Here is a 72,089-nt window from a genome sequence, read left to right on the forward strand (position 1 = left end):
TTCTTCCGACTCTTCCTCAGCAACAGCATCATCTGGTAGCTCTTCCAAACGTTGTCCATGTCCTGCTTGTTCTTCTTCTGAGCGTTCTTCTGGCATGAATGCTTCCCTGGATGTTTCTTGCTGTGCATCCATTCTCGGATGGAATTCCTCTGCCTCAGCATTAAGGCGAGGAACGTTTTGTTCTGCTACAGCCCACATCATACGGTCATCTTCACTGGAGCCATCAGTATCTGTCAGGTAAGTATCACATTTTGATGTTCTGTTTGTTCTTCTGGTTCTTTCTGCATTGTCCCAATAATTTCTCTCTTTCAGGCTTGGTTTACTGACCTCAGGCTTTTCAACCAGGGAAGGACATGGTAGGAGTAGGTTACGGTGTAACACACGCTTTCTCCCCTCACCCCGGGTTGGTTTGACCACATATACTGGACTGTCAGGACCTTTCCTTTCTTCAACTACATAAACCATGTACTCCCAGTAACTGCGTAGCTTCCCAGGGCCTCCTCTGGGTGTTAGGTTTCTTACCAGGACATGATCACCAGGCTCAAGCGTGGAACTCCATGTACGCTGATTGTAACTCTTCTGCCCCCTTCTCGCACTTTTCCTCATATTCTTCATGGCGATCTCGTAGGCTTCCTCCATGGTCTCTTGCCATTTATCTGCATAGGCACTATATGACTGGCGACTTTCCTTTTCCTCCATCTTGGGAAACAACAAGTCAACTGGCAGGGTTGGTTCACGTCCAAATAAAAGAAAGAAGGGTGAGAAACCTGTTGATTCATGCACTGTTGAGTTGTACACATGGACCACTTTCTGCAGGTGCTCTTTCCACCTTGATTTCTGAGTCTCTTCCAGTGTACACAGCATACCAAGCAAAGTTCTGTTAAAGCGTTCTGCTGGGTTTGCTTGTGGGTGGTAGGGAGACGTACGTGAATGGTGGATCCCAGAATAACTCTGAAGCTTTCGAAAGAGGCTATTTTCAAACTCTTTTCTCTGATCATGGTAGATCTTCGACGGGAAACCAAGACGCATGATGTGATCATCAAAGAGTTTTTTTGCTGCCGTTTTCCCAGATTTATCTATGGTGGCATATGCTTGGGCATATTTAGTAAAATGATCCACAATCACAAGTATGTATTCCTCTCCTCCCCTACTTTTCTCCAAATGAAGATAATCAATCGAGATCATCTCAAAAGGTGCAGAAGTTTCAATGCTTTGGATGGGTGTTCTTGTTACCCTGTTTGGTTTCTTCCTCTTAAGACAACAGCAAACCCTGGTCACATGATGCTCCATTTCCTGTCTCATCTTGGGCCAGAAAAAGCGTTCTCTGGCCAGAGCGGCCATTCAATTGGCTCCTAGATGTCCCATTTCTTCATGCAGATGTTTGTAGATCAGATGTTTGAAGGATTCAGGTAAAACTAATTGACTCCTGGACATTGTTTCTCTCCTGAGGATCCCATCTTCATCAATGTGCAGTCGAGGCCATTCCCTGAGGAGCTCTCTGACTTTCTCACCTTCTCCTAACTTCTGCTTGTGACGCAGGTGAGTATGTGTGTTCTTCAGAGTCAAGACTCCACTTATTACTGGGTCTAAGATTTGTGCAGATTTGATCCCCTCCTTTGTCAATGCTTTTTCTTCAGGCAATGCGTCTGGGTTACACATGACAGCAGAGATCCAGTTGATTTCGCCTTTCTTTTCAGCTCTCACAGCATGAATAATGGATTCCAGGACTTCCTGTTGACACTCTTCTGTGCACTCTAGGATGAGGTCTTCAATGGGTCTTGGTCTGCGGGACAGGAAATCTGCATCCTTGTTGGAGGGTCCGGGTCTGTACTTGAGAGTGAATCTGTAATCTGCCAATTCTGCGACCCAGCGCTGCCCTGTAGCATTGAGTTTTGCTGTTTTGGTGACATATGTCAGTGGATTATTGTCACTGTACACTGTGAAATGGGGTGCATGAAATAGATAATCTCTGAAACGCTCTGTGATGGCCCATTTCAGTGCCAATAATCAAGTTTACCAGAGTGTAACTTGTAGTTCCTTTCTGCAGCAGTTAATGTTCGGGAACCATAAACAATCATTCTGAGTCTTGTCGTTGATACAAAACTGCACCCAAGCCCTCTTCTGAGGCATCTACATGCAGTACAAATGGTTTCTGCAAGTCTGGGTGGATTTGTTAGCTGTGTGACAATGTTATCCAGTTTTTCTTGGTGTGTTTCTGTCCATTTGACTCAATGGGATGCTGGTATTTGCACAGATGTTCTGCCCACTTTACTTGATTTGTTATTCCTGTTCTGGATCACGTCGGGGTCACCAATGTGGCAGGACAAAGGATGAGTCAGATCTGAAGGTAGGAACATGTTTTTATTTAGCAACCGCCAAAACTCGACTGAACAGTACAGCAACAGCCCAGGCTGTCATGGGTAACGGGCAGGACCCAAGTGCAGGACTCTGGAGGCAGGCTGGGTTTAATCAAGTCTTTTATTTACAATGACTGTACAGACCGACGAGCTACAGGTTGCTCCTCAACCTGAGGAGCACAGCAGACTTGTACTCCAACACACTGGACAGGACGGACGAGACATCGATGACTAACAGACCAACACTGAACAAACACACAGACAGGACATATATAGGGCAGGGTGATGACAGAAATTGGCCACAGGTGTGGAGCAGGACCGCCCAGACCTGTGGCCCGCCCACTCTTAAAGGGAGATCTCAGCCTACCTCTTGGCACAGGCGCGGGAGCGCTAAAACCACGCCCCTTTACCCATCATCCTGCTGGGTGAGAGGCCTGAGTCCTAAAGGCCGCCACACATGTGACTTTATGCCACATTGTTTTTGTTGCTGCAAGACCTTCCGCACATTCTGGATGTGTTGCTCAAAGTCACTACTGAACCCCAAGACGTCATCTAAATAAGGGACGCAGATTTCATCTCGCAAATCACCCAGACAACTTTCCATGTAGCGCTGAAAGGCGGCAGGTGCATTTGTCAGCCCTAAAGGAATTCGGATCCATTCATACAGTCCCCAAGTTGTAATGAATGCAGTACAAGGCCGACTTCCCTCACTGGCAAAGCCTTGGTGATAGGCCTTTCCCTGGTCCAACACAGTGAACCACAAATTTCCTCCAAGGTTTTCCAGGATTTCCAGGATTCTGGGAATTGGGTGACGATCCGGTAGTGTTTTGTCATTCAGCTTCCTGTAGTCCACGCACAGATGAAGACTTCCATCATTTTTCCTGACACACACTACAGGTGAAGAGTAAGAAGAATGAGACTTCTGGATCCAACCTCTATCTAGCAGATCTTAGATGTCGGTCTTAACTTCTTGATAGAGGTGTCTTGGAATTGCGTTATATGTTTTCTGGACCGGAATGTTGTCTCTCAATTGAATCTCCATGTTTAAATCCTGGATGCACCCTGTGTCCCAATGACAATGAGAGTAACTTCTCTTCTATTTCCTCCAATATGCTCTCCCAAGCAGACCTCATAGTTGTATTGGCCATTATTGAAAAGGAGTACCTTCACTGCTTTCACTTCCCTGTTGGATGTTGTCTCGATCGACTTTTTTTTTTTCACTCCGGCCGCATGGATTCCCGACGTCCTTAAGAACACTTTAGTTCTTAAAGACACCTGCAACATTTATAACTCAAACCAATGTCTCTTAATACAAAGTAACCAATAATTCTTTCTAAAATATATCCAGGTCGCAACATTTCCACCACAGGAATGTGGAAATAACCGCTCCAAAGACGGTCGCTTTTCCGCTCCCCTTCCGTTGGGGTACCCAGGACCATGGAACAGGTCTGAGTTTGAGGAGCTGTCTGCTGATTGGTCAGTGATTTACTACACGCCCTCAATATTTTAATATGTCGGCGAGATGAATCCTCTGCCGTTAGCGTGGTCAGCTTTGCACTGGTTGTGTTTTTTTTCTTTGCTGCTCAACTTTAGTGTTGGTCGTGGGGCTTGGGACTTTGCATCGCGTTGGAGCTTTCTGTTTGCAGCATAGCGTCAGCCGTGGGTGCGCCACGCGACGTGGGTGCCCTGCGCCCCGGCTGGTTCTGGCACACGGCTCTGGGATACAGGAGCCTTTAGCTTTCTGCTCAAATGCAGTAGCAGCCACTCCAGCACTGATCGCGCTCCGGCAGTCCGCGGTCTGTCCCCGCGATGCAGCGGCACTGAGCGCGGTTGATCAGAAACCACGCACCTATGCACACGCGCGCCGCCCACGGCATGAACAGGCGGTCAGCATTCTGTTCATCCATGGTCAGTGCCGCTGCATCACGGGAACGGACTGCAGACGCGATGGCTGCTCCTGCGTTTGAGCAGAAAACTCAGGGCTCCCGTGTCCCGGAGCCACGCACCGGCGCAGCTCTGTGCGACAGGTGCGTCGCGGGGCAAGTCGCCGGAGCGTTTGCTCTCTCTCTCAGAAACAACACGGAAGTTGCGGCTGCAGCTCTGCGGCTGCAAAAAATAACAGTTAACTAAACAACAAGTGCAAAGTGGAGGATGTAAACAACAACAGAGGATTCATAAGATCTAGATCTGAAGGCAAGCTGAGACGGCTGTTGTAACGTCACATATCTGCGGAGCTCTTAACCCCGCCCACTTTTTAAACTCCTTTCTGCGGTGGAAACGGGTACCGGATTTGGCTCCGGTTACGCTTTCCGGTTACGCTCCGTTCCGTCCCCACGCTTTTGTGTGATGGAAACGGGGCTTAAGAGCTCATCAGCCTTCACCAGCCATCAAAAGACCTGAAATTAACTGACTTAAACTTCAGTCTATTGTTTAACATTAAGAACTTGCCTTAGATCAGACAGATCACAGAAACATCTTCATCTTGATCATAATTCCACAGATAATCAACCACACCCAAAGGTTTGAGTGGATTTTCCAGTGTCAGCTCTGCCAAGACCTCAGCTGGTTTTCATCCTTCTGTCATCTTAGTTTTTGCATCTTGAACACAAAATACTGCAGAACACAGTGAAACCAATACCCATCATGTTGCTGTTCTCTGGTGACGAATATAAGATGTAAGAGAGCTCATGAGGGCTGGGATATAGCTATTCAAGATGTCCTCTGCTTCCTCAACACGTCGGATATAATATCTGATGTTGTGTTTTATTGATGTCATTGTTGCTATGGAAACTGTTCTCAACAGCGGTTCAACCACGACTCCAGTGAATTCTGCTCAGAAAGTCAATTCTTCCTCTCACGTCACCCTCAATTACTCTAATATGGAAATAATTAATGAGCCATTTTGCCTCCCTTGAATTAGGCCTATGTTTTAGGAGCGTGTGCTCTTTGGAGTATCAGGTTAAGCTCTAATGAGTGAATAATAAACTCACACCAGGTGCAGAACTGCGGCCAAGCGGTGGAGGGGTGACAGCAGTCCACATTGACAAGCTGTTCACGACACTCAACACTAACGGTGGAAAAATGTTTGGACTAACACTTTGCACTTCTGAGGCGTACCGTGACGGGACTCTCAACGTGGCTGTGCCTGCAGGCCCCGTGTTTCCAGAGCGAGTTCGCCCTGAGCAGGGAGACGGGGAGGGAGGGAGGCCCTCCAAGGCCCAGGGTCACTTCTGGTTTATGTTGGACTAAAACCTGCCTGAGTGTCTGCGAGATGTGAGGATCCGCGGAATTGCTTTTCTTGTTCACAGTGAATCATTTCTTGTCATCCCTTCCTCCAAACTGGAGCCATTTGTACAAATCTGAGACACGTTGGCAGATCCTCGCCATGTAGTGACATGGAAACATTCGCCATCTTTATTCTTAAATATGACGCTTGGCCAGTTTTCATTCACAGTGGAATTTAACCTTTGCAACCTCACGTTCGACCTTACCTTTTAAAAACAAATCTTGGAGGTGGAGTTGGTCATCATTTGTTTCTGCAGCCACTCTTCAGTTGTGTTTTTGGTTAAGTGAGAACAGAGAGTGGTTATGCTTCAAGCAAATCGCTGCAAATTTACGATTGTTATGACTGAGAAGTTCCTACAGATTTATCTAAGGTTGATACAAAGACGAACAGATCTCTGAATTTCTCAAACTTAAACCACTACAGTCACAATTTATGTCTATAAAACACACAAGGCGTGTTATTAAGCATTACTTTAAAGTGTGGCGAGATTACAGTGTTTATACACAAGACCAGATTGCACACAATTAAAAACACACACAGATGATAAGAAAACTTTACAAAAAAGCTGTATTATGAAGTAATTTCTAACTTTACCATCTTTTCACCATATTTCAATACTAAATCACAAACGAGTATAAAAAAACATGTAAAAAAATGCATCACAAAGGGAAAAAAAAAACATTTAAGATGCAATTATTTTTCCATGTCTGACATGACAGCATGTTCCTTGCTTCATTTTACTGCTGAATGTTTTTTTTTTTTTAATCTTTAGTTGAAATTCTGCTGTGCAATAGAAATAATGTGTATTGAGAAACGTGTTTTTTTGTATGAACTTGTTGAACTATTCTCGGCTCAAACAGATAAAGACACTAAACTCTGACCACCAAAAGGATGTGGACATTAAGAGTAACAACAGTAGAACAGTTTAATGTGAACAAAATCTTGTTTTTTCAGCTAAGAAATATATCCATTAATCAAGTAGATATATCTTTATTTAGTTATTGGAAGACTAATTCATCATCACTGGGTAAATATTAGAGCCCTTGGGTCTCGGAGAAACGATAACATAACTGCACTGGAACAAACCAACCATCAAGTTTAACACTGCCATTCTCAGGTCAATGAGGGAACATGGGCTCCAGATTCAATGTAGAAAACAATCAAAAAACAAAAAAACTCTTATTGCAACATTACCAGTAATATTGCAAAGTTATTTTTTCCCCTCATGCAGACAGTGAAACATGTGAATGGTTTGGTGTCTTTCTGTATAGACCAGGGGTCGTCAACACTCGGCTCCGGAGCCGCATGCGGCTCTTTGGTCCCTCCACTGAGACTCCTTGAGCCTCCGTCCCACCACAGTTCATCCCGGAGACGTAAGGAGGCAAAGCCACCCAGAGAGGGACGTAAGGAGGCAAAGCCACCCAGAGAGGGACGTAAGGAGGCAAAGCCACCCAGAGAGGGACGTAAGGAGGCAAAGCCACCCAGAGCGCAGTCCTGCTACAAAGAGTGGGGTAAAATGTAGGCACAGCGACGAAACATCATTACACAACCAAAAAATAGCATGAAGAACGTAGAAGTGTGGGACAGCTGCTCAACTGATGTCTGAAGCTTGGAGCTTCCTGTACCTTTCACAGTAAAGCTACTGCGCTGTGTAGCACCAACAGCTGCAAGAGGTTCAATGTGAACTTGTTGAGGATGATGTAATTTATAGTGAATCACACAACAACTCAAGGAGATTGAAAGCCACACCGCTCACACTCATGGTTCTAAAAATCCCAGTTTAGAGCTGCAATGCATTATGGGAGTTTATGTTTGTCGTGTTTTAAATGTAATTATTCAGGGTTATATTATGTTTGTAGTGTTGGCAATAAGTGTGTTGTATTGTGTTTTTGTTGCTTAGTTCATGTAGTTTAGTTTATTAAACTTGATTAATGTCCTGTTTGGGGGCCCGCTCCCCCGAGGAGGGACAGCTCGCTCCCCGTGTAAGGAAAATGGAAAACCACAGTGAGTTGAAGCACCAAACATGAAACTTGAGAATGAAATCAACACATGAGTTTTATTACAAAGCAATCTACATAAAACACTTACAGAAATATTTCTGGGTTCAAAGAGCCGTTCACCACACAGGTGGATCTCGCTTCTCAGAACCAAAAAACCGGACCCCAGTGAATACGGCGGAAGAAAATGGAAAAAGACCCCTGGCTCAGAATTACTGCCTCCTTTTCTCTATCTCCTCCAAGGTCTTCCTCCTGTCCCCGCCCGGGCTTCTCCAGTCACGGGACATCAAAATGGAGGGGTAAGCTGGTTTGCACCGGTTCTTATCAATTTTAGCAGGCCCCAGCCAGGACGACTACACCCCAAAATCTAAACAATTTTAACAGTTGTAAGTTGTCAACCAGCAGTGACGAAGGTTTTGTGTGTAGTGTCCTGCTGACATGGTCTGCCTGTGGGACTGTCATAGATAAATCACGTGGCCCTTTGGGTGTTGTGTTCAGTGTGAACTGGGACCAAATGGCTCTTTGAGCGTAAAAGGCTGCCGACCCCTGGTATAGACCATCAAAAAGTCAAACTTCAACATGTAAAGACTAAGAATAAATATAAATAATGTGTAAACAAGTATTTTCACTTTGTTAGCTGGAATAAGCTCGAGCTTCCAATGGACAGTTAAAGTCAAATTTAAAGATTAGTAGGGACTATTTACACAAAGTGAAAATGTTGAGGGTTTTGACTGAATGAAGCAATTATTGGTTGCCTTATTCCTTTTGTTTATTTCAGTTTTATTATTGTTTATTTTGAATGTGAAAAGACCAAATGACACATTAATATTACTCGTACTGCTATACTATAAACAATAAGAGAAAATCAAGAACATAGAACCACTCATTCATGATCAGAATGAAAAGGACAAACATGCCACCATGAATTTATTTTTTCATGAACCCCTCCCTGAATCAATAAAACAATGTATAAAGCAGTTACAAAAATGCAAAGGAATAAAGGATTCAAAAAGAACAGAAACCCAAGAAAAATATGCAATTAAGAAAATAATAATTTGAAGAAGCAGCAGTAATACTTTTACCCATAATCCCTCATTTTAAATGTTCATATGACAGAACAGTCAAACCACCCTGATAGATAGATGCTTTGGAAACTCCACTTCACATGTATTCAATAATCCTAGTTAGCATGATATTTAGCACAACTCCTCATTTGTCAGAGTTTTGTGGGGGATGATGTCATTATTTAATATTAGAGCCAAACCAGTTTAAACTGAGTAACGACCACTCGTCTTCCCAGAAAAGTCTGAAGTAAGTGAGTTTGCTTAAGTCCGCGGTGGAGTTCCAGAAGTGGAGAAGCTCTATCATATGTCCCCGAGCTGCTGGTGGAGGCCTGACAGGCCCAGCTCCTCCAGTGTGTCTGAACCAATACCCCCTGCCAGTGTGTGTGTGTGTGTGTGTGTGTGTGTTTTCACAGATGGACTGAGGTCTGATCTATAAAAGGGGTCAGAGTCGGTCTTTGTTTATGAGGCATTCAGGCCAAACTCTTAAAGAAACATTATAGTGTTTTTCCCTCTGGATTCAGATTGGGTGACCTTCACGCTGCTGTTGGTCATTATTAAAGGATATAATATGACAACACTGATAACCCTGGGATATATCTATAAAGCTCACAGTAGCTCAGATTTTTGTACATGTGCGATAAAGTCAGACGCAGAAGCCTGAACAGCAACACTGCATAACGGGAATATTTACCAACAGTCTGATTTTCCTACTTCGTCCAAGTCTATGTCAACAAGACAGTAGTAACACCCCAAAACACTCCATTCACACACACACACACACACACACACACACACACACACACACACACACACACACACACACACACACACACACACACACACACACACACACACACACACACACACACACACACACACACACACACACACACACACACAGTAATACAGGCAGAGAGAGAACATAGAAACTCATCACAGGACATTTGTTACTGGAACATGGTACCACTTTTATTTACAGATACCAGCATCAATCACTTTCTCTTCTAACAGTCATTTTTGTTTTTTGTATGGATTTCTCTCATGTTAGAGCTCCATCAAACAAATGAGGATTCTGGACAGGTTGATATGAGCTGCTGGGGAACAGTCGGCGAAATGCTCAACTCACGAGGCAGCAGCAGAAATATTAGCTGGTTAGTTGTTTTTTTTTTCTAAATATGTATCTAACTCATCACGTTAGTGAATGCACCAGACCGGCTCCCTCCTCACTTTGTCAAAGATACTTATTATTATTATTTATTATCTGATAGAAGATTGAGTACAGGTTTCAAATGTCTCCTAATCAGAGACGATGTTTAAAATATTGGAGTATAAAATTCTTCTAAATCTTAAGAATTATCTGAGCATCTTTCTTTGTTTGACTAGCAATCAGACAATGAAGTGATTTTTGAGAATGGGAGAATGTGTTTCAACTGTCGAAGTGAAGTGTCGCCTCAGCCATCGACATTATTTCACCATTTCAACATTTGAAGAATATTCTGGTTATTGTTGAAAGTCTATTGATGCAGGTTGTTTATTAAAGTAAACATGGATCATTGAGAAATATACAATTTGAATTTATTTGCCATCTGTTTAGTTTAGTGCTTGTCTATCTGTTTGAATTTCAGGTGTGCAGCTTATTGCTTTTGACATGGTACACTCCAAGTAATGACTGTTTTTTATTACTCCTCCTTTTCCTTGGCTGATGAATCCACTCTGGGAACAAAAGTACATACTTTAGCGGACTGCTAAATGTAGAAACTCTGCTTCTCTCAGGAGGAGACGGAGAAAATTTCCACATGTAAATTTGACACGAATATAAATGATTGAGTCTAAAAGTGGTTTGTGTCTTTCCCATGTCCAAGCAGCATTCTCCTGATCGTCTCCACACCAGAGGTCTGGATCTATTTTTGGTCCCACTCAGGAACGATCCTCCCCAGAGTGTCGGGCCAGGTCTTTTTCCCAGCCGATGCCGTGTCCATGCGTCCCGGGTCATCTTTATTTGTCATGTAGGCGCTCTCAGATCGAGGATGTGATTCCCAGAGAAAAGCTTCGCCAGTGTTTCGATGAGAAAGAGGGCGGACATAATGTTTCCCAAAACACAAGTCAGTGAGATTTACCATCTGAAAGCAAGAACGACACTATGCAATCTTTTTTACATTCTGATCCTGAGAAAGGATTCCAGATTTACTGACCAGATCAGAAATCGGGTTATTTCATGTTGAGGCCGGAATTCTTGGCATTCTTTCGATTTTCACTGGAGCTTCGAATAAACATGTCACATCAAATAATTTTGATTGGACAGCCGTCAAGTGATTGGTCGCAGCACAGCCTCTCCACAGAGCAGCGGTGGACACTTTCCCAGAATAAAAGAAAGGTCAGGACTTTCTGTAAAAAGATTCGATGTCCTTTTCCAAGCACATGAGTACAAACGATGTTTGATGCAGTAGCTTTGCTCCCACCTGAAAAACAGTATAGGAGTTACATATGTTTTTCATTAGCTTTTAGAACAAGGGGAGAAAAAGTTGTGACACTGAGACGCTTCACAGGAAGAAAGCTCTTTTGGCAAATTTGTGCCCAATCGGATGGAACGTCTGCCAAATATCAACACAGTGACAGAAAACCACATTTATAAGACCAAGTGCAGAAAACGTTTACATTAGTCAAGTTGTGTTTGGTGCTGAATCTCGATGGTATGAATATCAGCGTTTTGGCACTGCAGAGGGATTTCACATTAAACCCCAATTCATTGAATCACAACTTTGGCTCCACGCATTGAAACTTGTTAGTTTTCTGTCAACGCAGTTCTTTGTAATTCCAATAATAAAGCTATATTTTGAGGGGCTTTTTTATTTTGAAAGTTGTATTTAAACAATAAGATGTAACGCTCCCTAAAAAAAAAAGAAAAAAAAGTAGCTGTTGAACAAGTAATTCAACAAGCTGCATCTCGTGTTCACATGTGTACATTTCAACTCTAGAAACACATTTAAACATCAGAGTAATGAGTTCAAATTCCCAACATATGATAACTTTAGGTTGTTAGCACTGCCCAATTCATTTTCGCTGCCTTGTGCTTCATCACACAAACTGTAAATACACAGACAATCTGAGATCTGAAGTGAAGAAGCTTGACTTACTCATTATCTTGTTTCACATGATTCTCAATCAGCCTGTGTGTTTCACAGCATTCGAACAAGAACTGAGAGGTTATTGAGTTGAATGGGACATGTGTTTAGCAGTAGGACTTTCCACCACAGACACCATGTCCAATTAAAAAAAAAAAGAGCGCTGCTCACATTTATCTCCGGCTCAAGGCCGCCTGCACACTGCACCTTCAAGCCTCAGATGAGGTGAACAACGTTGAGAAAACCCATCTGACGTCTTTCATCACATCTGTTCTTGGCTCTGCGGCCAAAATCGGTTTTCTTGGCCGAGTGAGAGAGAGGGCACGACTCCATTATAACAGCTCTTAAAAATACATACGTACTCCTGATTTGTCTGATGTACAGATAACTGTCCTACTCTAAAGGAAAAACTGAAAAGAGGCTGACCCACTTACAGGATGTGATGTCGACCAAACACACCGTCTGATACTTCCATTAAAATATACAGTTTCATCTCTTTAGAGGGCTTCATGTATCGTGAACAATGAGGATGTTGACAACCAATCAACAATGTTTTTGTTTGAGCAGCATGAACATTTTGGATTGTCTAGTCTTTCGTCAAAAGATCCAAATGCAAAGATTTTCTAAGAAACTCTTCAAAACAAAACGAAAGAAAGAGGAGCTGATCTGTATTTGGCACAACGCTAAAATGTTCTAGGTAGTAATCTACCTACAGATGAAGGTTTTGAGAAAGTTGTCATGGAAATGATGTGAAATGTGAAATATGAAATGATAAAATAACCACAACAGTGATAATAATGAATCATTTCTACAAGTAAGAGAAAATAAAGTAATTCAGTTGGCTGAAAGTCAAACATTATCCTCAAATGGTAACCCTGGGTAGTTTGTCACCATTCAATGGCAGAGTTTCCTCCACAGGGATGATTGATTTAATGCATACAAATAGTTTTCAGATGAGTAACATTTGGCACAGGGATGAATAATGGCAGCACTGTACAGAATATAAACTGATCCATCTGAGTTCAAGATGGTTTTGACCCATGTTGTTCATGCCTGGTCATTTATCAACACGGTGGGAGAGGAAATTACTTTCCCATATAGAAAAATAATCAGTCAACTTCAATTTTGATTGTAACTCTGATGATTTCGTGTGTGTTTGAATTGTTGAAGTCTAAAAGTAGATGGTTTGAAGGAAACTCACCTTAAAAACAGGGAAGAGATTAACTGTTGTGCATCAGATGATGGCATGGAGAGCAGTTTTGTGACAGACGAGATGAGTGTGAGAGATCAGAGTGCATTCCTTCCCTTACATTTACTAAGCTTTTAATTCTTATATGCCATTAAATTTGATTGCAATAGCTTCCTCAGACAGTTTAAGCTTTTAGGCTTGGCAAAGTCAGAGGTCAGAGTCATGAATCCTCAGCGCAGCACTAGAGTAACATGGAAACAATTTGATTGAATGAAGTAAAGTACAGTAGTAGTACTGTATTTTCCACACTATAAGGCACCTAAATACCTCAAATTTTCTCAAAAGCTGCCAGTGCCCTTATAACCCGGTGCACCTTATATATGGAAGAATTGCGCTACTGGAGACTGCTATTTGACAGCTGAACAACCAGAAGCTTTTATTTTGACAACTCTAAATCTTCAGAGCGGACGACACTCCACACAACACCTTAATCACTCATGGTTGCACACCAACATTCTAACAAACCAAAATAAACTAGATGAAATAATGACTCCCTAAACTGGGGAACAAAAACACATAAACACAATCAACACAACACCAAGCCCAACAACGAGCCACAATAACCTCCAACAACACAAAACATGAATTCCCATCATGCCTTGCAGCGACCACCTCTGGACGGTAAGCAGCCGTCCTCAGTGCAGCCGATAGAAACTCCCATAATTCATTGCAGCTGTTTGTGGTGTTTTAAATGCAATTATTGGGGGGTTCTATTTGGTTTGTGGTGTCGGTAATAATTGTGTTGTGTTTTTGTTGCTTAGTTCATGTAGTTTAGTTTATTACCGGTAGTTGTAAGTTGTCAACCAGCAGTGAAGAAGGTTTTGTGTGTAGTGTCCTCCTGGCATAGGCTGCAGGTGGGACTATCAAAATAAAGTGTGTGCACCTCTCTGGGTGTTAGAATCAGTGGAAAATGTAACCGGATGGCTTTGTGCTGTAAAGGTTATGACCACTGGTCAATTCCATGCACCTTATAATTCAGTGCACCTTATAGTGTGGAATATATGGTACATCATTTTACACAGATTTGAGCTCCTCGATTGCTGTGATTTAATCAGAAAACCCTCAACAGTGTGTCTCTGTATGTCCTTTGGGAAACGAAACAAAAAAAGAAAAATCTGACATGAGCCATTACTGTCAGTGGAACTAGCAGGAATATGACCAATGACACTATTCTTCTAATCACTTTGTGTTGGATTTGGCTCAGAGGAGGAACATGCCAGACACTGCTCTTGTGGAGCAGAAGCTATTTTCATTGGAGAAAAACAAAGACTCAAACTAAGAAAATCACAAAAACTGCAGGAAACTGTTGCTGCGGCACTACAAAGCCAATCGCAGACTGAGACACTAAAGAGGGACCCACACAAGAACCCAGAAACACACATGAACCAACAAACAGAACACACATACAAGAAAAGCCCAATATACCCCACAGCCAGCAGGTGAGGACAATCACACACTCACATGTGAAACATACCAGGGCACCAATCAGACACGAGGAGGGGAAGTCAAGGAGCACATACCTGAGTTTTTACACAAATAGATATTTCCTCTTCTACATTAAAAAAATTAAATGTAAATCTTCATCTACACCAGGGGTCAGCAACCTTTAATGCTCAAAGAGCCAATTAAACCTGCCTTGCTCTGCTCATAACACCCAAAGAGCAACACGCATTTTATTTTGACACTCCACCAGCAGACCATGCCAGGACGACACGACACACAAAACCTTATTCACTGCTGGTTGCCAACTTACGCCTAATAAACTAAACTACATGAACTAAGCAACAAAAACACAATACAACACAATTATTACATTTAAAACACGGCAAACAGAAACTCCCATGATGCATTGCAGCTCTCAGCTCCTTTACCGCTACACATTATTAAAATGGAAGATATACTGTATGTGGGAGATCTGGGATCTTTAGAACCATGGGTGTGAGTGGTGGGTCTTTAATGTCCTTTAGTTGTTGTGTAATTCACTAGAATGTTCCGTCACTCTCAACAAGTCTGCAATGAACCTCCTGGAATTGTCGGCGCTCCGCAGCGCAGCAGTTTTACTGTGAAAGGCACAGGAAGCTCCCAGCTTCAGATACCAGTTGAGCCTGCAGCCGCAATTCTACGTTCTTCATACCATTATTGTTGCGTAATGACGTTACATCGCTGCGTCGTTCACGACCCGCCTACATTTTACTCCACTCTCTGTAGCGGGACTGAGCTCTGGGTGGCTTTGCCTCCTTACGTCCCTCTCTGGGTGGCTTTGCCTCCTTACGTCCCTCTCTGGGTGGCTTTGTCTCCTTACGTCCCTCTCTGGGTGGCTTTGCCTCCTTACGTCCCTCTCTGGGTGGCTTTGCCTCCTTACGTCCCTCTCTGGGTGGCTTTGCCTCCTTACGTCCCTCCGGGATGAACTGCAGTGGGACGGAGGCTCAAGGAGCCGCAGTGGAGGGACCAAAGGGTTGCCGACCCCTGGTCTACACTGACTGACATATGTACCTGGTTCAGAGCTGCTTTGACCAGCCAAACATGTGTATCAAGGAGCATGAAGTCATGACAGCCAATCAGAATCCTTGAATGTCAAGAATGGTGACATAACATCCGCCTACCCCCCTTTGGATTCAACCGAAGACACAGATTTTATCCAGATCTCCGCTGTGGCCGGAGTTTTCAAGAATCATTGTTTGTGGTGAGTCGTAGCTTCATTTATGTGTAAATGTGCGACTCAAACACAGAAATATCGTGGTTTTTTTCTTCAAATACATGGGTATGAATAAACATGGCATGAAACCTCAGAGAGAATCACAAAAGCAACTAGAAATGAAACATGAACCACAACGTCATTGTTTCTGGGACAATTTGATGATTAAGATGTATTTCAGGTTTTAGCTTCATAACTTGTCTCATGTGCATCACCTCCTTCCACTTTTGACAGTTTTTAGCAATGTTGTGCTCCACTGGAGTCATAAAGCATCCTCTATGTTGGAAGATTTCTTTAACTCAATAAAACCATGGTGTCTATTGCAAATGTACTTTGAGTGTGCGCCTGTCTGTGTTACATTGAGGACAAATGCATGGATTGATCCAACCTTCCAAAAAGTTCAACTTTAGCTTGAGCAAACGTCTCAAACCAAATATTTATTTAAAAAAGAAAAAACTATAACTGGCGTCATTTTAACCTGCAGTGGAGGATAAAGTTACTTAAATTTGGCCAATTTAACTATAGGTCCATATCAGATTGATGCTTGTTTCAAAATAACAAACCTGCCGTGTAACTTAACATGTAATTTTTAAGTGTCACAACATTGCAACTGTTTGTAACGTGAGAAGTTGGAAGTCTGGTGAGATTTCTGGCAAGATCTCTGCAGCTAAATGGACTTCACTTGTACAGAGTATTTTATCTGTCGAGCAGTCACAGCGCGCTTTTACACTCACAGCTGCCACGCAAAACACTCCCTATTTGAGGTTCAGGGTCTTGCTCAAGGACAGAAGAGGATTGGACCCACAACCTTGGTATTTAAAGTTCCATCAACTGAGCCCAGAAGCTCCAGCTCCAGGAAACAATGAGAGAAAAAGCAGCAACGTAAATACAGCCGTAGTTACCATTTTCAGGTTGTGATTGATGAACCTTGCTGTGAGCGGATGTTTCGGATCTGCTGGTTCCCTTGTGGTAGTTAGTTCCTTCAGCTATTGGAAACCCTGTTCATACAAATAACAACCAGCAATACTCAAGACATATAAACTGACAGCTTTCCTCAATTATATCTTTCATACAACTTTTCACAGTGGGCTCAATTTAAAATAAAAAACAACAATAACATCAATATATCCATAAATATTAATTTAACCCCTTATTACAGATCCGACCAAAGCACACACAATGTTAATTTATGGAAAAATTCATATATTATTTTGTGTTAATCATTGAATTTACTGAGATTACATTCATCACTGCATATGTAGGATAGAAGTTAAAACAACACATTGCAAATTCATTTCACGCAACAATTTAAAACCTTTTGGGTTCAACTCAAATTTGAGGAAACAATGTTGATGGCATGAGGGTTTATTTGTTCACTGTGTTGCATTGAGTGATGGATGTGCTGTAACTGTTAATCAAGTTATAATAGTTGATTTTGGGGTTTGTTAGGTAAATATATAATTTGACTTACAATATGAAGTTAATGGCAAAGATGTAAAGAGGTAGGATTAAATAAGTTCCCACCTCTTCCTATCCCCCTTTGAACCTGTCAAACCAGATTGGCACATTGAAAGCAGGCTTTGTTGTCTGTTCTACATTTGTTTAATCATTTGGATGTTCTTTCCTGTTCCCTCCTTTTCTGTATCTGATTGTTAGTCTTTGTTTCTTACATGTTCAAAATGAATATTTACATCATATAATATCATCAACTTATGTGGTTGAATTTTTTTTGAATGGTGAATATTAGTTTTTATTCACATAATTGAATTTTCAGAAGGTTTCCTCTTGGGAGCCGTTTTCAAAAAGTTGTGTTTTCCGTGGCTGCAGGCATTGTTGTGGTGTAAACAGACATCCGACACACGACAAAAGTTTTCTGTTTTCATTTCAAGTCGCTGTGTAAACGGAATCGAAATCAATGTTATTTTAAACAGCAGGTCAGTTTGTGAAATTTAACAAAATGATGCAAGCTATGATGAAGTATTTGGGCGATCAGTAACTTATCTAAATTTTAAAAAAACAAAACTATAATATCAATGCCATGGAAATATGATTTTTTGGATGACTCTGCCACTGGTGAGAACTTGGAATAGAACTGAGTTTATAAGAATATAGGTGACATGAGGTCTTTAAAGATCTCACATCATGCAAAGTTGACTTTCTAAATGTTGTTCAACTACTGTTGAACAACATTTAGAAAGTCGACTTTGTCGTTGTTACTACAACTTGTTTCAGGTTTCAAAAAATGTGTTGCACCAACCAGCCAATCAGAAATCAAACCCTATATAGTGTCATCAGAGGTTTAGCCAATCACAATCAAGGTAGGCACTTCCTTTGACTCCTCCCACAATCAAGCGGCTCTGCTCTGGCACATGGCACCACGAGAGGAAGTACTTCCTCCTCTTACCAAGATGGGCGTGTGTGGGCGGAGCCAGTCCAGCTCACACAGACACAGCAGATTCTGAATGTAGCTCCTATGATCCAATATTCAAATGGATGAAAATCAAGGAGAAGCTAGAAATTTTGAATAGAAGGTTTTCTGGAGCGACCAGGAGGAGGAGGAGGTGAAACGCTGTAGAATATGACTCCTATAAAACTAAGAAAAAATACTTATGTTGCGACTAACTGAAGGATCTTCAGACATACATGTTATTCTATGAAATAAACTAGTCATCCAGAATGCTAAGAATCTGTTTGTGTTGCTCTTTTGAGGGACTTTTCTTGCCGAGTCATCATATTTCACCTCAGGTGTGATGAACTGGGATGTGGCTCTGCCACCACCCTGGACTTGGCTTTGGCTCCAATCTTTTAGCATCATTTTTTTCTTCATGAAAGGTGTGAAGTGAAGTTTGCCATTCCCCATCAGTTCCCTCAGTAACCGAAGCCACAGGCTCCACATCTGACCTTCAGATTGGAAACTGAATGGAGCTTAGTCAGATCAAGTGGCGTTGACCTCTTCCTGAGTGTTGAAGCCTTGCAGACCTGTGAGGCTCAGCAAACACAAAGCCAGATACCCAGATGTGCTCCACAATTTTCAAGAACACAACTGTGTGAGCTTTCAGTGTGTAGTTGTGTGCCAGGATACACACTGATTCAGTAATTGTTAGCTGTATATGTTGGCAGCAGTTTGCACATTCTACTTTGTGAGGCACAGAACAGTGGCAGCAGGACAGGTTGTGAAAACAGCAATTCTACGTGACTGTCACGCTGCATTATCAGGAGTCTTCAACTGAAAGAAAAGAAGGTACTTTATAAGTAAATGGTAGTCAGAAAAAGGAGTATTAAAGCAATTTTAATAGCTGGATGGCACATTTTTCCTTGGTCTCAGACTCGTAGGTGGTCCGAGCTGCAAACCTGCTGCTTTATAACATGTAGTTCACGATTCCAACCATCCAGCTGGAGCAGGAACGAGCTTGTAGTTGTATAATCACATGTTATGTTTGAGATTAATCACAGCCATTATTGTAAAATAAAGATAATAAGTATGTGAATGTAACAACACTAAAACTTCTCTCAATAACTGAGAAGTAACTGATTACTGGTTCAACACTTAGTGAGACCGTTGACGCTTCTGAAGTTAAAATGGGCTTTTGCTGTGTGTAAACTGCTGCTGTCACACTGGTAACTGGAGCGCAGCCACGCACCATTAAAGGAGAAATTAAAGCTGCAGTTAAGTAGCAAATTAAATCCAAAATAATCCCTTTTGAAATGAGCATGATGATTAAATTTCAATTTGATTAAGTAAAAGTAATTTTCACAATTTCTAATTTGCACATGCAAGAATCAAAAATACTTGATGTTCTTCATGAAAACATTATTTTGTGAACCACATGAACACCATTTACATGCCCAAGTTCTTCAAAGTTAATTTATCGTATGAATTACTTGTCTGTAATTAATCTGCTCAACCTGCAACCAGAACAGACAGAATTGCTTGTTTCACTCCTGTTTCTCTCGGCACCAGCAGAACGAGGGAATGTAGAACACGAAGGAGTGACAGCAGGGCAAAGTAAATGTATTCATAAAGCACCAGTCACACCCAGGGGAAAATCTTACTGCTTCATCAGGAAACATTAAAACAAGGTGACGAAGAAAGGAAAAGCACATACATCTTTTGAGTTGTTTCCAGTTTGTGTCTTCTTCTTCACCTCCTAATGACATTGTTGTCTGAACTTCTGTCACCACTCAGATTCAATCTTTCCTCCAAACATCTGTAAACGTCTCTGGTCTTATTTCACACTAAACAAGTTACTGATAGGTCGACAGTGAAAGTCAGATGACAACATTGCTTCTCATTAATCTTTCTTGACTTTGATAAAAGGCTCATTAATCTAAATATGATCCACACTGATGTTTGCGTTGTTGCCTGATCGAGCGACACCGTTGCCGTAACATTTCCCAGAGCTGCTTTCCCAAACGTTCTTATCTCGTGTGGGAGGCATTGAGAATGGATCACCTGGTTCTGCCTGATGGATCGCAGATCGCAGCCATGTGATCGCAGGCAGAGGTTAATTCAGACGTATTGGAGGTAGATGGTGGACAGAGAGAATCCACAGATTTACAGAGTGAACGACATGAAAGGAGAGGATGAGTGGAGACGAGTGTAGGGATGAGACAAAAACAGGATTTTATTGAAGGTAAGTGTTCACAACCTTTGTGAGTTTCTGAAGCAAAATGTCATCAGAAAGTCCTGCTGCCATATGAGAGAAGCGCTGGTCAAACCATCTCTTCTGGAACCAGGAGCTCCCACGGATTTTGGTTAGGAGAAACTGTTTAACGTCACGTTTCATCACACAAACAAGACGAGTTGATGTTTAAAGGACTTCAGTCAGATAACAGAACGACACGCACGCACGCACGCACGTTTTATTTATCTTCATTAATTTCAGATTTGTTTCATAAAGTTTTTTATGAACTTGGTATTTAGACAGTAAGTTGAATCTTATTAAGGCCTGTTGGGGATGTAAAAAAAAAAAATCGACCAAAATTATATAAAAAAAAAAAAAGTCTAAACCTAAAATGTAATAACTGGTCAATAGTGTAACAAGACGCTGAGCTGCTTCAATTTGAATGAGACTAAAACAATGATTTCTAAAAGTTTGGCTATTGGTTTATATGAATGTCTGTATACAGTTTATCTCCAAGTTATTTATTGTTGTAATTCTTTATTTCATTCAGTCTTCACAGCAAAACGTCCAGTTCTTTTGAAGGAAATAGAGGAGAAAAGATGTTTTACTCTTATCATGGCTGCCACTTAGTTGCCTTTCAATACCTTCACAATGTTCAACATTCTAAATATATACATATTTACAGATATTTGTTAAGCATTCTATGGAAAATATTTACAGTATACACAAAAAACCCAAAGAAAAAGAAAGATAACTATAATTTTCATGTTTACCCAAATAAAATATGTAATATTTCACATAATCATACATATATAAATAAAATATAAAATCATTATTATTATTATCGCTACTAATATTCAGATCGATTATTGCGGCTTCCTTTAACCAACTTTGTTGCCGTTGACACAAGAATCTCATACGAGATCCTTATGATTCTGGTGCATTTATTAATATCAAAACCGCACAGAGTGGTGACAGCGAATGGGATTAACAAAATAAGTCTGTTTTGTGGAAAAAAGTGTTATACAAGTGAAATCCAGAGGGGAAACATGCAAACTCCTTTCAGAATGTTATTATTTTGAGGAACAATGTGTAATTTCTATTAAAGATACAGTCCTTCCAAACTCACAGTTAAACTGTCTTTGTATTGTTGAACCTTCACAATGAAACCTTATTCATCCTTTTTTATCTACAAAATTGTCTGCAAACAAGGATTTGTTTCACCAAAACAAGATGAAGAATCCTGACATGTAGAAAGCTTTTCTGATATTTACAAGCCTGAAGCACTAATTTGGTTTGTTTCCTCCTCATTGTTCTTCTAATGGCTTCTTGAAGCGCTGCAGCACAAGGCCACCTTGTTTTTACCTTTCGCTAATATTCACTCTGAATCTGCCATTTTGAGAAGCTTCCAATTCTAAATCCCGTCAGTTTCTTAACACTCCCCCTCACCTAACAACCCCTCAGTAGTGGCCGTCGCAGACTGAAGTGAATCCAAACAATGAATCTCTTGAACGAATGAAGATCTTAAAAACCAACAAGTAGTCTGTTGCAGTTCCCACACACAGCTTCCAGGAGCAACTCGCCAAACGGTATTTATTACTGGCAAGCAGAGGACCAGACCTGGAGTTGCTCAGAAGTGACGCAGGCCATCTGGCGTCTCGCCACCTGAGCTCAGAGCCTCAGGGAGAGCGATCAATGAAGAGGGAGAGCCGTCCAATATGTGATCCTCAGGCTGGTGGAAGAGAAAGCAAGGAGGCAGGTTGAAGGCTCTCATTGAATTATTAGGATAGAAAACTTGCGGGTCAACATTTTGCTGTTAGGTGAAAACATCCACCAGCTTCCCTTGTATTTGTTGTGCACAAAGATATATATATATATGTATATATATATACCTAGAGGTAAAACTAACTCATATAACGACCTTTCTAAATTATGCCACGAGGGAACTGAACAAGTGTCTTCATTGACAAGTTTGTTTCCATAGTGCAAAATCCAAAAAAACTCCTCTCCAGGCAAAAACCAACGAGGCTAATTAAAATACCTCCTCTGAAGACATGTCTTCTTGAGGCTAGTGGATGTTTGTCAGGACAGGAAATTAATGAGGGGAAATCGGAACATTAATTGTGTGTAAAACCAAAACACTGAGCTGAAAGAATGAAAGAAAACAGATGTTTTCACTTATCTATGATCATGTTTCTGGAGAGAATGAAGTTATTTATCCTAGATCTTTTCCGTTTGACCACCAGACTCTAGTTTTGTTGGTTTTTCTCAGTTTCCCTCTCTGCATGCAGCAATTACTTGTTTTTAAAAGTAACTAACTTAGATTACAAGTTACTTTCAGCAGCTGCCAACAACACCCCCATCCTCTCGACATGAAAATTACAACCGGTTTTGCCAAAACCTCTGCTGATCTCCGCCTCCTGCACCTGCTGATAAATATTTAACCCTTGTCCTTCATTCTTTGTTGTGTTTATACCTGACACACTTTTATTATCACATTTTTATTGTTACTGCTCTTTATTTACCCTGAGATGTAGTTGTAGTTCTGTTGTTGCACTATTTATTTATTTGCATTGCCTGCTCTATCAGACTTCATTCCCCCCCCCCCCCCCCCCCCCACCCACCCCCCTCCTGGACAAATAAAGTCTTTCATTGGTTGATTAATTGAAAAAGGGTGGGGTTTATTGCAATGTTAAGGTTTATTGATGTCAATGATTAGTTCCAATTCCTTTGGGATACCTGAAAGCGCCTTTAGAGCAAGTTGGCCTGTGATTGGCTGAGACTGAAGAAGGGGGCGGGTCATGCAGTGTCTGCATACATGGCTGCTTGTGTCTGTTTCAGTTTAGAGAACGGAGGAGCGGTCGGTTCTGTTTAATAATAAAGCGGCTTTGCAGACAAGACACTCTTGTCTGCAAAGTAGCACATATAATAGCAGCACACAGTAACTTGGACAAGTAACTATAATCTGATTACTGGTTTGGAAATGTAACGCATTAGATTACTCATTACTGAAAAAAACTGGTCATATGAGAGTAATGTGTTAAGGCATTACTGACATTACTGGTTAGAGGCACACAGAACGCTGTGGAACCACCACTCTAGAACAACCACTCTAGAACAACTGTTCTAGAAACTAGTCCAGGCGGTGAATTCCCATTCAAATACTTCAGGGTTTTTTTCTTTCCTTTTTTCTTTGTTTTTCTTATTTTTTCCCTTTTTCTACATTTGTCCATTTCACTCTTTTTTTCCTTATCTCTTCCCTTTTCTGCTTTTATCTTTTTTTTATTGTTTTTTCCCTTTTTGTTTCCTTCTGTTTTCTTCCCTGTCTTTTTTCCTCCTTTGTCCACTCAACGCTTCATGCAGTTGTAACTCTGCTCTCAGACTCCTACCTCCTGGCTCTACAGGCAGATTGTCACACCAGAGACTTCTGCTGGCTGGAGTCTGCTGCTGAGAACTTTGTGGAAGTTCTCAGCTTTCCAGATGTCAAAGTGAATTGATCAAATGGTTTGTGAAAACACAATTACATCGGCACTGTGACAATAGGAACCGTTTCTTCCCGGTTTAGAAGTTGCAGGAGAAGTGAGTGGACGGGTTACAGTGAAGGAGTGTTTGGGTGAATTACTGCTTTACAATTTACAATTTACACTTATTTCATTATACATTTATGTTTACATCATGCACATTATTGTAACTATGCAATTTTCAATGTGCTTCACAGCAGATACACTGCATCGATCATTTCCAGCGGCAGCTGGTGATACATTTCTGAGCTGGGACTCCTCCTTATCATTTGATTTCTGCAAATGTATACTTCATTTAACTGCAGAACGTATATATATATGTATATATATATATATATATATATATATATATATATATATAAATCACATTACAACAATCTAGCCTTTTTTATATTGTAAATAAAAACAATCAGAAGCTTAATTACCGTATTTTCCGCCCTATAAGGCACCTCAATACCTCAAATTTTCTCAAAAGCTGCCAGTGCGCCTTATAACCCGGTACGCCTTATACATGGACGATTGTTCTACTCGAGACTGCTATTTGACAGCTGAACAACCAGAAGCTTTTATTTTGACAACTCTAAATCTTCAGAGTGGACGACACTCCACACAACACCTTCATCACTCATGGTTGCACACCAACATTCTAACAAACCAAAATAAACTAGATGAAATAATGACTCCCTAAACTGGGGAACAAAAACACATAAACACAATCAACACAACACCAAGCCCAACAACAACCCACAATAACCTCCAACAACACAAAACATGAATTTGTCGCTGCAAGGCATGATGGGACATCATGCCTTGCAGCGACAAATTCAACCTGAGCTCCTCAGTGCAGCCGATAGAAACTCCCATAATTCATTGCAGCTGTTTGTGGTGTTTTAAATGCAATTATTGGGGGTTCTATTTGGTTTGTGGTGTCGGTAATAATTGTGTTGTGTTGTGTTTTTGTTGCTTAGTTCATGTAGTTTAGTTTATTACCGGTAGTTGTAAGTTGTCAACCAGCAGTGAAGAAGGTTTTGTGTGTAGTGTCGTCCTGGCATAGGCTGCAGGTAGGACTATCAAAATAAAGTGTGTGCACCTCTCTGGGTGTTAGAATCAGTGGAAAATGTAACCTAATGGCTTTGAGCTATAGATGTTGCTGACCACTGGTCTATTGCATGCTCCTTATAGGGCGGTGCGCCTTATATATGAATGAAGTTGTAAATTATGTCAATCAATGAAGGTGTGCCTTATAACCCGGTGTGCCTTATAGGGCAGAAAATATGGTAGTCTCTTTTAGAAAATGAATGTGTTTTGGTGCTGGCTTACTTGTAATAACATTTAGTTTGAGTTTAGGGAAAACTGAAGGAATACGAGCTTTATTTTCAAACATACACATCAAGCCATCTTTCAAAGCATTTCAGAATTGTACTTCAAAACACATTTTTTAAATAAACTGTGCTTTTATACATTCTTAGATTTTCAGTCAATAATAAATATGAATATATCTAAACATTTATAAACATGAACAAACCTGGACATATAGGGTTTGGGTTAGTTTGTTTGCATTTAAAAAGTACCTATACCGGAGAAGGTTCAACCTGCCCTGAAGATTTTCAGCCACATTTCTTCTTTCAAACCGGTGAATTAGAAGAGATGTGACAGAGTTAATTATGAGAGACTCACCGCTTGTCGTCTTCATCTGAACATCTGGTAGACACACCAGAACAACCCAGAGCTGAACTTCAGCCAATCACTGAGCAGCTCTGGAGATTTACAAGTCCAAGTTTTGGTCATGAAATGATACTGATCGGTTTAATTTCATGTCAGTCACTCTGGAGTTGATCAGTCCTTGATGAAACCTTGACTACACCCTGCCTCCTTGGGGCGAGTTGTGCAGCGTCCCCTGCTGCTCACACACACAGCGGGGGGTGTCCAACCCCAGTCCCGGAGAGCCGGTGTCCTGCAGATGTTAGTCTCTCCCTGCTTCAGCCTACCTGGATCTAATAATGATGTCATCAACCAAGGTTGCGAAAAAGCCCAATCATGACTTGTTCATTGCAATCAGGTGTGTTGGAACTGGGAGGAGCTAAACCCTGCAGGACTCTGGCCTTCCAGGACTGAGTTTCGACACTCCTGCTCTCCAGAGACATTATTTGTGGCGCCCCCTCTATCGGCCACCACTGATCATTGCTCTCAATCTATATACAGCAGGGGCCCTCAATTCTGGGCTTCGAGGGCCGGTGTCCTGCACGTTTGAGCTCTTTCCCAGCTTCAGCACACCTCAATCTGATGTTGATGTCATCATCGAGCTTGTAAAAAAGCTAAGTAACGAGGCCCTTATTGCATTCAGATGCATTGCAACTGGGAGAAACCTTAAATATGCAGGATACCGGCCCTCGAGGGCAGAATTGAGGACCCCTGAGAGAGATAAAAAAAAAAAGGTGCTATATGTCAAAAATACAGATTTATGACCCCTAAACATTTGATGTCCGGCTCAAAAAGGGGCGGGACAAAGGGGAGTGGAGGTCATAAAAACATGTTTATGGTTTTTCATAGTTGTTTTATGAGGATTTTATTATTTCATGGTTACTTTGAAGAAATGAACAGGTGCGCCGGTAACTTCCTAAATTAAATTATGGAGAGTTTTTACTGAATTAAGGTTGTTTTGTTTAATCCTGAAGGGTTTAAATAGTTTAAGTACTTTGTATACAGGGGTTTAAATAGTTTAATACCTGTATTGGGGATGGTTTTATACATATAATACCTCGATTAGGGGATGTTTTGAAACAGATTATTGTTTAATTCTCTGTATACATGGTCTTAAACAGTGTGATGTTAGAGTCGACCTTTGAAAGGTTACTTTGAAGAATTTTAATTTAACTCTTAAATACAACTTCCGAAGTGAACAAACATGGGCTTTTAATGTAAGGTTTAGTTCAAATGTTTAATTCAGGGGTAGTCGGGGGTTTGTAATTGTTTAATTCTCTGAATACAGGGTTTAATGTTAGATTTAATTCTAACATCAAACAACAACAATGACAGCAACAGTCTAGACATAGGAGTTTAGATGAAATTAAATAAAGTACGTCTCTCTCACACATAAGGTCAGTTAAACATCATAACTGTTGAAGATAACATGGCTGAGAAACGTTTTAATGTTTAATTCATTGTATACAGGGCCTTAAACAGGTGTCTGAGCTGACCATTGAACGGATGAAATGAGCAGGTGCACCAGTGACTTCCTAAATTATTTTATGGAGATTTTTACTGAATTAAGGTTATTTTGTTTAATCCAGAGGGGTTTAAATAGTTTAATTCCTCTGTATACAAGGGTTTAAATAGTTTAATACCTGTATTAGGGATGGTTATAAATGGTTAATACCAGTATTAGGGGATGTTTTTAAACAGTTTAATGTTTAATTCTCTGGTCTTAAACAGTTTGATGTTAGAGTCGACCATGAACGGTTACTTTGAAGAATTTAGCAGATGTGTTACAACTTCCTAAATTATTTTATAAGGACTCTGATGAGAATTTCAAAGAGTTGTTTTTGTTTTTACTGTTTAAAGGTTACTTTGAAGAATTATATTTCATGTTTCACAGTCCATCCAATGCTCATGTGGGATAATAATTTAGGTGATAGTATACAACACTCAAAACTTGTGAAATTACAGCTATTTCTTGGATTGAGCTGACGTCACCTCTCATGATGGTGGTTCTCAGCTCCTCTGCCTCCCCCGCCCACACGGAGACTGCAGCCCAGCCCACAGCCACCTCCTCCACCCCCTCGGTGACGTAGCCAGCAGCTCACGCTGGTAGTTGTAGTAATGTACTTACAGATCTCGGCACCTCGTTAGTCTTTTATTGTGGGAAGAGCAGCAGGTTTCAAGATGAGCTTCTGAGTAAGTCCAGTTTCAAAGTACCGTAGTTTGGAAGCTTCTTTGGTGAAGTGTCGCTCAAACACATTCTTTGTGGATTTCTGAGGCAGGTCCGCGGGAAAAACGTCCAGCCACATTCGCCGCTGTGCTTCTTCTTTCTGCAAGCCAAATAGTGTGGACACATAATTGTACCCAAAAACACAATTTCTCCAAGTGAACATGATGGTGAAAACAGTTATTGACAGATTCTCCAGCTCTGTGACGTCAGCAAGGTGGTGCCGTGTCATCAAATTGAATCAAGGTGTTGAGCTCCTCCACCAGTTAGAACAGAGAAAGATCACTGTGAACTCAAGCTTGAGGGAATCAATGAAAAAAACCACTTTGGGGATTGTTAGAATGTTTTTATATATAGTTACCATATTCATGCTTAATCTCAGTCTTATTTCTTACGTCTTTATTTAGCAGCGTCACTCAGGCGCTGCTCTCTAATCATATGTTCTGAGCTTGATAAGGGAACCCTGACCGAGACTGATAAACAGAGAAAGCCTCATCTTCCACACAGCTGCCGTCTCCACGTCTCATGAGCGCGGGATGTCCTGAGATTGTACTTATGGTTGATAAACTGCTAAGCATACAAAATGTTTGTTTCTATGATGTATATCCTGTGAACCCTCCCCTTTGTTAAATGAAATAAAAACGCAGGAGAAATGGTCTGGAGCCAGAGTGGGTAGGAGGTGAACTTGGGCGCTCCTGGCCATTTCTCCTCACGAGTAACTGAAGCTCATCCTTGTTGTCTTGTTCTTTCTTGCAGATTTAATAAATGTCTATAGCCTAAACCTGACAGGGTTGTGTATACATCGGTTTTCGATATGAACCCCAAACAGCACTTTTATGATGTTTAAAGCACAGAAAAGTCGATTTAGTATAATATGAGTCCTTTAAATACAACCTCCACATATGTAAGATAACATATGCTGGCTTTTAATGTAAGGTTAAGTTTAAATGTTTAATTCAGGGGTAGTAGAGGGTTTTTAATTGTTTAATTCTCTGAATACAGTGTTTAATGTTCGATTTAATTCTAACGTAAAACAACAACAACGGCGGCTTACAGCCTAGACTTAGGATTTTAGATGAAATTAAATAAAGTACTTTTCTCTCACACATAAGGTCAGTTAAACCTCGTAACTGTTGAAGATAACATGGCTGAGAAACGGTCTGTGAAACAACTATATTACAATGCGGCAAATCCTGGCAGCTATGGAGGTGCAGACAGTTCAAAACAAGACGGGTAGAAAAGTGAAGACAGGCGATGTGAAAGAATTTTTATCCGGTCAAGACACCTATACTCTGCACAAACCAGCTAGGATACATTTTGCTAGGAATAGAGTTACAGTGACCAGACCTCTCAGACGATTTAAGGCTGATCTTTGTGTCAGGGAATTGTCTGGGGATAATGATGGCTTTAATTATCTGCTGACTGTCATAGATGCGTTTTCAAATTTTTTTTAAAAAGCCCTACGTGCGTGCTTTAAAGAAGAAGACCGGTAGTGAGGTCTTGCAGGCTTTCGAGTCAATCTTTAGCGAATTATCCTGAAAAACAACAAACTGATGCCGGGAAGGAATTTTTTAACAATAAATTTGAGATTCTGATAAAGAAACATGGCATCACACATTTCTCCACCTAAAGTTTGAAAAGAAACCTCTTTGAAATTCTCATCAGATCCCTTATAAACTAATTTAGGAAGTTGTAACGCACTTGTTAAGTTCTTCAAAGTAACCGTTCAAAGGTCGACTCTAACATCACACTGTTTAAGACCATGTATACAGAGAATTAAACATGAATCTGTTTCAAAACATCCCCTAATACAGGTATTATATGTATAAAACCATCCCCAATACAGGTATTAAAGTATTTAAACCCCTGTATACAAAGTACTTAAACTATTTAAACCCTTCAGGATTAAACAAAACAACCTTAATTCAGTAAAAACTCTCCGTAATTTAATTTAGGAAGTTACCGGCGCACCTGTTCATTTCTTCAAGGTAACCATGAAATAATAAAATCCTCATGAAATCCTCATAAAACAACCATAAAAAACCATAGACATGTTTTTATGACCTCTACCCCCCTTTGTCCCGCCCCTTTTTGAGTCGGACATCAAAGGTCCGTTTAGGGTTCATAAATCTGTATTTTTGACATATAGCACCTTTTTTTTTTAATCTCTCTCCCATGATATATTCAGTATTTTCCATATTACTTCATCCAATTCACTGTCTGACTGTCTGACTATAGATGAAGGAGGGTGCAGTATGGACAGGTCCAGTCCACCACTGCACACATACACACACACACACACGCACGCACACACACACACACACACACACAAACAAACAGACACACACACAAACGCAGGCCTGCCCCTTCCTACATGCAGAACACACGCTGTGCGTAGGGCCCCACGATCCATGGGGGCCCCATTTTGTGCAAGTGAATTGAATTTCCCTCGGGATCAATAAAGTATCATCATTCTCTGCAAATGCGCAAAGGATGCGCTGCATTTTGTCGAGAGGCGCGTAGAACACCGCCACCAAGTCAGCCTGAGGCCGGAGAGAGAGAGAGAGAGAGAGAGAGAGAGAGAGAGAGAGAGAGAGAGAGAGAGAAGCGCTTTCAATCATTGCACAATCATTGTCAGATGGGCCAATCATGACCGCTGATTGGCCCATCTGACCAATCAACGGTCAGATGGGCCGGCAGGCAGTTGGAGAGAGAGAGAGAGAGAGAGAGAGAGACTAGAGAGAGAGAGAGAGAGAGAGCTTCCAAACATCAATACGATTCAGGAGCTAGCAAAAGAAAGAAAAAGTCCAAACAGTCAGAGGCTCGTGCTTCACTTGAAGGAGGGATGTTGTTGAAATAAAAAAGAAAAAACTGTTTATGCCACAAAGTTTTTCAGACGTGTGCATCTGTAAAGTTCTTGTTCCACTGTTGATAGAGGCTGTTCATTTGATTCGTTAGTAATTGTAATTTATTATTATTATTATTATTATTATTATTATTATTATTATTATTATTATTATTATTATTATTATGTTATTGGAAGGGGGCCCCCAAAATAAAATCCTGCTTAGGGCCCCCACCCTGCACAAACGTATTCAACCAACATAAGCTGCCCAGCTCTTTGTGTATTAAAACGTTTCTCCACAACTTTAACTGACAGGTAGAATGAATCAAGGCGGGACCTTCCTGCTGAACCACATCACAACAAATGGATCGCACCACAACGCTAATTCCCCACCAGCCTCTGAATAAACACAGAGGGTTGGGGGGGGGGTGATGAGGGATGGTCAGGAATTCCCTGGTCAGTCAGCAGGACAGAGGGGAGGGTTTAGACACAATCGCAGGAGAGTTGATTGATTGACTTTATGAGTTTTATGAGTGAAGGAGAATATAAAATGCAGGTTTTTATTGAAAAGCTCCTCCAGATACCACCCCAGATACGAATGCTCCAGCGACTTTAAGTAACTGTATCATGAAGCCAAAGCCACTGTGCAGAATCTCTTATCTATATAGTTGGTGTCAAACATTTCAAAAGAAATGCCATTTCGGAACAAATAGAGTGTAAAAAGAAAGAGATGACTAAGTTGCTTTCGTGAATCATGACTGATCGTAATGTGTGATTAAATCGCCTCCTGCCAGCTACTATGGTGCCAAGAAAGAAGCATTAAAATGTAGGAACCTTTTGATAAGTGTGTGTTTGGGAAATGAGAGGAGGATCCCACGCTGATGAATGAGGTGCTCGACGTGGATCATTTGTGAAACTGAACATTAAGTATTGTTCCCATCGTGTTTCTGCTGTCACTTCCCCCTCTTAGTGCCTCTTTTCTGTCCTCCTGCATACTAATGCCTCACATCTGCCAGATGTGGCAAAGGCCATGAGATTATTACCTCTTTCTATAATGATATCTGGTGTCTGCATGTTTTAAAAGCTTTTATTTGAACTGAGTTAGCAGATCCAGTTCTCAGCGGCTCTGAGTTTTTCCAGCTGGTTTGTTTAGATGTTTTAAGTTTGAGGCTTTAAAAACATAGATTTGAGTCATTTTAATAAGAAAATAGTTGAACTGCTTAAATTGGTCAAACCTAAGTGAATCAAGTTCTTCAAACTTAAGTTAATGAACTAAATTTAGAGTTCAAAGAACTATAACTAAGGATTTCATCATCAATAATGAGCCTTTAAAAAAAGGCTTTAATACTCTAAAGCCAAACAGAAATCATCACTTGGAGAATGGGCTTTTTTTTATTTCATTAAATCAACAATTTGCTAACAAACCAAGTGCGTGAATAAAAGAAAGATAAATATTAACTGAAGTACTAAAAGTGTGTATTTGTATTTGCTCGCAGCAGCAGTCTCCACCACAGTGGTGAGGTTTTATTCAGGGTATCAGGCAGAGTAGAACTATCTCCGTCTACTTCCCAGAGATGGTTTCTGCTCTCTGCCCTATTCAAACAAACTCTACCAGCATGATGCCCTCCACATGCCTCCACATGCTCCTCTAGTCGCTGCGTCGAGGTTTGGATGTGAAATTTAAACAGAAATGTCAGCCTGAGTCACGGTTAAATCAACTCTGGCTTTGTTTTTCTTTGCCGCAAACTGCAGGACGAATGAGCATTTCTGGGCCAAGGGGCAAATCTGCAGGTGAGGTGTGACACCTAGTGGCGTGTATTAACATTGCAGGATGATCAGATAGATTCAGGTCTTTTATTGGAACAGCTCTGAGGCCTGATCTATAGGAGAGGGGAAAAAAAAAAGAAATGACAGTACTTGTACACAATGCAGATTTTTAATATCAAGTTAAAGAGATGATAAACAGAAAAGCGCCTCATTTAAAATGCCCAAATCACAGGAAACCCTCCCCCTTTGACTTCACGTTACAAACCTCAGCTACAGTTTCTACTAATTTCACTTGATTTTTATTGATTTATTGATGTCTCAGGTTCATTGACGCTGTCTGCCAAACTTACTACTTTAGTAGGTGAAAACTGATTCCAAGAGGGAAAAATGACATTACAAAAAAGAAAAAGAAACAATGTCTTTGAGGATTTATGCAATACATGTTGCTGCTCTGCTATTTTCTGCTGAATTATTGTAAAGGCAGGGCGGGACGAGGTCCCCCACAGTAATTAAAGTCATTTCACCACCCAACCAGAAGAGACACGTCTTCTGAAATCTAAATAAAGTAGAGATGCCAACTCTTACACATCTAGAGGGAAACTCACAAAATTACCTCTGACCTCACACAGCGCAAACTTTATCTCACACCAAGTGACGATGTTTGGTTCGATGCCTGACTTCCTCATGATGTAAATGATGGTTTCCAGCTGTGGATGTCCGTCAACAGCTCAACGCTCAAAGCAACTTGGAAGCTTTATTGTGCAGAAATGTTCTGTGGTTATGTGTGCCCCACAGTTACATTTTAGAAGTTTCGATAATTCCGAGAGCTTCATCATGATCATTATTCTGTCGTCCTGTTAATCACTGCATGTCTGAAAATGATTAATTTTCTTGAGGGTCACTAAAGTTTCTAAGAAGTAAAAGCACTGTGTGTGTAGCAGCTTGTCCGGTCCAACCATGAAACAAAAGCATTTTTAATCAGACGTTCCACGCGTTTTGTTTTTTTTTCTTCTTTTGCCTGCTTTGGCTCTCACAGCTCTTTGGGAGCACTCGTCCATGGATTCCCCACACTTTGTGGAAAATTGCTGCTGGTTGTCTTTAGCTCCGTTTCCACCGCACAAAAAGTGCGGGGATAGACTGGTCCATTACGGTTCACGTTTCCACCGCAGGACTGCGGAAACAACCGCTCCAAATCGCTCCAAAGGCGGTCGCTTTTCCGCTCCCCTTCCGTTGGGGTACCAGGACCATGGACCGGGTCTGAGTTTGAGGAGCTGTCTGCTGATTGGTCAGTGATTTACTACACACCCTTAATATTTTAATATGTGGGCTGGATGAAGCTTCTGCTTTCAGCATGGTCAGCTTTGCACTGGTTGTTTTTTTGTTTTTTTTCCTTTTCTTTTCTTTGCTGCTCAACTTTAGTGTTGGTCGTGGGGCTTGGGACTTTGCATCGCGTTGGAGCTTTCTGTTTGCAGCATAGCGTCAGCCAGGGGGGTGCGCCACGCGCCATGGGGTGCTCTCTCAGAACAAACACGGACGTTGCGGCTGCAGCTCTGCTGCTGCAAAAAATAACAGTTAACTAAAAAAACAAGTGCAAAGTGGAGGATGTAAACAACAACAGAGGATTCATAAGATCTAGATCTGCAGCCAGGCTGAGACGACTGTTGTAAAGTCACATATCTGCGGAGCTCTTAAGCCCCGCCCACTCCTCTCTGCGGTGGAAACGGGTACCGGAGCCGAGCTCCGGTTACGCTCCGTACCGCTCACGGAATGGGGCTTCAGTTGGCCGATTTGGTGCTTCTGTTGACCAACACAGCAGCAGGGAGGAAGTACAGAGAAAACATAGGAAACATATAGAAAACATAAAAAAACATAGAAAACACAGCGGTGTAAGGTGAGTCATGCTTCTGGACTGTGGGAGAAACACATTTGTCACAATATTTGAGAACAAAGAGACAAAGAAAATACAAGTAAATACAAAATATACAAAAACCTATCTGCCCCTCTGTGATGAAGTACCGGTAATTACCCTACTTATTAAATCACAAATTAACTGTTATTATTTGCATGCTTTTCCACTGACCTGGTTAGAACTAGACCTGTTGATTAAAACTATCACTAAAATAGAAGACAAGAACAGATGAGTTATAAGTGATTTCCATCAATCAGTCCAGAAAGGACACATTGTGAGGCTTTGGCACTTTAGGCACTGAACTGAAATGGAGAAAGTTCCACGAGGCATCACCAGTGAGCCAACACCTCCTCCAGAAGGCCACAAGGAACAGACGGTCAATCCTCCTAAACACACCAGCATGTCCACCTCAAACTGACTTTAAATAAACAAACAACAACAAAGCTAGACCTTCATGAGCGCCACATTTGTTTGCAGGACCAAGTTTGCCTCACTAGCATGATAGCCGTTTGCTAATATTGATGCTAACCTGCCTGTTACGTAGCTACATCACAGTGTGAAACACTGAGCAGGGACCGTCTCCATGGCAACAGATGCTGATTTCTTTTGATCTCCTCTATGAGGAGCCTCTCTCACCCTCTTTGTATGGGGCATTTTTCCACAGTAGTTTTGGGGGATTTATTTGGAAACGGTTAGCCGTTAACATCCAAAAACGTAATAGATGATGAAAAAAAACCCCTGAAGATTTCATGCAATCCAGGTTAATAGCTTTTGAAAAAAATAGGGAAAATACATACATACAAAGCAATAAATAAATATAGACCAAAAACACAACCTTCTCACCGAACCTCATTAGTGAAGGAAACAAAATGCAAGTTTTGAAGTCGCCGAGTCAAAATCCAAGCTTGAATCCGACCGAGAGGCAACAGCTTGACTTTTTTCGGCCCGTTTGAGCTTGAAATGTGGCTGAATTTGTGACAAATTGGCAAAAAAACAAAACAAAAAAGGACTGAAGAATGAGGCAAATATGCAAAAATGTTTGATTTCAACATACAACATTTAATTGTCATTGTTAGAAAGTGAAGATTGAATACAAATTTATGTTCAATTGAATGTTTTACGGGGATATTTCTCATAAGCACACGAGACATAAAGTTGTGACATATAAGTAAGATCTTTATGTTTATAAGAACAGAATAAGGGATGAGAGAAAAGAGACATCAACCTTCCATCATATTCCTTTTTTCAACTTTACTAACTGAAATAGCAGCGTTACAAGCTGCTTGTAGAAAACCAGCAGGCCCAGAAAGATTCCCCGTGTTCAGCCCGGAGTGACAAACTCTCCCTTTGAACGACTTTTGTTCTTCCTCAGAGAAACTAACAATCTTATCTGTCATCGTGCATGTATCCACCTTTAGTCTTCTTATCGTCCATTTGTTTCGTTTTTGCCTCCAGATTTAGAAAATTCACATTACATTTGAGTTTGTTTGGAAGCTGGAAACAGTATGAAAGGTCCAGCCACTCTCTCTCTCTCTCTCTCTCTCTCTCTCTCCCTCTCTCTCTCTCTCTCTCTCTCTCTCTCTCTCTCTGTCTCTCTCTCTCTCTCTCTCTCTCTCTCTCTCTCTCTCTCTCTCTCTCTCTCTCTCTCTCGCTCTCTCTCTCTCTCTTGCTCTCTCCCTCTCTCTCTCTCTCTCTCTCCCTCTCTCTCTCTCTCTCTCTCTCTCTCTCTCTCTCTCTCTCTCTCGCTCTCTCTGTCTCTCTCTCTCTCTCTCTCTCTCTCTCTCTCTCTCTCTCTCCCCCTCTCTCTCTCTCTCTCTTGCTCTCTCCCTCTCTCTCTCTCACTCTCTCTCACTCTCTCTCTCTCTCTCTCTCTCTCTCTCTGTCTCTCTCTCTCTGTCTCTCTCTCTCTCGCTCTCTCCCTCTCTCTCTCCCTCTCTCTCTCCCCCTCTCTCTCTCTCTCTCTCTCTCTGAACAGAATAATGAGCAGTAAACAAGTGGCGTAGCAGAGGCTTCCAACTCAAAATAAGGGGCTGACAAAAGAGAGGAGTGTCTCCACAGCAACTGAGTCAAGCTGTTTGAGTCACATTGTTTCTCCTGGACCCAGTGAGAGGCCACTCGGAGCTCAGCCTGGACTTTCTGCTTTGGATGCCAATGGCAGCAAGATGAGTGGAGGCCAACAGAACCTATCTCTGAATGGCACTGGGGCCCTGGGCCTGCAGGATCAGGAGACGGACATCGCCCTGCCTGGTGAGTAAAACCTCTGTGCTTCTTTAGAATAAATCTCACTTTTACTTTATTTTTCCTCTGTGTTCTCTGTCATCCAGGGTTCAGAGTGTTTAACATTGTCATGATCAGCCTGGCCTCATGTGTCCTGACCATTACTGCCCTGTACTGCATCACTGCCTGCTACAGCCGCACCAGGTGAGCATCACACACCACGAGCCTGGACGTCGTCCTTTTCATAACAGTTTCTAGTTACTAAATACTTCCAGTATGTTGTGATGCCACTGAATCACCCATGGTGCTCCACAACGTGCAGTTTTGGGACCAAACTCATTATAAGTTCTTACATTTGCCGATGACACAAATTTACTTTGTTCAGGAAATTACCATAAAAGAACGAGAAAAAACCATTCAAAACTTGAAGAAAAAAATGATTTGCTATTAGCCATATCAATAAATAAATACAAATGATTGCTGATTTGATCGAAGTTAGAGATGGCATTAAACAGTATAAAAAACAACATTTTTAGGAGTGATTGTAGAATTAAAAACTGTGCTAGAAGCGTCATATAGAACATACAGTATATTCAATCATTGTTCCAACCAAATGACAGAAAAGAGCTATTCAATTATATCGGGTTCAGAATAAAAGCATTCCTGTTTGTATTCAAGAGTGTTTTTACTTTGAAAGAAGGCAAATATTATTTAAGAGGTTTTGTTTTTGAATCACACAAAGTGAGAAATAATACATAGCATAGATGTGTTTCTGGGAGCTAAACTCTTAGTGATAAAGTTAAATAGCTCGCAGTTAACCTTCAGAAAAGCTGTAGAACACATAGATAAGTGTTACAGGTCAGACTGATGAGGAAAGGAATGCCAGGATAGTGTTTATTAGATGTTTTTGTTTGTTCTAGGTTATTCCATAGAATTTATAGGACATGCAGCCTATTGCTGTTCTTGGTCATTGAAAGTGTTTTGGTTGTGTTTGTGTCGGAAATGTTTTGAGCCGTGGCGCCATCGGGCACAAAGATATCTGCAGCAAATCATTCACTTGTTTTCTTTGGGGACAAAACATCCAGATGTTGCCACCAGCTTCCAAACCACTAAAAATCAGGAGGATGAAATTCCTCCTACTGTGAGTGGTCATAGGCACGACAGGCATTCCTGTTCCTGCTTTGGATTGTTTTGTTCCTATTGTACTTTCAATGTGAGCAGAATCGTCAGGTTTATAAAGTTTTTCTGCTCACAGTTAAATCTAATGAAGGCTTGTAAGAAACCTGGCAACAATTTACAGATCACGATCAGGTCTGTTGGGATCAGGTCTGTTGGGATCAGGTCTGTTGGGATCAGGTCTGTTGGGATCAGGTCTGTTGGGATCAGGCCTGTTGGGATCAGGCCTGTTGGGATCAGGTCTGTTGGGATCAGGCCTGTTGGGATCAGGTCTGTTGGGATCAGGTCTGTTGGGATCAGGCCTGTTGGGATCAGGCCTGTTGGGATCAGGTCTGTTGGGATCAGGTCTGTTGGGATCAGGCCTGTTGGGATCAGGCCTGTTGGGATCAGGTCTGTTGGGATCAGGCCTGTTGGGATCAGGCCTGTTGGGATCAGGTCTGTTGGGATCAGGCCTGTTGGGATCAGGTCTGTTGGGATCAGGCCTGTTGGGATCAGGTCTGTTGGGATCAGGCCTGTTGGGATCAGGCCTGTTGGGATCAGGTCTGTTGGGATCAGGCCTGTTGGAATCAGGTCTGTTGGGATCAGGTCTGTTGGGATCAGGCCTGTTGGGATCAGGCCTGTTGGGATCAGGTCTGTTGGGATCAGGCCTGTTGGGATCAGGCCTGTTGGGATCAGGTCTGTTGGGATCAGGCCTGTTGGAATCAGGTCTGTTGGGATCAGGTCTGTTGGGATCAGGCCACGTCAATGACCAGCAGACTTTCAGTCTTTTCAGGACAGGATTTGACTCCTCTGCTCATGCAAGTTGTAAAGAAGTGTAAAATCTGCTGCTTTCCTTCACCAGGCAGTCCAAGAGAGCCTTGGTGTACGAGAGCGCCGTGAGCGGCGGTGAGCCGGCCGACCCCGTGGCGGTCAGAGCAGTGAAGAGGTCGACCAGCTTCATCAACCATCTGGCGTTCTTCAGAAAGCCGGAGGGAGCAAAGGACAACTCCAGGATCTACTACATCTACAGCAACCCACTGCCTGTGGGCCTGAAGGAGGAGGAGGAGGAGGAGCGAGGCCTTAAGGCCAGGGAGAGCAAGCAGGAGCAGCAGCAAGAGCAGCAGCAGGAGCAGCAGCAGGAGCAGCAGCAGGAGCAGCAGCAGGAGCAGCAGCAGGAGCAGCAGCAGGAGCAGCAGCAGGAGCACGCCACACTGCCGGGGCCAGCGTCCTTCCAGGAGTACGCCAAGGACCTAGCCAGGGGGGTCGTCCTGGAGCCGCCCATATTCTACATGCAGCTTTAGAAGGAAGGTTAGTTATAGACATTTTGATTGGAAAGCGTGAAGTTTGACCATCTGTATATTTATGAATCACTGTACACAAGGAACTGAACACTTGAACACATTTAGTGCCTATATTTGAAGTGTTTCTTCTTTTTTTCTGTTGGACCAAAACCAACTGAAAAATGCTTTCATATTTTTATTAACTAAAGCATTTTTTTGGATCATTTTTGTCATGAACATTCTAAAACATACACATGTGGATTTATTATGTTTTAACTAGAACTCCTAAAATAATACACATTCTAATATTAAGAAGACTGTAGTTAAGTGAACTTCTTGAAACTCAATTTCTCAGTGATCTCATGTTGTCGTGGGAAATGTCAACGCAGGCCTGGAAACAACGATAAATGACAAAATCCTGGAATCTGAATAGAAATTATGAAGTGTGAAAGATGTGCGCATTCAGTTAACAAGGGTTGTATAAATAGAAATACGAGTTTTATCTAAACTCAGTGGCGGGCCGTGCATTTCAGAGGCAGGCCTTCAATGCTGGTCTGAGTCAATCCACCCCTTAATAATGTTTTTATGGCTATAAAAACCATGTTACTGCAGAAATGCAGTATACAGAGCCTTTGCATCACAGATAGATACTCGTGTAGCCACAATAAATACCTTTTTGAGTGAAAAAAAAACTAAAAACCCCAAGTTCACGTCACTTCTACTGCTGCAGCTGCATAAAAAAGTGGCTGCTTTTCCCGAAACTCCTGGGGGTTGAGGAGCGTAACAAACATCAGCTTCTCGTGGTCTTGGAAAATAATATAATGGCAAATTACATAATCCTGAATCCTGCCATGGAGTTCGTAGTGAGGGCGGGTAAATTGCACAGATGTGCGCTTGGAATGCTGCAGTGCGTTCAATGACCTCTTGGAAAAGTCTGTCTTGAAAATTGTTTTGACAACCAAATGTCTATCTTCTCCTTTAGTCATTGTCGGTTAACAAAAACGCTATCAAATAAACACAACTATATTTTTGCTACAGATGCAGCTCGCTAGTGCTGGAGAGTGAACTCTCTGACCATCACAATCTGATTGGTTGAAGCAGCAGTGTGACCTACACGCTGCAGAATTGAATTTGAAGGCCTCAGGCAGATTTCTTTACCCAGCAACAGGTGACACTAAAATGTGATTGGTTTTGGCTTTAATATAATATGTGTCTGGAAGCAGCAGGCGGGGAGGAGCTATGAGAAGAAGCGGACAGATCATTTGGAATTATTTAGTAAGTATTCATGGACAAAATATAATCAATAATCAGTCTGTGATTCCTTACAGGCCCCGACGGTCCGCCAGTTTAAACAGATGTCTGATGTATATTTTTTGAAAATGTACACACATTACATGACAATAAAAACTGTATAGAAGCTGGTAAAGAAAATCAATGTCTGGATGTGACCAAAATGTTTCAGAGGAAAACTCTGGTGGAACCACCCAGAGGCTTCGCCCCAGCTGCCAAACACGTTTTCTCCAGGCTCAAGCAGATCAGGAAAACTACTGCTGTATCCAGCTATCGACACAAAACATCTTTAAAACCTCACTGACGGACGAACCAAACTGGAATTGATGGCAAAACCATTCGACAGCTAATTGCTATAGGACACAAGTAAAGAGAAATGAGGACGGTTATTGATTTGCCATGATCTTTATTAAAACTGCTGATGTGATGAATTTGTTTTTACAAAAGAAGCCGAGTGCGAGACACAGAAAAAGATGAGGCAAGATCATGATGAATATCACCGCAGAGCGATCAACAATACTCCCCTGCAAACAGATGAGCCATTTGCCAAGAGGCGGCGTTCAGATGAGGGGCTGCGTCTCTCTGATCAGCCACTCCATCGCCTCCTTCCTGCCCTGCCGCTCCAGCTCTGCCCCCACCACTTCCCGACACTTCCTGTGGTACTCGTTGACCCAGTCGTGCTGCAGGACACAGACAACAGGCTCAAAAACCGGAAGGACGTCAAAAGACTGCAATGTATCAATAAAGCAGGCTGCATCTCATTTGTTCCTGTAATTAAATGTTAATTTTGTCCACAATAAAATGTTTTAGATGAGTGAAACATGCCAAGAGTGAACTTATGTTGAGCTACAAATTGTAAATCGGATCTTTGCTGGACATTCCTGACCTCCTTCTCTGTGAGCAGCTCTGCGTCGATCATCTTGACCTGGATGGGAACCAGAGTCAGAGGCTCGAACGTCAAGCTGCCTCTGTTCCTATAGTTGTACTGAAAAACAGGAAACCAACCATGAAAGACCCAAAGTCTTTTCTCCTCCTCCTAACTGTAGAACAGTGGTGAGCTAAAATCTCATAGCTGAAAACCGCTCAAGGAAAATCACATCCCGGAGTGCATCACCACTTGTTGATATTGGAAAAACTCGTTTTCAACGATTCACCCACTTGGGTTTCTCAGCATTGATACTCACTTTGGGCTTAGCTGGTACAACAAGAACCACATTTTCGAGGCGAATACCAAAAGATCCATCTTCATAGTACCCGGGTTCTGAAAAGACGACACAGGGAAACGAAAAGGAGAGTTTAATGGACCAACAGATGAAGCAAATTGAAAAACGACTTTCCTTTGGCGGCTTGCATGCAGCCTGTATCTACTGATCCTTTTAAACAGTATTCCTTCAAGTACCAGAAGAAGTGAAGTTTTTAATCCAGGGTCACATTAAGGCAGTGGTTCTCAATTATTTTCTGTCACGCCCCCCCTAGAGGACAGAATTGTTTTCAGGCCCCCCCCCCTGAATTGTACGACCATTGAGAACCTGATAATATTTATTTATTTATCTGTATAAACCATGTATGAGTTGCTGGCACCAGCATTCTGCATACAATCGCCTGATTATCAAAATAAATTAATAAAATGAGCTGGAGGCCCTTTTTTTAATCGTTCAAGCATGAATAAAGACACTAATACTGAAAGTCGCGCCCGCCTCACGCCCCCCCTGACACCCCACCACGCCCCCCCAGGGGGGCTCGCCCCCCCCATTTGAGAAGCACTGCGTTAAGGGCAATCACTTCTCTTCTGTTTTGAAGTTAAAAGCATCAACCACATGATGTGAACACAAGGAAGAGATGCTGCAGTGGTTTAGCACAGCTGCAGTATTCATTCATACAGTTTATATCCTGTGACTGGACTGTATTTACAATTTACAAGGAAATCTAATGACCTACGGTGTGTTCTTAATGTACCTGGAGGACGTCTGCAATATTTAAAGTTCTGACTGGATTCAAATCCATCTTTTCAAAGGCTGAATATGAACAGTGACTCACTTGACACTGTGAATGATTTGTTCATGTTTAAACGGTCCATCATACAGATGAGCACTTTTAAATGTCTCGTTATGGTAACAGCCCCCCCCCCCCCCTCCCCCCACCATCGCTGCCGCCGTACCGTCACTAACGATCATGCCGGCCTCCAGCGGCTCGTCGGCGAAGGTTTTGTAGCTGATGCCACAGGGCCCCTCGTGGACATTGAGGAAGCAGCCGACTCCGTGTCCGGTGCCGTGGAGGTAGTCCAGCCCGGACTCCCATAGCGCCGCCCGGGCAAATGAATCCAGCAGGTGGCCTGGCGAGAGGGCCAAGCTTCACATGAAACTGAACAACTGACTGAACAATAGTCTACAGGTTTTTCATCTTGACTGAACGCTCCTGAGAACTCCAATTCATGATGTTGAAACAAGAAGGCCGTTGCTGGGCTAATCCCCCGCCGGAGGGCTTTATATTTTCTCACAAAGCAGCTCTAAGGCAGCACACTTGGTACACTAGAGGGTGTTCCATGGGTCCTAGTAGATAAAATACGTAGAATCTGAAAGGTGTTCTTCATAAGCTATGTCAAAATACGTCTCCAGAGCCCAAAAGGTGTTTTTATGCACTTAGTGACCCTGTGACCTGATATGAAATGAGGTCATGGTCACCATGGTGCCCCTTCTCCCCAGGTGGAGTGTCCATGTGTGAAGTTTGGTGACTGTGGGCCCAGGAACTGCTGAGAAATGAGGAGAAATGTTTATATGAAAATACATGTATTGTGCAACCATGACGAGCAAACTTCAGACCCTACCAATCTTCAAGGTCAAGGTCAGGTCACTTGGTGTACTGGAGGGTATCCCATGAGTACTAGTAGGTGTGTATAAAATTTCAGAGCCGTAGCTCAAAAACCTAGGCCTCCAGAGCCCAAAATGTGTTTTTAAGCACTTCGTGACCCTGTGACCTACTTAATATGCAAATTAGGTCAAGGTCACCATAGTATCCCTTCCCCCTCTGAGATGTATCCACATGTGAAGTTTGGTCACTGTGGGCCCAGGGGTTGCCGAGATATAGGTAGAAACGTTCGAACGGACGGACGTACGGAGACTGTTTCAAGATCCCCCTTCGGGGCCTATCGGCCACGGCGGGGGATAAATAAAAAAACGATTTGCCTTAATGAGATTAAAGGTTCAATAAAAGCCTCCCATCATTGAACAACATCTGGATTCATTAGCACACGAGGCGCCGCACCTTTTGTTCCATTTGGGAAAATGGCAGCGCTGACTGCTATGTGTCCCTTCAGTACGTAGGTGAAACATTCCTGGAGAGAGAAAAACACAAAATGCCCCCAAAAAAGTTACAGAAACCAATCAAGACGAGATGAATTCAGTGGAAACGTACGAGATTAAATACAGACAAACACCAATGACGTGAAACCAAACTAATTCCATCTCGGTCAGGGTCACTATGCACATGGTCAGAATTTAAACACATACAAAATGTTTTTCATTGTTGATTTAAAACATTTATGAAACAAGTTAAACTTGTCTGTATCACTGCGACGCAACAGTTGTCACATATTTTCACTATATAGCACACGTGTCAAACTCCGGTCCTGGAGGGCCGCAGCCCTGCACATTTTCCACGCCTCCCTGCTTCCACACAGCTGAGTGCAATGAGCAGCTTTGTGCTGAACCATCAGGACATTCAGTGGAGGGAGACGTGGAAAACCTGCAGAGCTTCGGCCCTCGAGGGTCTGAGTTTGACACCCCTGCTATATAGGGTTTGATGTCTGATTGGCTGGTTGGAGCAACACACGTTTTTAAAACCTGAAACAAGCCAGGGAGAGTTCCAGGTATGGGGACGATTATTCCTGCACTGAAAATTGTTCTGAAAACCACTAGAAAGTCAATTTGACATAACATGACATCTTGAAGGAAACATGTTTATTCCCTGGGGGCCACATGGTGGCGCACTCTCAGAGAGATTCATTGTGTGACACATCAGTGAATGCAAGCTACCATATGTAAATCGCCTTGGCTGTTGGCAGCATACACTGAGGATGAGCGTGTGGAAACACCCATGTGTTGTGAGCATCGATATGTCACAAACTGTGAAGTCAAATGAGTTTCGGGGTTCTGAACCGACGCGACAACACAAATCTGCTGACGTACCTTCTCAAAAGCAGACGGTGTCCCAAAATGCATGGTGCGTGTGACGTCTGTGGTTCCGTCACTGCCACACACAGATTGTAGAAACGGGTTCACGTATGAACGGCATGAAGAGGTGCGAGCCGCACAGACTCGAGACGTGCTGATTTATTATCTTCATTATATTATCTGATTTATGTAACTTACATGTATTGTGCTCCAGAGTCGATCAGGTAAACTTCATTCATGGTGAGGGTTCTGTTGGTTTCAGGCAGTGGTCTACAAGAGAAGCACAGGAGGAGACATGCACCGATCCAAACTAAACTCAAGCACGGTTACACACTTGTCAACACTTGTGTTCAGCCGACTGACCTGTAATGTATGATTGCTCCGTTCGGACCGACGCTAGAGATTGTGGGGAAACTGAGACCAACAAAGTCTTTCTGTTGACTGAAAAAGACAAAATGTCCCAGAAAACAGTGAGACACATGCGGTCAGCCATCTTTGATCAGTGTTTTACATTATTTAGTGTCACCATCCTGCGGAAAGAAGGAAAGCATTTCGACACGTACTCCATTTCAATCTGCATCAGGCGGTTTAGCCTTAAATGATTGATTCAACTTAAACCCACGTTTTGGGAAGAGCAGAGCTGCAAAGTGTGGTGGGTCAACCTTCAAGGCACATTTGTGCTCTTGAAGCTCGTTACACCACGAGTCCCAGTCACTCATTTACACAGACTGCTGTGCTTGGGTTGGAACAATCTGGGGCGAAGTCGGGGATCAAACTCAGAACCTTGTGATTGGACGATGACCTGCTTTGCCACATCGCTCCTTTACGACTTGTGGAAAAACACCAGATGACAAAAAGTTGCTGAAGCCGTTAACGATTAGTTTGCTATGTGGCAGTTTAGCTTCATTTCGATCTGTTCTATAATAAAGGATTATTGGTGTATTTCACTTGAAGAGGGGCAACCATCAGAGAAAAACACTCCAGGCTCTTCCATGTCCACTTGGGGGCAGTAGAACTTCACAGGAAGCATTACACCCATCAACAGTTCTCCAACATCATCATTCCAGCAGGAGCGATGACATGAAGTCAAACTGGATGAGCTTGAAATCCCCCCCAAAAAACAAAAAACTAAACGGTTAATAAAAGCATGATGAAACCAAAGACACACCTGCGAAATTCTTCAGCTTTATCAGCCGCCGATATCTCGGTCACGGTGCCTTGTGGTATCTGCAAACCATAACCAGAGACCAGTATCAGGCATCGGACTTCTTTATGCAGGTTCACCATCACAAAGTGAGTTCTTCTTTCCAAAATATAAACATACTGAATAACTAGTAAGACGCTTTACCAGTAAAATGAGAATTATATTCCTCCATGCCAAATATGAAAGCTAAATAAACAGAGGGGCTTTAATTATTATGAAATAATTCAAGATTATAAAAAGGTGGATTTTTAATTCATTGCTTATATGTCCTTATTTTAAGTCTAATAGGAAGCTCCTCCAGACATTCCCATGTAAATAAACCAATAAAAACACCTCCTTTTCCAACCAAGCGAAGAGCTCACAAAGAGCCACTGCGTCCTTGATCTGTTGGTAAAAACACAGCATGTCAGGCATGTGATGTTTTTAAAAGGAGCATTGAGTTTCCGATGCAAAGAGCACTTGAGACTTCAAGGATCAGAGCGTCTTACGTGGGCCATTTTCATGCCTTGAATCTCAGTGCCGTTCTTTACTGCCTTGGCGAGGCAGAGCGGCGTGTAGGGGATTGGAGTCCTGTGGGTCTGCAGAAACAAACATTGACACGGTCAGAAATAGCAGATTTATACAGGTGGAGATTTTAATAATATAGCAACTTTCCCAAAAGTAAAAAAAAATTTTTTTTTTTAAAAACCCCAAAGTGTCCAAGGGTCATTAGAATAGAGCAAATGTGACACATAAGCACACAGAATGACATCAAATCCATTCCGTGGCTAGAATTCTGCTTCAGGAGCATTTTAGAGCCGGCAAGAGTGGCGGTGCATTGGAAACTGTGAGATTGACAAAAAGTCTAAAAGCAGAAAAAAACATTTAGACTGGGTTAATCGCCAAAGAATCCCAAATTAATGTGGATCATCGTAATCCTCTCGGTGTCGTTATTGTCAAAGTTCAAAGATGGTTGCATTGGGTTTATACAAAGAAAGACTATTGAAAGAAAAGAATTCCTTTGGTTTAATGAGGCATGGGAAGGCTCACAAAATTAATAATCATCATTTTAACTTAAAAAAAACAAACCCTATTTGAGCCATAAAGAAAACTACCAGATACTCTTATTGTCGTGTTTTTAAATCTACGAATATTGCATCTTTAAGTAAACTCACACATTTTCATGCCACATGCACCAAAAACTGTAGTGAAAAATGACATTACTTTGTTTATATTGTAAAATAATCACATTCATTAAATCAAGCTGCCATGTATTATATTCATTTATGTTTTTATTGATCTAATTGAATTTTATTTTTGAAAATCGAGTATTATCAAATAGTTTCGTTTTTCCCCATCCCTTTAAAATTTATTCTTCTTTATTTTTAATACACTACATAAAAATGGATGACTTGTTTTTTGTTTTGCTTCAATGGCTCGCAATCACGACAGTAAAAGTTGATTTGCGTTGCTTATTTTTGTGCTGGATCAACTACGTATTGAAAAAAAGTCACAGCTCACGAATGGACATCAGAAAAGGTTTTCAGAGAAAAGAAAGATGATCGAAATTGTTGGCAATGAGCTTTTTTTTCCTCACTTGTAAAATGCAAGTTTATACTTTTTACTTGTTTAACATAATGTAAATATAACCACTTCTTAAGTTTAGATAAATAATGAAAAGTAGTATGACACAAATTGCAAAATGTGTCATTTCTATTGGCATGGTCATGGAAAAACTAATACTGCCAGGAGAGTTTGATCAAAAATAAAAGCAGAGCAGAGCCGCATCACAAAGTGAAGTATTCCGTTTGGCTTCCTCACCTTGGGGATGGCCTGTGTGAGGGCACAACTGGCCTTGTCACAGATCCACACTTTGTCTTTGGGGCCGAGCGCGGCGCAGACGGCCTGCAGCTCGGTGAACAATGACTCGTACGGGAATGTCTGCACGCTCATCTCAGGCTTGCTGGAGGAGTCCAGCTGCAGATGTTGCCTCAGTGCGGGGTCAAGCAGACGCTTCAGGTCCACAAATAACCTGCAGGCAGATGAGGGGGGGGAGTTGTTCAGTGAAAAGTTTATGACTGATCTGGCTTGGCCAGTGACTCCCAGGAACAGGCTGGATGACTACCAGGAAAGGGTGGCGACTGCAGGAAAGACAGTTGACAGCTCGGAAAGACGGCTTCTGGAGCAGCAAATCTTCTGTGAAGAAGAACCCAACAACGCTACAAAACATCCCAAGAATTCACCCGCCCCAGATGAGCCAAAGAAGGGGGGGTGAGAACCCCAAACGGACAGACAGCCGGGCAACAACCCATGCAGTAGGAATTACGACGAGAGTTGTATGCATTTGTGGCAAGAGCTGCAAAAACTTGTGAGGCCTGAAGAGTGTGTGGTAGCTAAGGTTGGGTAGTAATGGATTACATGTTACAGTGTTACGTAATTAGGATACAAAAAAAACTGTAATCCATTACAGTACATAAAAAAAATGTGTAATCTCGTTACAGGTATATTGGATAAAAACTGGGATTACTGAGCGGGATTACAATAGAAAATCAGATGGAATATACTAGAATTGCAATTGTCACATGCGCCGTCCACCGGCATTGCAACACTTCCTGATGCTTTCAGGCTGACTGGCACTGACACGTTGCCATGGATACTGCAGCCAGCTGCTCTCGTCACTATGTTATAAAGTGGGAGGAGTCTCTTAACCTCTCTGTACAACGCTAATGACGCTCCCCAGCCGTGAAAGTGCTGTGAACCTACAGGAACTCCACGTCTCACCTGAAGAACCCTGGCAAAAAAGAGGGGTGTTTTTCTTCACATTTATATCCTTAAGAAGTTAAATTAATTAATTAAATAAATAAATAAATAAATAAACAAATAAACAATATATCGGTATATCACCTTAAAACATCGACAAGTGTCACTGAACACAATATTAACATATTACTTTTTAAATACTCAATTTCTATTTGATCAAAAAGACTTTTGAATAATAGACAAATAATTAAATAAATAATTTCTCACCAACCAGTTTTCTGACTTTCTTCAGAGAATGAAGAATAAATAGATTTCATATCCAAAGGGTGGCGCTTTGAATACTACTGGGATCAGTCCCATAATAACTCTGGTTATGTCCTTTTATAAATCCTCTGCAGGAAGAACTGTGTGTCGTACTTGAAAACGGCGCTGGTGTCTAACCAGTGTGCCGATGCATGGAGCTGCATAACTTTACCTTATTGTGTTCATCCCCACGATGGTGTAGGCAAAGAAAACTGGGTTGTACTCGATGTCTGCACCACGGAGGTTAAAAAGCCCTGAGGATTCAAACAAAAGGAACACAACTTCATTTAATTAACAAATAACTGGCAGTAAAACATTTCTACTATATGATTCGAGTATTTGTTTTCATCCTACCGTATTTTCTGCCCTATAAGGCGCACCTACATTGATTGACATAATTTACAACTTCATTCATATATAAGGCGCACCGCCCTATAAGGCACATGGAATAGACCAGTGGTCAGCAACCTTTATAGCTCAAAGCCATTAGGTTACATTTTCCACTGATTCTAACACCCAGAGAGGTGCACACACTTTATTTTGATAGTCCTACCTGCAGCCTATGCCAGGAGGACACTACACACAAAACCTTCTTCACTACTGGTTGACAACTTACAACTACCGGTAATAAACTAAACTACATGAACTAAGCAACAAAAACACAACACAACACAATTATTACCGACACCACAAACCAAATAAAACCCCCAATAATTGCATTTAAAACACCACAAACAGCTGCAATGAATTATGGGAGTTTCTATCGGCTGCACTGAGGAGCTCAGGTTGAATTTGTCGCTGCAAGGCATGATGTCCCATCATGCCTTGCAGCGACAAATTCATGTTTTGTGTTGTTGGAGGTTATTGTGGGTTGTTGTTGGGCTTGGTGTTGTGTTGATTGTGTTTATGTGTTTTTGTTCCCCAGTTTAGGGAGTCATTATTTCATCTAGTTTATTTTGGTTTGTTAGAATGTTGGTGTGCAACCATGAGTGATGAAGGTGTTGTGTGGAGTGTCGTCCACTCTGAAGATCCGGTTGTGAAGTTAGAGTTGTCAAAATAAAAGCTTCTGGTTGTTCAGCTGTCAAATAACAGTCTTGAGTAGAACAATCGTCCATATATAAGGCGCACCGGGTTATAAGGCACACTGGCAGCTTTTGAGAAAATTAGAGGTATTTAGGTGCGCCTTATAGGGCGGAAAATACGGTACTCAGATACTTGCATCCATTGTGCAAACAATGAAAACAATGGATAAACTCTATGCCGGAGCGAATCCACCGATCTTCTCAAATTCTACCCGACGGTAATCACAACCAGATTACTCCAATTAACACAAACTCTCAGGCTGAATAATCAAAGACCAGAGCTCATCAGGACGGGTGAACGAGGTCCTCAGACCAGCATCTCCAGGGACGCCTGTGTATCCTGGGTCCTTGGATCGTGTCAGTCTCACGTCACGCGTAACGGTGAAGCTACCGCTCGTTGTCTTTCATTTACCTCAGTTCACACAGAGGAATAGGAGCTGCTCAAACTAAGTAAACAAACACAAGAATCAACAATGACTCAGCCATAAAGGTGTTTTCAGTCTGAGTTTTTAGGTTCTGTATGAAGCGAAACCTGAGAGACATATCCAAGAGTGAAATGATAAAACATCTTTCATTTCCTGAACTTTTGCCTCCTTCTTCGTCGTACTTATTGAAGAAACAATGAGTTACATTCATGTTCATGGGCCATGTACTTTGGGTGTGTCCTAATAGTCCCTCCTATCTCCTTTTCCTATTCACTTCTCTTTAACCCCGGAAATGTGTAAGTGGCAGCCATGATAAGGAGCATTGGAATTCTCACTCAGCTAAAGAAAGGAGGCTCAATGCTTCCTTTATATCCTCCTTTAGCCTAGGAAACACTGACGCTTCCTTTACCAAAGGAGACCAGCTCATGCTGCCCCACAATTCCTTGCGGCGACAACATTTAAAGGGCCGGCTCATTGGGGCATTCAGGGGAACTCAAGATGAGTGAAAAGGAGCAGATCATGTAAGTGACCAAAACTGCCTTGAACAACTCTAAATCCTCCAGAACCCAGATCCCAACCAGGAATGTTCTGGATGTTGTAGAAACACACAGTAAAGTTTTTGTGCAGCCTATTCTCACTTTGATTGGCTCTTTATTCACCTGGCAGCCGTTTACCTTTACTTCCTCTTTTCCTCTGATTTACATTCAAACCTTGTGATATTTGAGATTATATCAGTGGTTAGAGCCACAGGGCAAAGTGTTAGAAATGAGCTTTTTGTAGTCCATTTTTCAAGATTTTTGTAGTTTTTTCACCACGACAGACGTCACTAACCTGCACAGCAGTCGAATATTATTACTATGCCAGCAAGTGGAAGTGTGGTCTGATTATCACAACACCGTGATCGCCTTTAGGAAGCCTCCTAACACCTTTCCTTAACTCCTTTAGGAAGCCTCCTAACACCTTTCCTTAACTCCTTTAGGAAGCCTCCTAACACCTTTCCTTAACTCCTTTAGGAAGCCTCCTAACACCTTTCCTTAACTCCTTTAGGAAGCCTCCTAACACCTTTCCTTAACTCCTTTAGGAAGCCTCCTAACACCTTTCCTTAACTCCTTTAGGAAGCCTCCTAACACCTTTCCTTAACTCCTTTAGGAAGTCTCCTAACACCTTTCCTTAACTCCTTTAGGAAGCCTCCTAACACCTTTCCTTAACTCCTTTAGGAAGCCTCCTAACACCTTTCCTTAACTCCTTTAGGAAGCCTCCTAACACCTTTCCTTAACTCCTTTAGGAAGCCTCCTAACACCTTTCCTTAACTCCTTTAGGAAGCCTCCTAACACCTTTCCTTAACTCCTTTAGGAAGCCTCCTAACACCTTTCCTTAACTCCTTTAGGAAGTCTCCTAACACCTTTCCTTAACTCCTTTAGGAAGCCTCCTAACACCTTTCCTTAACTCCTTTAGGAAGCCTCCTAACACCTTTCCTTAACTCCTTTAGGAAGCCTCCTAACACCTTTCCTTAACTCCTTTAGGAAGTCTCCTAACACCTTTCCTTAACTCCTTTAGGAAGCCTCCTAACACCTTTCCTTAACTCCTTTAGGAAGCCTCCTATCACCTTTCCTTAACTCCTTTAGGAAGTCTCCTAACACCTTTCCTTAACTCCTTTAGGAAGTCTCCTAACACCTTTCCTTAACTCCTTTAGGAAGCCTCCTAACACCTTTCCTTAACTCCTTTAGGAAGCCTCCTAACACCTTTCCTTAACTCCTTTAGGAAGCCTCCTAACACCTTTCCTTAACTCCTTTAGGAAGTCTCCTAACACCTTTCCTTAACTCCTTTAGGAAGCCTCCTAACACCTTTCCTTAACTCCTTTAGGAAGCCTCCTAACACCTTTCCTTAACTCCTTTAGGAAGCCTCCTAACACCTTTCCTTAACTCCTTTAGGAAGCCTCCTAACACCTTTCATTAACTCCTTTAGGAAGCCTCCTATCACCTTTCATTAACTCCTTTAGGAAGTCTCCTAACACCTTTCCTTAACTCCTTTAGGAAGCCTCCTAACACCTTTCCTTAACTCCTTTAGGAAGCCTCCTAACACCTTTCCTTAACTCCTTTAGGAAGCCTCCTAACACCTTTCCTTAACTCCTTTAGGAAGCCTCCTAACACCTTTCCTTAACTCCTTTAGGAAGTCTCCTAACACCTTTCCTTAACTCCTTTAGGAAGCCTCCTAACACCTTTCCTTAACTCCTTTAGGAAGCCTCCTAACACCTTTCCTTAACTCCTTTAGGAAGCTTCCTAACACCTTTCCTTAACCCCACGATGTCATCCACAGGTTTAAGAAAAAGTGGATAGGAAAGGAGAAAGGAGGGACTATGAGGACGCACCCCCAGCCGATGTTCAAATAGGCCGGGGCAGCAAAAAGATGGCATGTTAACCTAAAAATAACAACTTTTTTTGTGCAAAAATTAATGAGTATGTCAGAGACATGTTCTTGAGCATTCTGATATGATTTTTAAAAAAGTCGCTGTACACACAAGAACCAGAGGAATGCTGAACATGCTGTAGGCCATTAACTGGTGTTTTACTGTGGAAAACAGCGTGACAAAAACACTCCAGTGCCTTCTAGTTATCACCGTGATCTCTGCTTATCGCTGTTGTTAAAGGTAATAAATGTGGGCAGCACAAGCAGCAGTAATATGTCAGTTATTGTTGTCGCTCTACTCACGTAGGCAACAAAATAGTGCCAAGTACTACATGATCCACAAAAGTAGCCTTCTCAAATGAAGAGTCATCTGGAGCAGGAGCATTTTTGAAAAAATGATGACTCAGCACTGTCAACACAACAAAAATGTAGTGTTTTAACTGTAAACAGGGACTTAATAGTGTCAGCTGATCTTTAGGGACATCGAACGCTCTGGGAAGTGGGTTTCAGTGTTTCAATACCAAGCAATCACGTCAGGTGAGTTTTGATTCCAATGAAAATGAACGTACACGCGATCTCGTCCAACGCCGTTGCAACAAACCAGGTGATTTTCCGCTCAGTCATCTTGGCTCGCAGCGCAGTGATCTTGTCGTGCCAGGAAACACCTGCAGACAGAAACATCTTGGCATAAAACTGGTTACAGTATAATGAAACTTTTGTCTTCAAGACATGAAACCGAGTGGATGAAGCAATTCAAACAAAGGGTGTTGATTCTGTAGCACTACAGGCCATGGAATGCAATAGATACATATACCTTCTCAATATGCTGATAACAGATTAGATTATCTTTTTTCCCCTGAAACTTTCTCGCAGATTCGCTGAATTGCTCTTTAGTATAAAAAGATTTCAATGCTGAACTCACCAGTGTATTCTACGCCCAAGGTGCGCAGTTGTGTACTGGGTCTTTCTGGGCGATCGGTCCAGACAACGTCGATCAGGTTATCCTGCAGTGCCACCAGAGAGTGGCCAGCACTGGTCAGGGCCTTGGACATATTCTTCCACTGGTCTGAAACAGAATAAAAACAGAAGATTTTGAAAAGTTGAATGAGTTGCAAGTCTGACGAGACGACTCTGCAAAAGCAGCGTCGCAGTTACAAAAGCATCAAGCATAAAGTTGAGTTTTTAATATGATAACAGTAGACAGTTGCGCTCTCTGTTGTTCATTTCAAAAGAGGAAAAATACACAGAAATACAATCTGATTTAGTCTTTCTGTGACGCCTGGCTCACTGCCTCTGCACAAGTTAATGTTTATGGTGCTTTAACCTACCAGCAGCAATGATCCACGGATCCACTCCCACTCTAGAGTTCTCAGGCAGGACGCTGATCAGCCAATCCTCCTGAGAGGGGGTCTCCTTCAGTCCTATCATTATTTAAAAAAAACAAACAAAAAAAACAATGTGTAAGGCTTTGACACCATGTACCGTTTAGCTGCTAAGAGAAGAGCACCCTCCCTTTCTCAAAGATGTAGAGCACACAAAGAAAGTACAAACCTCTCTAATTGGGGCCCTTCCCTCAAAACATTTGGAACAAATAGACCTTAAAATGGTGCATTAAAATGCATTCTGACCTACTAAATGTTACATGGAAACCATAGAAAGTCTCCAGCCAAAGGCCCCCGGACCAGGAACATTCTCTCTGTGAGGAGGGAGCGCTGATCACTACATCGCCGTGCAGAAACTCAGACATCATGTGAGACATTACCCATTTTCATGAGGAACCAGTTGTTGTCCATCTGCTTGCTGGCCTGGAGGAAATATCGGCCATCGGTCCACATCGCAGCATGCTGCTCTGTGACGATGGCAGTGCCTGCACAACACACACAGATACAGTTCTGTTTGCCTTGTCGAGCCGCTGGGTCAAACGAGGTCTGCAACTCTGCTTCAGACCTTATGATCGCCACAATGCAATGATCAGCATGATTTCCATGCTGATCATTGCATTGTTATTGCAGAATACCGCAGCGCTGCCTATCGCAATCACCTGCTGGTGAACGGTCACTCGTCTCCAGCGTTCACCATCCACTCCATCTCAGGCTGGGATGATTAACACAGCAAATACAGTGGCGTATAATTCGGATAACATTTTGACAAAGAAAGAGTGACGTGTGTGTGGACGACACTTTTGACCTGAAACGCACAGGGAATTTATAGACAAGCACAAAAATTCAGCGACACAGAGGGAGTCCCAAAACGTTCAGTCAGAAGAAGCAACATAGCTGATTGAGTGAGAGCCCGTTTGTAAAGAGAGAAGCCTCCCTCTGTAATTTCAAACCACGCTGAGGTCAATGTGGGAGGGCGTGTGTACTGCAATGTTTGGTTATAAAAGTAGGTCATCTGGCTTGAACCACTCCCCTTCCAACACAGCAACACGTTATTTAATGCAACGTTATCTCCTCTTCTAAACTAGAATGCTCTAAGCAAATCAACAAGCCGCACTTACCAGCAGAGCCATTGAATCCACAGACGAATTCCCGTCTGCAGTCACACGGTGCGATGTATTCGCTCTGCGAGAGATAGACACCAGTAAACGAAGGAGGGAGGGAGAGAGAGAGAGAGAGAGCTTCATTAACAATCAGTGTGAAGTGCCATCAAGACATCTGAAATGTTAAATTGTTAAACTGTTGCTGCTCTTTTTACATCATGTCTTGAGTATTTAAAAAAAAAAGGGAGGAGCCACAGGCAAAGGACTAATTCATTGCAAAGGTCAGACAAGACGATCAGAAATAAATGAAGACAAACAAGATGTGAAGCTGCTACACCTCTGTGACACCGTAAATAGGTTTTATTTGATTAAATCCAACGATAGTTTTACTGATTTAAACATGTTAAGAATAAATCACGTATAGATGCACGAGTTGACTCACCTGGTGTGCGTCTCCAGATGGGACAATGTAGGCTTGTATTGGCTCAGAGAAGTATTTACAGTTTCTCATGGCCTGGCGAAGCTGCCTGAGCAGCTCTCCTGTGATCTTTGGAGACATGCTTGTGTCTGAATGGAAAATCAAATAACAACAAAACAATTTACAGTGGCACTGGAATCTTACGCAACACCCTCTTCACACATTCTGCACCATCGGTACGTTCTAAAATGATTTCCTATGACAGATGCAACAAATACTGTCCTCGACTAGTTTTATTTAACCCTTTGACTGCTGTCCTGTAGCCACAGACAGATTTTTATCAGATGTTCCATAATCTTACTCATATCTATAAATCCCTAAGCATTTGTGATATTGCGAATTAAAAAAAACAACAAAAAAAAAAAACGACCATAAATAGAGCTTTATGCCCCGATGTAACTGATTCCAATGACAGATAAGATTTTACAAGCATGTCACATATTTGTAACATAAGCTTCTAAACACACACAAAAACTTTGACTCAAGAAACAATTAATTTCAGTTTGATTTCTGTAGCATCAAATATAATGCAGTCTATCTCACGACACTGTCAGAGAGCAAAACCAATGATTGCACTGATTCCACTCAAACATTGACAGTCGACTCATTTTAACCAGAATGCATTGAGACGCATTGCAATTCATTTGTTTTCTTTATTTATTATCCATGAATTACCTGACTCTTGAGCAGCCATGTTGACTTCCGATGACTGGAGCAGGTCAGTGACTGACTATAGTCTACCCGACTATAAACGTGGAGCTCAAAGTCACAGTCCACACCTGTGTCTTTAACCTGCTGATCAGGCACGTGTCACAGCAATCAGGGTTAAATATTTAGAAGAGGTGATGGATGGGCGGAGGCAGGTTTGAATCTCTCCCAATAGCCTTTCTGTTGGTCCTTTGCTTTACGATCCTCCAGCCCCTGACTGGAACCAGAACAGAAACCCACCACCTCTGAGCCTGGTTCTGCAGGCTTCTCCCTGTTCAAAGGAAGCGTTTCCTCTCCACCGTCTCCTATGCTGGAACTTTGGGGGTTTTCACTGTAAAGGTGACGCGACAGGTATTCGTGCAATTGAAATAAAACTGAATATGGTTGAATTTAAGCAGATGATGTTAATGTTAATGTCTTTGTAATAACAGGTTTCTTATTCCCAATGTGCACCAACTCTGACTGGGTCACGGCTCCTTATTTTTGTGTTTCTGGAAACTATATATTCATATTGTGTCACTGCATGTTCCCACATTAAAAATTATGTGAGATTGCTTGCTTTATGGAAGTCTTTTCTTTCCCTTTTTGGTCGACTGATTTGTAAGATGGTCGTTTATAGATATAACAAATCTTCACGTATAGACCTTTTGTGTGACGTGCGCACGTGCTGGACACCTCACGCTGTTTATCTTGCTTGCTATGTTAATTGTCTCGCAGTGTCCCTGGATGTAAAAAAAAAACGTCGACTAGCCGACCAATCACATTGCAGTATTCCACACCGACGAGCATTCCATTGACTGGAAGCTCCGCATGCGATTGTTGTTTACAAGTTGGCTTTGGACAAAGCCGTTGCTTTCAGCGTCCGTTCAGACCAACTCAGCACATTAGCCCCGATGGAATAATGTTTCGTAACGGTAACGGTGGAGAAAACAAACTCGCAGCCGTCGTGGCGAAGTGAAGCTCGGGTGCCTGTTGTCCTGAACAGTCCGGCCGAATCACACAATGCTTTGACGCTTTGAGAAGTGGGTGTGGTGGCAGCACGCCGGCGGGATACGTGTAAAAGCTCCCCGCTCACATTAGCTCACCTTCACGGCTCAAAGTGAGCAGCTGTCCTTTCGCTCCGACAACGGCCGCTACACCGGGGGACGCGGGTGTGAGGAAACCGTAATTTAAAGAGGGTCAACATCGTACCTGCTGCGTGTCGTCCGTTAGCTCCACAAACAAACTGCCGCCGCTTCCGACGGAAGACCCACCGACACACAGTTTAAAAATGGAAAAAAAAAAAAAAAAAAAGAAGAAAAAAAAAAACACTGAATACACACCCGCTGGGTGATCCCGGAGACCGATTCCTGTGATAAAAGTTTGAGCTCTTTTCCTGCACCAGCCGTGGACCTTGTGTTAATTTACAAGACAGGAGGCTGCCATTTCCACGCTGACGTCAGCGGTCACGTGGCCGCGGCGCCTTCCAGTAGGGAGGGACAGATTGAGACTCGCCTCTGTCAATAATTCATCCTCGCACAACTCTCTTGTTTTTCTTGCCTGAGGCCAAACTCTACTGGATCGTGTCAAGCACTCACTGTGTGCATAGATATAAACACGTGGACTTCCGGAGCACGCAAGAACAACGCTTTTGAGCAATTTGCACGTTTATTCAGCTCTGATTTTACAATTGATTTTGCCAGCTTCTCCACCCAAATGCATTTTTTTAACGATACATTTCAAGGTCTATAGACCAGTGATTCCCAACCGGGGGTACACGGACCCCTAGGGGTACGCGAGGGTATTGCAGGGGGTACGCAGAAAGATTATAAATTAGCCTACAGTATCCACACACAAAAAAAAAATAATTATACTATATTATATTGTATTATATCATGAATTTTAGTAAGGCCATACGTTTATTTCCCATGAGTAGCAGTTCGTCCACAGTGATTGTAACACTACAATGCACATAATATGAAAAGACTATAAAGTGGTGCGCTTTAAAAAAAAAAAAAAAAAAAAAAGGGTTCACGTTTTTGCTGCGGGCGCGCACGATTCGCGAAGCTAGCTAACTCTAGCTGCATACCGACTGTAAACATGGATGCATGGCTAGGCAGGAGTAAACGTCCAGCTACCGCTACTGCTACCGTCGCCTCGGACGCAGGCACAGGGGAGCCCAGTGAAAAAAGGAATTATGAAAGACTTATGAAAGACAAGCAAGTGCAAGTGTCTCATTAAAAGGTATGTTTTTACACTCACAATAATTGTTTTATTTAAATGAGCAGTTGGATAGATAGAAAGACAAAGGGTTAAATATAAGTACACATTAAGGCGAATAATCACACACGAGAGAGGGGGTACTTTTCACATGGAAACCAGCTCAAGGGGTACACTGGTCAAAAAAGGTTGGGAGCCACTGCTATAGACTACATTACTCTGGCGTTTTATATGTTCAAAAATTTTCATAGCAACAAAGTTGTCCGTTTTAACATTAGCCACTTGTGCAGATGCAAACCTTTCCTATAAAAGCCAAACATGTTCAGGAAAGGAATTAATGGTCAGTTTTTCAAAACACAGTAAATGGAAAAACTTGTTCACCTATAAAACAAGGCCCTGATTAGATACACTATTGTTTTACTTTTAATCTTTGACAAAACCAATGTCCTACCGAGCCTTGTGAAACCACATTCTTCTCCCACGTGTTTTAATAAGTTGCGTTTTATACAAAGACTCGTTAAACTGGTTATTAGCACATTTTATTCACAATTTCCAATATTTACAAAGTTTCACATGGGTACATAAAAAATGCGTACAGTGAACAAAAGCCGAGAGCACACATTACACCCCCATACCTGAACACATTTAAAAGAAAAAAAAAAAAAAAACAGTAGCAACATCCACCACCATCAGATGAAACTTCTGACAAAGATGACAGAACACCATTAAAAACATGTGAACAAATTGAAGGCCTACTTTCCTGAACAAAAGAAAACATGCTTATAAGTAGGGTACTCATTTAAAAAAAAAAAAAAAAAAAAGTCTAAACTGTGACTGGTGGTATAGTCGTGACAGACAGCAGCAGTAAGAATTTATTTGGTGACCCGCTTACTGCTTGGTGGACCACATTCATCAAAATCAGTCACAATTTTACAATACGAGGATCTGTGCGTCTCAGTTGAATGTTTCACTGTTATGAAGTAGTCGTTGGCAGCAGGAAGGCGGCAGCAAACATCCAGAACAGGAGAAAACCTCGAGGTACACCTATGGCTGCACTCCCCGCAGCTGTTGTATATCAAAGGAGAGCACATGTTTGTGATACTATGAAAGAAAGTATTGCAAGACTCCGAAAGCTTTCTTTGAACTCCCGATATAGTGGGGTTGCCTTCGTTTACACTTTTTGAAAAGACTCGAGTTGGTTCCAATTTCTGGAGCTTTTAAAAGCTTTGTTTTGGCTCGTGTGATTTTCATATGGTCTTTATTAAATTGGCAGCATTTCAACATTGCCACAAGTCATATTTGCAAATATAAAAGGGATTCATTCAGTAACACCAAAACACTGATTGTTCATTCTTGACAGCTGACGTTCCAAAAGGAACAGACTTTCTTCACACGTGAACGCAATCATCCTCATTGTGCACACAAATTAAATTTAAAGCCCAACACGTACCTCTACATTCAGAAGATCCAGTGAAGGTCCCCAACTGAGGGCTGTTTTGGACAGAGTCCATCAAGGCAGCGCTCATGTTCCCTTTAAAATAAACAGTAGCACAATGCTTATTCACAATACAAAACCACACAATGTGCAACCTTGGGCCAGTTATGCTTTGATAGCTGAGGCTGATTTTGTTTCTGAATTAATTATGGGAATTAAGTCAGAATGCAACTCTGTGTTAATCAGTCAAGAAGTCCAAGATTATAGAGTATATTAATTAACCTTTTATTAAAATATGCATAATCACATAAAGGGGCCTTCTGGGAAACTATTGCATTAACCCTTCATCTTGTGGGAGACTTCTAGGTGTATAAATGCCCGTCCTGTGCCATAGTGTGTGAAACCTCTTCACAGACACTCCTGTCCCCCCCCCCTCCCCGGGACCAGAGGAAGACCAATATTTCAGATTTTCTAAAGGTTTTCAATCCCTATAATTGTTCATAGTCACCCAGCGAGGTCCCAGAAGATTTATACAACCAAGCAGTCTATACACCTGCACACCGTCTGATAAAAAGGAGCCTGATAATGAGAGTCAGAAAATCTTTGTGTGTTGGACACTACAAAGGAGTCACTTTGGCCCCCTTTGAATGCAGCCCCAGTCTGTCTCAGTCCACCTTTGTGTCAATTGTCATAATGCAAGTCGATTTTTCTGAAACGACCAAGTCCTCGTTTTGAGAAAAGAATATTTGTTAATCACCCAGAAATATGACCCATCCCCATATTTGATAACCTATGAATAAAAGGGTGGAGGAGAACCACTCCATGCTTTCAAGGCCAAACCACTTAAGCGTGGAATGACTATTGCTTTGTTGTATTTTTTGGCAGGGTGTGATTTGTTATTTCCCCAGTCACTATGGCCATAATTAAAGTCATAATGCAGCAACACCTCTGCCAAGAAGCTCAACTGCAACTCACAGAGTGCTCAATCCTGTTTTGCTTTCTCCACTTTAGTTTCCTCGCTGGCATGTGGAAATGCTGGCACAACCAGCCCAGACAGCTTCTTACCAGAGATCATGTAGTTTACTTGCTGACACCTTCCCTCAGCGGCAGACATGGGCGAGGGGGGCAGGATGGTGACTTGGTCCGTTCCAATGCTCAGGATATCTGCAACCCTCATGCGGAAGGCGTACCTGTGCATGAAGAGATAAAGCATCAAATCTCTAGTCATATGATGTTGAAGTTCAGTGCCCGTACTAAATAACACTCATGTTTCAGGCATGGTGGAGTAGTGCTTTGCAATGCTGCTTTCACAGCAAGTTTCAATTTGGAACCGGTCTATATGGAGTTTGCATATTCTCGCTGGGGGTTCTCCAGGTGTAGGAGCAGGAGGAGCATCCCCTCCAGAGCATTAACCACAAAGTAACCCAAGATCTCACATCAAATAGTTTCTGGTTTAATCGTGGACTTCCTGATGTTTTTCACATCACATCAGGGACTCATGTCGCCTCTTGTGGTAGTTCTCACAAAGTCTTATTTTACAAATGTAAGGCACTTTCATTTATATAGCACCATTCCCCCGATGGGGATCCAGTACCACTGGATTAACTTGAATGGGCTTCATAAGTTGTACATCATCAAAATTAATGATGAGCCTGAACCTGGCAGCACATATGGCTTCAGCAACCCATCCCATATGCTCACACTGGCACAAACACCAGGATCCTCCTCCAGTCCACATGAAAAGCCAGTTGTGCTCAATGACGTTTTGCATAAATTACCAACAACCGTGACAGTGGCTAGTAGAAAATGCGCACGCCAAATCTGTAATTAGAGACATAAAAACTAATGGTCTAAACACATGTGTGAAGGTGGTAAAAACTATAATCACACATTGACCTGAATCCAACCCGACCACTTTGAATTGGCAGGTCACTGACCTACACAAGACGACGCCTTGCTTTGCCCGCAGTCAGTATGAGGAAGAGATCTGCCAATGACCCAAAGCAGGCCATCATGAATGAGCCGTTTTTTGTTTGTCTTTTTCCTGCCTTGAGGTCGGTGATGGGTAGATAATTTGGCCATAACTTAAGGTCATGAGAACTGCCACTGGATGGTTGGAATTGTGATTTTTGTGGGACAATGCCACCTCACACATCTGACTGCTCCAAGTACTAGGTTTACTTTAATTCAACTAACCAAAGCCAAAGCCTCTGAATGTGCTGTAGGAAACTAGGATACATTCCGCTTTATAATTCCCTGGAAATTTAAACGGAGTCAATAGCTGCCTCTTTAATGTTGTTGCAGTTACTTAACTCTTGTCTGATCTAAATCTTATAATCTTTCTTCTCCGGTGCATTAAGGTTCTATTCAATCACAATGGACCTTTTGATCCGCGTGTTTGATTTCCACAAAAGCTACGCTGGATGCCTTCGCAACCTGGACAGGTAAGAGTTGCCAGCGGTGACTCACAGCAGTGACCTATTTTTGGTGGCTTTTGAAGGTGTGAATGCCTGAAGTAGAGTTGCTCATAATGTTGTGATACGTCAGGACTGTGCAAGTCAGTCCAACAAACTGTTGACTCATTACAGACACCCCCCCAAATAAACATGAATTAAACAAGTTAATATTCATAGGGCTCCTATTCAAGTAATGCATTGTTGATTTATGGGCTTCAACATCTGAGATTTAGTATTAGCATATATAGCGGAGTGGCTAACTGCTACCTGATTGAGCACCAGAGAGATGCGTCATTACCAAGTGTTAACAAAAGGGTTCAATTAATGGACTCGGGCCTCAACGAGTTGCTCACTGAAGCGATTTGGTTTGACAGTCATTCATTGCCATTTAATAGCACACTCTTAAATGCATGGCGTGTCCTCGTCCATGGTGCGGATCCATCGTCATACCGACACTCGTCCCACAGTAGCATGATCACTTCAAGTCCCGAACACATGCACAATAATTATAAATACAGCAGTTTCTAAATTTCAATAATCCTCTTGCATGAATATTCGACAAATGTTTTAATGTGAAAACTGAAACTTGGCAAAAGACGCGGCATTAAAGTCGATTTCAGGACCAAATGTCAAATACGTTTCTTGGCTTAAATTGGGTTTTTGAAGTGTTTCCAGCAATCATCCCAGTCACACTTTGTGAACTTGTTCATAGTAATTCTCAGTTTACATGGTGAGCTAGTTGGTGCTTAAAGAATGATCAATTAAATCATATTAACAAGAACACCCATTTATTTTAATGGATGTATTTTCGAGTAGATTTTCCATGAGGCACCACCTTTACGATACACTCCACATGAACAGCAAAAGAACATATGTTGCTATATAGATGCTCTGTGGCTAAAGATGGAATTTCCTTTCGAGCTTGAAGGTTTGGCCGGTGGAGGTTCTCTCACTACAGTGATTCAGTCAAAAGGTTTTCTCAAGAATAGTTTTGAAACAATAACCAAACTGAGAAAGAAAATTACCTGCTCAGCAAGTTAGATCTTTCCATCCATCCTTTAAACCTTTTCATTCAATTCACTGCCTTGGAAATCAGCCGACAATGAGCGTGGACAGACTACACCTTGGGCAGGTCACCACGCGCACACAATTATGGGCAATTTAGAACCTCCAATTAACTCCAAATGTGTTTTTTCTTCACATTGACAAACACACACACACGAGTAAATGCAAACAAAATTGAATTCACAATGATAAGCAGGTGTATCCACACTGAACACTCTTGCATTACCGATTAGAGTGCATTTGTTTTATTAGTAGAGCTGATTAGTGGAAAAATACTTCAGTTTGTGATACAAACATGAAAATTGGCACAAATGCTCACTATAACCCACTCTTTGGAAAAGTTTGGGTGTCCGCGCAAAATTTCAAGATGGCCCCCAATTGCACCAATTTCAGTCCATTTTAGACACTTTCAGTGCCCATTTTTTTTATGATATGTGGTCATGATGTTGACACTGACATTAGAAACTAACTAAATAATAAACAAATAATAAATAATAAAATAAAGAAAAAGCTCCAGAAGCTACTTACACCTCACATTTGCAGCGGCATAAAGCTGTACATGCCACCCAAGCCTGTAGCATTTGCATCTGCCGTGGCAGGCAGACTTGCAGCCACATTTAGTGAGTTGTTCACAACTCTTTGCAATGGGAGAGATTGCTGTCCAAAAGACTTTCCATTCCTCAACAACCTTTTCCCAACCCCAGTCAGCAGGACTCTCTGGTTCTGGCTGGCGCAGAATTGCCTGAGCCCACACGCCTGCCTGATATGCTGAGCGTTTGGTGTGTTGGAGCAGAGCTGCTCTGGTTGGAGGGATGGCTTCATAAGGTCTCTGCTTTCTGGCAAATAGGTCAAGTTTGGCCTCATCTACACTGTCTAGAGTGCTTGACCTGTCATACAGTTCAGAAAAGACTGAGGTGGCTTCAGGAAATATGTTCCATGTTTGCCAGGCTGTTTTCTTTCCTATGTTTCTGAAGGCTGAGACAACGTCACAACCTGTAAATGCATGGAAGAATAGCATGCCTTTAGCCATCTCTGCACCAACACTGTTGTACAGGTTGTGAATACCTATCCACCTCTGACCTTGGCCAAACGCGAGCCACAGCTTCTCCAGACCTATGGCTTGCAGAATTGGGAACATGCTTAGGCCAATTACAAGGACATCTGTGTCATTGGCTTTGACCATGATAGATTTGCTCCCCTGTGATGCAGCATATCTGGCATGGACAAAGATCTGCCTCCTCGTGAGAACAGTTAAGTTCAAGCAGACTCACTTTGGGACACTAAACTAAACTACACTACAACTAGTCCTAGTCTACCATTTTGGAGTTAGTAAAGCTAGGTACAGCATTAGTAAAGCAAGATTAGCTGACACTGAACCCCATGCTGAGTTACACAGCAGTGAAGTCACCAGTGTGCCCTGGTTGTGCACTGACATTCACTCTTTTAAACTAAGACTAACTAAAGCACCACCACCTAAATTGAACTTAGACATGCAAAACTGAACTTAGGCATGCAGATTTATTGTAAAAATATTTGTAGTGTTGGTGTGGTGTGATAAAAGAGCATTTTTCTATGCCAAACATATTTTTGGACAATATAATTTCATGATTTTAGCTGCCATATTGGACGCCATCTTTGTTTTTACATGCCATATGACCTCTTTAACAGAAATACATCAGACTTGTGCATATATACTCTACTTAAGGTATATGAAACAAAAGAAATGGAATAAAAAGATTACCAAAAGCAAAAACACTGGTCGCTAAAACCTTGACTGGCAGCCATCTTGAAAAAATAGCCGCCATTTTTAAATTTTGAGTAGACACCCAGGATTTTTTTTTAGTTAGGGTATGGAGAAGGTATGTACCAAATTTCATAATTGTATCACTAAGTGAAGTATGCTAGTGAAAAAATGAACTTATCAGCTCCACTATATGTGTATATACGCACACGCGCATGCTCGTGACCCCTACTTGGCCACCGCCATATCTTAGGGCATCAACTCGGAGAACCCAGGCCTGTACATGAGAGTTGAGAGTCTCGGTTCAAGTCAGTCCGACTCCACCCGATACCCGAGAACCTTCTGCTCATGCCTGCCAGTTACCAGTTGATTCCAAATAAGTAACGTATCGACTTTAGCACCACTGTACATACAAGTTACAATACTCCCGAAAGTCTTTCACTTTTTGCCTCAGGATGTTTAAAAGTCCCGACAGATAAAACAATTTTTCTTCCCTAGTGAGAAGTCATTCAGTCTGGTTTGTGGCACTCACCGGCTGAAGTTGGCCACGTTGGGAAAGATCAGCTCTCCTGAGGGAGACTCTGGGATGATGTCAGCACAGGAGAGGATGGTTCCTCCGTCCATCAACACCAGAGACCTGTGCACCACTGAGAACACCCGGAGAAATGAGACTCAATGGCTTCGACACATTCACAGAAAATAAACTCAATTAGAGAGTGTACTCATGAAGTTGGATCAGCAGCTTATCAATTTGCCAATCTCTCCTTTCACCGGGGTAAAAAATGCACCCTTCTGCCCGCTAAGGATCCGACACTTTTTTTGTGACTCTCTCTCTCCCCCCTTCGGAAGACACCGCGCTTGACCTGGACTCTCAGCCAATGACAAGTTGGCTCAGGCTCGCTATACACTGGTAGCATTCAGTCCGAGACTATTTGCCTGTAGTGTACGTTATCCGCACAGACTTGATACGGCATTACAACTGTTCTGTGTTTTGTGTGCGTCTCTACAAGTAAGGATGGGTATTTGTTTGTATTTGCTTAAGCTAAATTGGTAGTGTTTCTCATCTGTTTAGCATTGCTAAATGTTAGCTCGGACTTTTCCTACCGAGCTAGGCCTCGTGCAGTGATTTTCCTTTCTGTTAAAGTTGTATGTTGCCATTCGGGCATTTTCCTTCAGTTTCACCTCGTCGACCATCTGTTAAGAGCCCTCTGTGTATAGTTTAACTCGTTGCTGTGATATTGACTGACAATCCAGCTAATTGGCTATAATGCAAGGACTTCCCGCATGTTCACTTGTCACGTGTTCACTTGTTGTCACGTGACCTCCCACCACAGCCGGTTGTAGTTATTTGTGCTACCAGCAGAGGGAGCTATTGTATTGTAAAAGGTTTGTCTTTCCCCATTTTTCATGGTTGAAGCTGTTAAGGTCCACAGAGCAGCCTTGTTCATCATTAGCGCCAGTTTCGGCCATGATTCAATAAACCATCATCCACCAAGGGACTCGAGTGATTCTGACTGATCACCCACTGTGGGCTCTACCTAACGATCCAACACATCTTCAATTCAAGGAAGCCAGTCTTCTTCCCTACAAAGTGGTCCTTCGAGCTGGATCCAGAGCTTGCAGCGGACCAAGATGTTTACCACCTCGGATGACGAGTCCCGTGCATGATCCAGGAGGCAGCAGTCTCTCCCCACCTCCTTGCAAGACTACGACTTACGTGATCTCCCGACCAGATCTTAAACCAAGAGATCCTCCGAGTCACAGTCCAGAGAGTGGCTAGATGAGGAGGACCAGAGCGGGCCTGATTCACAGAATGAAGAGCTCCGAGCCAAAGCGGAGCCCAGCGGATCCCGCCCAGTGCCTCGTACTGTAGCCGCTAGAGAAAGACTTTACCGAGAACGGCTGGATTACGGAGGTGATTCATCCAGGTACGCATCGTCAGTCCACTTCCGGGACAGGGAGACCGTGCCTAGAAGGAAGACGCCACCACGACCGTCCTCTGACAGGCGTCATGATTATAGCAGAGAGACAAAAGACTACAGGGAAACATCCAGATATGACTCTCCCTCACCCAAGCACTCTCCTGAGTCAGCACGCACCAAGCCCCGCGACATATCTATGAGTCCAAAGAGGAGCGCTACAGTTATAACTATGAGCAGTCCAGCCACCACCGCTCACCTGAGCGCGACACCAGCCACAGAGACTCTCGTTTTTTCGCCAGAGAATACAGAGACCCATCACACCGAGGTGGCTACTCTCCAGACCGGCATGATGGATGGAGTCCACCTTCACCTCGACACAAGCCCAGACGTCGACGCTCGGTGGCTCCCCCTGGTGGATAGGAAAGATCATACAGAAGACCTACTCCTACAATCCCGGACTTCAACCGTCCAAACCCAAGGGACTTTGGATGACTCCTCATCACCCTGGACAATCTCCTTCCTAGAGATGCCACTGAACATTTCAAGTTCCAAATATTAGTGGATCATCTGAAGCTGGAGGAAGCATTGCTGGTGGAACATTCTTACAGCAATTCTGGTTATCCCTTCATGGACACTGGCAGCTTTAAACCAGCAGTATGGGCAACCACACCAACTTGCCCTTCAGTGGATTGCTGAACTGATGGACGGCCCCAACATCCAGAGCGGTGACATCAAGTCATTCAGGTTGTTCGCCCTGAATGTCAGATCCCTGGTGATTATGTTGGAGCAGCTTGGTATAAAGGAGCAACTTGAGCTGGATACTCCAAGAGTACTGTCAAGTCATCACCAAGGGCCTCGGTCCTTATGCTGGGGGCTGAACCTACACCAGTTAGGGAGCCGGCCAAATCCACTCTTCCCACCAGTCAAGAGGTAAAGAAGTTCTTTCCATTCTGTGACAACTACAAGCACACTCTGAACAATTGTACAAATTTCAAGCTGCTCAGCACCACCCAGAAACGCAGCTGTATTCAGGACAACAACCGATGTTGGCGGTGCGGCAGAGAACACAGATCAGATGAATGTGATCTGAAGATGTGCTGTAAAACATGCAATAGCAGACACACGCTTGCTCTGCATGATGTCAGTGAGAGAAATCTAGCCAAGACTGAGAAGGCTGAGAGAAGGCCTGACCCAGCGAAGTCCAGCGAGAGCAAATCTTTGTCCAAACCAAGTGCTATAAGCCACCGCATTTAGCATCTCTCCAGCCTGTTCCCCAGCCATGGTCTACGATATCCAGTGAGCCTTCACCGCACCTAAGCCAGCTCATGTATCCCTTCAAAGCACTGCAGAGCAAATACAAGCACTTGAGGAAGCTGCCTATCCCTTCATTCAAAGACATTGTCTCGCTACTGCTCATTGGCTCAGACCACCCCCATTTGGTGTCTCCAGTCGAGCCAGCCATCTTCGGTCCCCCTGGTGCACCTGTTGCCACCCGCACCCGTCTCAGATGGACACTGCAAGGTCCGACCCACAATCTAAAGCAGTACCTCATACAACAATGCTGTCTTTTCACCACCTTTGGGGCACCTCCAGTCAACATCTACCAACACGTTGAGACTGTGGCAGCTGGACGTCCTCCCATGGCACAGCGAAAAGGCCAGCATGAGGTCACGGCACGACAAAGAGGCCCTTGAACGCTTGGATAAGCAGACTGTGTGAGTAAAGGTTTGATGGGGTCCGCCGTTATGCCACGCCACTGCTACGCGTGAAGAACTTTCCTCAGCTGTGTACACCAAAGAAGTCAGTACTCCTTCAGCTCCGGAATACGGAAAGGCGGTTGGCAAAGAGCCCTGAGACCACTCATGTCTACGACGCAGAGATCCAGAGATTTGAGCAGGCTAGCTATGTGGCAAAATTACCACATGGTGCGGAGAACACGTCAAGCAGCTGGTACATCCCTCACCAACTTGTCGAGCACAATGGCAAACAGTGGTTTTTAACTGTTCTTTCCAGTACAATGGCGCAGACCTGAACAAACTCTTGCTCTCTGGTCCAACCCTCGGTCCACCTCTCCTATCAGTTCTCCTGCGATTCAGAGAACATCGTGTGGCCTTCAGCAGTGACATACGGGGGATGTTTCAGCAGGTCAGACTACTTCCGGAGGATGAGCCTCTCCTCCGCTTCCTCTGGAGGGAGTTCAAGCATGACGAACAACCCACCGTCTACCAGTGGAAGGTGCTTTCCTTCGGCACAACCTGTAGCCCCTGCTGCGCTACATACGCCCTACAAAAGCATGTCATCGACCACACCCAGGCAGCTAATGCAGTGAGAGACTCCGTGTTAAGACATTTCTACGTGGATGTCTTCAGAGTGTGCCTACCGCTGCAGATGCCAAACCTATCATTGACAAGCTGCAGACTCTCCTTGCCGAGGGAGGCTTCAAGATGCGCCAGTGGGATAGTACCCATCCAGATACCATCCGTCACCTCCCTGCTGAGGAGAGACCGTCTAGTGCCGAAAAGTGGATTGCCCAAGGTCACCCAGGTCAAGAAGAATCGGCCCTGGGTCTGCCAAGAGGACACCCTTTCCTTCAAGTGTCGGGCAGCTTTAGCCACAGAAGAAGTTGTCATCATGCGCTTTATCTACAAAGTGGTGGCGAGCCAATATGACCCCCTTGGCTTTCTCGTACCTAACACCACCAGGGCCAAGGTTGTCATCAAACACTCGGACAAAAAACACTGCTAGCTGCATGGTGAGAGTGGGAGGACAAGCTACCTCACTTACAAAGCATAGCACTCTCGAGGTACTACACTGGCCGTGAGTTAGACTCTGTCACCGGTGAGCGTGAGATCCATGTGTCCTGTGATGCCTCAGAGAAAGCCTATGGCTCTGTGGCATACCTCCGAACCGAGAACCCTTGTGGGGTAGTCCAAGTAGCATTCATTACTGCAAGATGACAACAGAAGAATCAGAATCAGAATCGTCTTTAGAAAGATCCAGGGTTGCACCAAGAAAGCAGCAGTCAATCCCACGCCTGGAGTTGTGTGCCGCTCTGACCGGAGTACAAACGGCTCAGACCCTCAAATCTGAACTCCCACTACCCACCAAGCGGGTGGTGCTCTGGTCGGACTCTACAACTGTGCTCACTTGACTACAATCTAAGTCATGCCGATGCAAAGTGTTTGTTGGCACACGTGTGACAAATTGAAGATCTAACGGAGGGCGACACATTGATTCTGCACAGAACCCTGCCGACGACATGACTCGCGGAAAACCTCTCGACATGTTGGCACCAGACAGCCGCTGGGGTCAAGGCCCAACTTTCCTATGGTACGATCCAGACAAATGGCCACCAAGTCCCCAGCTTCAGACAGAGTCAGATCAGGGTGAAGAGCTCAAGAAACCTCTGTTCTGTGGCCTCACTATTGCTATGCCAAGTCATCTCCCAGATGCTATGCAGTTCCCATCCTTCAAAGACCTTCTGACTGCCACAACTAAGACCCTACATGGGGCGGCCCCAGGCAACGTCACAGCCTATGGGCCAGCTCAGCTGGCTCTGCTACAGCAGGTTCAACAAGACAGTTTTCCCATCGATTATGCCCAGCTACAGTCAGGGAAACCAGTCGCAAAGAGCAGCCGACTTTTCAAGCTTGCGCCAGAGTTTGACCACAATGACAAGCTCATCCATGTTGGCGGACGGCTGCGCCATAGCAACCAGCTGGAACCAAACATCCAGTCACACAGCTGCTCATCAGAGAGTATGATGACCGCCTGCACCATCCAGACCCAGAGAGGGTCTTCTCAGAGATGTGCCGCAAGTATTGGCTACCAGGAGGGCGAGAAGCTATCCGCCGCTTTCAGCGTAGCTGCCAGGATTGTCAGAAATGGCACGGAAAGCCACAGATCCCGAGAATAGCCGACCTGCCTCCATCCAGAGTTCGACTCTTCAAGCCAGCATTTTACTCAACAGGAGTAGACTGCTTCGGACCATACTCTGAAGATTGGAAGGAGGAGTGAAAAGCGCTGGGGAATAATCTTTAAATGCATGACCACCAGGGCTGTGCACCTCGACCTGCTCTTTGAATGCGGACTCATTCCTCATGGCCCTGAGATGGTTCATCGCCCGCAGAGGAAAGCCATTTGAGCTAATCTCAGACCAGGGAACTAACTTCAGAGGTGGCGATCGAGAGCTGCGGGAAGAATTCGCTGACCTTGTTCCAGATATTCAAATCCCTGCTCGCCTCTCAGCAGATCGACTGGAAGTTCAATCCACCCAACGCCCCCCACTTTGGCGGCTGCTGGGAGCGTGAGATACGCTCGGTCAAACAAGTCCTGCAAGTGACCCTTGGAGCTCAGCTCGTGACAGAGGAGGTGCTGACCTTGCGCCAGAGCAGGCCACCAGAGCAGGCCACCAAGTCCCCCGGCCTGCTAATTGAGGGGATTCTCAACTCCAAACCATTAGGCTACACAGCCGCAGACATCGCAGACCCTGATCTAATAACCCCCAACTCATTGCTCATCCGTCGGCCAGATGCCTCTCTCCTGCAGGTGGTGTATCCTGACTCCGAGCTCCTGTGTGGTAGGCGTTGGCGCCATAGTCAGCTGTTGGCCGACCACTTCTGGAAGCATTTCATCCGTTTCTACTTGCCCAGCCTTCAGACCCGACAGAAGTGGAATGCTGAAAATCCTCTCCTTTCACCTGTGTAAAAAAGGCACCCTTGTGGCCGCTAAGCATCAGACACTTTTTTTGTGACTCTCTCTCTCTCCCCTTTGGAAGGCGCCTCGCTTCACCTGGACTCTCAGCCAATCACAAGTTGGCTCAGGCTCGCTAGACACGGATAACATTCAGTCTGAGACTATTTGCCTGTAGTGTACGTTATCCACGTGGACTTGATACGGCATTACAACTGTTGTGTTTTGTGTGCGTCTCTACAAGTAAGGATGAGTATTTGTTTGTATTTGCTTAAGCTA

At 42.8% G+C, this 72,089-nt stretch overlaps 3 protein-coding genes across 7 annotated transcripts in view; 1 reads left to right on the plus strand and 2 right to left on the minus strand.

The window, feature by feature from the left end:
* Positions 1-1,356: 1,356 nt before the first annotated feature.
* Positions 1,357-38,818, plus strand: LOC308145329 (uncharacterized protein; the record flags this gene model as incomplete). The annotated part of the gene is made up of 5 exons (XM_080516718.1): positions 1,357-1,409; positions 36,467-36,609; positions 36,687-36,783; positions 38,597-38,763; positions 38,796-38,818. 5 exons carry the CDS (start codon positions 1,357-1,359, stop codon positions 38,816-38,818), a joined length of 483 nt encoding a protein of 160 aa, XP_080372844.1.
* A 1,895-nt stretch (positions 38,819-40,713) lies between these two features.
* On the minus strand, positions 40,714-57,730 carry xpnpep1 (X-prolyl aminopeptidase (aminopeptidase P) 1, soluble). 5 transcript variants are annotated; one of them, XM_080520466.1, is made up of 20 exons: positions 57,623-57,730; positions 55,557-55,681; positions 55,133-55,196; positions 54,395-54,499; positions 53,961-54,053; positions 53,555-53,698; positions 53,202-53,297; positions 48,892-48,973; positions 47,478-47,688; positions 46,166-46,255; positions 46,011-46,061; positions 45,642-45,700; positions 44,837-44,914; positions 44,672-44,743; positions 44,489-44,549; positions 43,566-43,635; positions 42,463-42,636; positions 41,489-41,565; positions 41,191-41,289; positions 40,714-40,984 (listed from the first exon to the last, which is right to left on the minus strand). In XM_080520466.1, exons 2-20 carry the CDS (start codon positions 55,671-55,673, stop codon positions 40,865-40,867), a joined length of 1,863 nt encoding a protein of 620 aa, XP_080376592.1. In that variant the 5' UTR covers positions 55,674-55,681; positions 57,623-57,730; the 3' UTR covers positions 40,714-40,864. The 5 variants fall into 5 exon arrangements, with proteins under 5 accessions (XP_080376592.1, XP_080376593.1, XP_080376594.1 ...); XM_080520467.1 differs by lacking the exon at positions 57,623-57,730 and adding an exon at positions 57,386-57,605; XM_080520468.1 differs by lacking the exon at positions 57,623-57,730 and adding an exon at positions 57,492-57,598.
* An 868-nt stretch (positions 57,731-58,598) lies between these two features.
* Positions 58,599-72,089, minus strand: part of LOC308145338 (uncharacterized protein) — a gene marked incomplete at its 5' end in the record, with an annotated part of 13,614 nt that continues 123 nt past the window's right edge. The window contains 4 exons of the mRNA XM_080516730.1: positions 58,599-59,564; positions 59,950-60,030; positions 61,000-61,124; positions 65,729-65,843. Coding sequence (XP_080372856.1) covers positions 59,473-59,564; positions 59,950-60,030; positions 61,000-61,124; positions 65,729-65,843 — 413 coding nt within the window. The 3' untranslated portion in view covers positions 58,599-59,472. The remainder of the gene's footprint in view (positions 59,565-59,949; positions 60,031-60,999; positions 61,125-65,728; positions 65,844-72,089) is intronic.

This window comes from Blennius ocellaris, assembly GCF_963422515.1.
Source record: "Blennius ocellaris genome assembly, chromosome: 3".
Taxonomy (NCBI): Eukaryota; Metazoa; Chordata; class Actinopteri; order Blenniiformes; family Blenniidae; genus Blennius; species Blennius ocellaris.

Excerpts from the sequence above, each read along its gene's own strand:
- xpnpep1 (XM_080520465.1), bottom strand. Across the intron at positions 54,500-55,132 it reads TGGATTCAATGGCTCTGCTG|GCACTGCCATCGTCACAGAG; the intron begins GTAAGTGCGGCT and ends TGTGTTGTGCAG. Across the intron at positions 44,550-44,671 it reads GACTCTGGAGCACAATACAT|TGACGGAACCACAGACGTCA; the intron begins GTAAGTTACATA and ends TGTGTGTGGCAG.